Source organism: Castanea sativa, chromosome 10 (genome assembly GCF_040712315.1).
Source record: "Castanea sativa cultivar Marrone di Chiusa Pesio chromosome 10, ASM4071231v1".
Classification (NCBI taxonomy): domain Eukaryota; kingdom Viridiplantae; phylum Streptophyta; class Magnoliopsida; order Fagales; family Fagaceae; genus Castanea; species Castanea sativa.
Window position 1 is genome coordinate 4,477,832 of NC_134022.1, and position 72,089 is coordinate 4,549,920.

General features: G+C 34.3%; 3 protein-coding genes and 1 pseudogene across 3 annotated transcripts; 2 read left to right on the plus strand and 2 right to left on the minus strand.

Annotated features, from left to right (window-relative positions):
• Positions 1-11,569: 11,569 nt before the first annotated feature.
• Positions 11,570-18,318, plus strand: LOC142613783 (guanine nucleotide-binding protein-like NSN1). Its single transcript, XM_075786282.1, has 9 exons — positions 11,570-11,663; positions 11,761-12,005; positions 12,672-12,774; positions 12,890-13,063; positions 13,466-13,683; positions 16,198-16,462; positions 16,797-16,976; positions 17,190-17,401; positions 17,697-18,318. The coding sequence occupies exons 1-9, from the start codon at positions 11,645-11,647 to the stop codon at positions 18,063-18,065; spliced, it is 1,785 nt and encodes a 594-aa protein (XP_075642397.1). The 5' UTR covers positions 11,570-11,644; the 3' UTR covers positions 18,066-18,318.
• A 1,188-nt stretch (positions 18,319-19,506) lies between these two features.
• LOC142613901 (uncharacterized) lies at positions 19,507-22,748 on the plus strand. The gene is made up of 6 exons (XM_075786422.1): positions 19,507-19,739; positions 19,878-20,044; positions 21,130-21,250; positions 22,001-22,120; positions 22,210-22,280; positions 22,372-22,748. Exons 1-6 carry the CDS (start codon positions 19,557-19,559, stop codon positions 22,616-22,618), a joined length of 909 nt encoding a protein of 302 aa, XP_075642537.1. The 5' UTR covers positions 19,507-19,556; the 3' UTR covers positions 22,619-22,748.
• Positions 22,749-26,682: 3,934 nt separating this feature from the next.
• On the minus strand, positions 26,683-37,736 carry LOC142614020 (uncharacterized). Its single transcript, XM_075786543.1, has 7 exons — positions 36,924-37,736; positions 34,068-34,142; positions 33,467-33,983; positions 31,248-31,633; positions 28,397-28,623; positions 28,148-28,292; positions 26,683-27,212 (listed from the first exon to the last, which is right to left on the minus strand). Exons 1-7 carry the CDS (start codon positions 37,428-37,430, stop codon positions 27,084-27,086), a joined length of 1,986 nt encoding a protein of 661 aa, XP_075642658.1. The 5' UTR covers positions 37,431-37,736; the 3' UTR covers positions 26,683-27,083.
• A 1,969-nt stretch (positions 37,737-39,705) lies between these two features.
• LOC142614029 (zinc finger BED domain-containing protein RICESLEEPER 2-like) lies at positions 39,706-41,969 on the minus strand (annotated as a pseudogene).
• Between the last annotated feature and the right edge of the window lie 30,120 nt (positions 41,970-72,089).

Consider the following 72,089-nt stretch of genomic DNA (forward strand, 5'->3'; position numbering starts at 1 on the left):
CAAATTTTGAGTTTTTCCTACAAAGTCCAAAATTGATATTTCCCTTATTTTGGGCCAAGTTTTGAATTATTTAGCTAGTTTTTCTTTATTTTGGGCTGGCTTTCCTAATCAACACTTGCTAAGGTTAATAACTATTTTTTTTCATTGAATACTAAACTATTAATAATATATTTAACATTAAAAAAATAAATATATTAATATATAGAGAGACTGCAGTGTAACGCGGTTTGTGCGGTTTTCTTATTATAAAATCGCAAACTGCACTGCACCATGCAGTATGATGCACTGTTACTTACAGTGCAGTTATGTCATTTTATAGGTGGTTTTGGTACGATTTTTATAGCTTGTGCGGTTTAATGAACACCCCTAAGTATAACCATTTAGGCCTCATTCGATAAAAATAATTTCCCTGTTTGGTACCCCCTAAATCAATTCAGTCATGATTCATACCCTCCCAGAGTTTGTCTAATTGATTCTTCTAACTTTAGTTTGAGGACTGTTGGAGACCACGTCAATTGTCTCTTCTCCTAAAACAAGTGTCATTAACAACATTCCACTCCTATCCTCCCAACCTCAACCACTATATCGATACCATTTCTATTTCTATATTTTTCTGTATACCATAATTTATATATTGAATTTTCAATTTATCTAAAATTTTCACCTATTCACTTATTGTCACACCACAGACCTGATAAGGGGCCTAGAGAGTGTGAGGCCACTACGTGCTCAACTTATACATGTCGTTCTGTCTATATAATTTATCAAATTATCTAACCAATATATATTAATCTACTTAATTTGAGACCAGCCATAATAAAATAAAATGAAATTTAACCATCAATCTAAAAAATTTGTCATAACTATCAGTCATAGCTCAAATCCCATTAATGAAATAAAATCTTTCCAACTGGCAACCACAGCAATAATAAATCTACCAACCCAAAAGTCAAAAGAGATTAGAACAAAGATAATCCATTCCTATTGAGTTAACCATCAAAACAAAATCCATTTCCATTGTGTCCAAATTTCTCAACGATTTTAATAACTACAACATTAATTCTCTCAAATATCTGTTGTGAGAAGTACTCAAAATCAAAATAATAAAGTGAACAATATCAGCCTATCAGGCCACTTGCCTGTATCTCAATGTCACTTTATTATTTTGATTTTGAGTACATTAAGATGCTAGTTCTCAAGTCTTACTGCCAGCTGCCTGCATCTCAATGTCTACTTCTTTTGAAGAACTAGCATCAGAAGCTCCTGATTGGAATGTCTGTAGGAGCCGCCCATACATCCAACACAGTAATCCATAAATCTTGTTATATAAGATACGTACTGCCTTGAGTACCATACCAGCTGTGTTGTAGATACCCTCATAAATTCCTCGGTACAAATGATGCAGTACCCCAATTATCAGGATTGGACATAAATTAACAATGAATAACCAAAGGGGAGAAATTATTAATGCAAGAAGTAGCTCAGCAGAAAAAATTCCAGAAACCAGACCAATGAGTCCGAAGATGAAACGGTAAGCAGCATTTTGCGGATGTACTTTTATCACCAAATATGCAATGATATAGACAAGGGTAGCCACTATTAAATGCAAGATGATACCAAGATATGTTTTAAGAGGCGAGACATCCAAGAATTTAGAGTGTACGCCAATTATGACACCCAGAATCGCATTGAAGAAGACAAGAAGCGCATGAAATTCTTTGAAGAAAACGAGCGCTTCATCACTAGCACATACACAAACAAAAAATCCATTAGCTTCAAAATCCACTTAACTTCTCCCCAAAAAAATAAGAGGGAAATTCTTTTAGCTTTAAAGATTTATAAGATGATCATGTTATATGCATTAATTTGAAAATATTATGATTTAAGTTGAAGATGCGAAACAGGTTAAGGAAATAAAACAATTTGGGGTGAAGAGTATTAAACAGATATAATAAATAGAAAATTAATATTGAATTGTCTTAAAATAATATATAAAAGAAGGATTTGTGTAACACATATAAGCCCACTCCCCACTATTTTACAATTTAAATAAAAATATGATGTGTAAAGATTGTAATGGACTAATGGAGGGTTTAAATATTGAATAGAATTTAAACTCAATTAAAAAAAAAAAAAAAATATATATATATATATATATATATATATATTAGAATAGTGATGTGTAAAATTGTAAGGAACAAAGTTTCTCTCCGAAACAAAGTTTCTCTCCGAAACAAAGTTTCTCTTGGAGAGAAACTTTGTTCCTTACAATTTTACACATCACTATTCTAATAAATAGGTTGGAGAGAAACTTTTCAAACTTCTCATACATCTTTTTTTTTTGTGAATTTTAAAAATCTAACCGTTGAATTTCATGTTCCTTATGTTCTTAACATGCATATCAAATTTCATTCAAATTAGATATTATTTACTATTTTATCAATAAACTTATTTTTTATACACAATTTTAGAACATAAAAATTTGAAAATTTAACTTTTGTTTAATGAGAGAGCAATTGATCTTTGATCTTTTTGAAAATTTACATGCATGAAGAATATAATAAGAACATGCAATCTAATGGTTAGATTTTCAAAATTCACTCAATATAAAGATATATGAGGAATTTGTAGAGTTTCTCTCCAAACTAGTTTGGAGAGAAACTTTATTCAATTGTAAGGCCTCAACAATTTGTGTAGCACAACATTTTAAGTCCAATCAAAGGTCAAGCTTCTTTGATTCTATCTATATTATATTTACAGATTTTCACAATTATACATTAATAGATAAATAGATAGATTAAATTACAATAACCTTCCTTGAAGTCTGGGGAAATTTCAGAAACCCCACATTTTTTTAAAAGTAAAGAGAATAATGGTAGTAATGTAGGGTATCAATCCTCATTCCTTTTATGACCCATGTCAAAACCCCATTTATTTTTATAAAATGACACCCCACTCCTTGAGGTTTTGATTTACATAACAAATGAATCCTAATAACCATTAAGGTCCATCACAAATTACGTAAAAATACATATTTTTCAACTTAAATTCTCATCCAAAATGTTTCTCAAAAAAAAAAAAAAATTCTCATCCAAAAAACCTAAAAATAATGCTTACTAACTAACCAGATTGGTTGTATAATAAGATTTAAAAAATAAATAATGAATAATAATAATAATAACCACATGGGGTAATTGTCATTTTCAATATTAAAAAAAAGACATTAATGTTTACCCTAATAAATATCAAAGACCTAATCTGCTTAACCCTACTAAATAATCCCCGAATTATGCATATCCAAAAGCTAAAGCGTATTTATAAAAAATTAAAAAAAAAAAACAGCTAAAGAGTAACTTCAATGAGGCATACAAGTACATATATGTTACAAAAACCCTGTTCAATATGTGATAAAAGGCTTCCAAAATTGAAACCTTTTTCTATCGAAAAATAAAAATAAAAATTGAACCCTGATCGCTAAATTCAAAGCCGCATTTAAGTTGAAACTTTTAGAAAACAAAAGGTAAAAAAAAAAATCAAGTATTAAACAAAAATTAATCCATGTAAGAATCAAATTTGAAAATAGAAAAACGAAGGAAGAGAGCCAAACCTGTCTAATGTTTGACGAAGATTTGCCCAAATTGATAAAACCCTGAAACTTGTAGAAAACATAAGGCAATAAGTCAATTAATAAGCAGAAAATGATCCAACCATCAAAGTAACAATCAAAATTGAAAAGCAAAAGAATAGAGATATTAAACTTCCAATCTGATCGTTAACAATCCACTACTAAATAAAAATAAATTCAAGTAACAATCAACATTTAAATAAAGAAAGAGAGGACTTGAAAATGGCAGATAAGAGGGCGTAGGAGAAGCTCACAACACTTTCTGTCCACGTCCGTAGCTATTATTTTTACAAAAGGGCAAATTTGACGGTTGACAAGTACAATAAATGATAGAGCTTCCTAGTAAGATGGACCATTGGAGAGTTGAAAAAAAAGTAATTTTGAAACTAGGGTCTGAATGTAATCAGCTTACTTGGTAGAAATTAAAATTTTTTTTTGTTGAAAATATCGTAAATAAAGTTAAAAATTAGTTAAAATAGTACCATAGAACTTATGAATAATACCAAAAAATGTAATAGGACCCATAAATAATAATAAAAATAAGCTGAATAGTAGAATAAACTGGCAAAAAATAAGCTATCCAAATGGACACTAAATAAAAAAAATTAAAAAATAAATATGATTAAAACATGCGTACTTAATAATTAGATCACAGTCATCTTGGTGCAAGTGCTTATAGGTGGAAGGAAAATGACGAGATTTAAGTCTCTTAAAGAAAATTTCACAAACATTTAAATTTATTTTAATGCAGAAAAAATTAAAGTTGATTTATTATAATAAAAAAACTTAAAGCTGAATTATTTATAAAAAACAATTTAGACAAATGGTAAAATCCAAAATATAATATATATATATTTCTTGTGCTAAAAGCACACGAAATATCTTTTCATTATTAATAAATAAATAAATATTCAAAAGTCGGGGCCATCTGGGCCACTGTTCTAAGCATACTGTTCATCAAAAAAAAAAAAACAATTTTGACAAATGGTAAAATGCAAAAAAAAAAAAAAAATCTATATTTTGCTAAAAGCTCACGAAATATCTTTTCATATATTAATAAATAAAAAAAAATCAAAAGGCGGGGCCATCTGGGCCACTGTTCTAAGCATACTATTTAAAAATAAAAAAAAAAACTTCTAAGCATACTTCCGTCGTCCCTGACACCCAAACTGGAGTTTAAATGGTCACTTACGTTAAGGATTTCGGTTCGAGGAATATTTGTTGTTCCCAAACTGGGCTTGAAATGGCCACTTTCGTTAAGGATTTTGGTTCGAGGAATATCTGTTGTCCTCATCAGAGGAAAAATGCATATTTGATGAACAAGAAAATGAAGTTAGTAGACTAACCTTTTATGATCAACCTCAGAATCAGAAATGGTCTGCGACTCCAACTGAGAAGTAATCTTGGAGTCCCACATCGCTTTAAAAAGCACGTGAAGATATGTTTATAACGAGCAATCTCTGTTCAATGTGCGGAGGCACGAAAAAAGAGGAAAATGTAGAATAAATGAACTTGGCTTGGAACTCAGATATCCCCAGAGACCTTCTCTTATATGGCTTATTAATCAGCATCATAAAAAGAGTGAATTTTTGTCTTTGACTCTCGCATTTTAAGCGAGACTTTTATGATTTTAAGCGAGAGTCAAAGACATGCATTTTATGATTTTAAGCGAGACTTTTGCATTTTATGATTTTAAGCGAGACTTTTGCATTTTATGATTTTAAGCGAGACTTTTATGATTTTAAAAAGAGTAAATTTTTGTCTTTGACTCTCGCATTTTATGATTTTAAGCGAGACTTTTATGATTTTAAGCGAGAGTCAAAGACATGCATTTTATGATTTTAAGCGAGACTTCTCGCATTTTAAGCGAGACTTTTATGATTTTAAGCGAGAGTCAAAGACATGCATTTTATGATTTTAAGCGAGACTTTTATGATTTTAAAAAGAGTGAATTTTTGTCTTTGACTCTCTCATTTTATGATTTTAAGCGAGACTTTTATGATTTTAAAAAGAGTAAATTTTTGTCTTTGACTCTCGCATTTTATGATTTTAAGCGAGACTTTTATGATTTTAAGCGAGAGTCAAAGACATGCATTTTATGATTTTAAGCGAGACTTTTTAAAATGCATGTCTTTGACTCTCGCTTAAAATCATAAAAGTCTCGCTTAAAATCATAAAATGCGAGAGTCAAAGACAAAAATTCACTCTTTTTAAAATCATAAAAGTCTCGCTTAAAATCATAAAATGCATGTCTTTGACTCTCGCTTAAAATCATAAAAGTAATGCGAGAGTCAAAGACAAAAATTCACTCTTTTTAAAATCATAAAAGTCTCGCTTAAAATCATAAAATGCATGTCTTTGACTCTCGCTTAAAATCATAAAAGTCTCGCTTAAAATCATAAAATGCGAGAGTCAAAGACAAAAATTCACTCTTTTTATAATGCTGATTAATAAGCCATATAAGAGAATTCACTCTTTTTATAATGCTTAAAATGCGAGAGGGCAAAGACAAAAATTCACTCTTTTTATAATCATAAAATGCGAGAGTCAAAGACAAAAATTCACTCTTTTTATAATGCTGATTAATAAGCCATATAAGAGAATTCACTCTTTTTATAATGCTTAAAATGCGAGAGGGCAAAGACAAAAATTCACTCTTTTTATAATCATAAAATGCAAGAGGGCAAAGACAAAAATTCAATCCAAAAGTTGCTTTCTTTTGTGGGTTTTACAGACGTGTGACCCTAGAGCATATGTTAGTAAATTATTTTAAAAAATTTTTTATGAAAAAATAAAAAAGTTATCAATTTTTTTAATAATTTTTTCAATTTTTTATAAAATATTTTAAAAAATAGATGATTAATGTGTGCTCTAAGGGCATATATTAACTAAACCCTTTTTTTTTTATATTGACTGAAATGGACCGATTTTTTTTAAGCTATGGCCAACATTATTGATAGCCAGTATTACTTGGTTTCCTTTTGTTAATCTCAACTCTCTTTATAAATTAGCATGAATTTAATTATTTAATTATTATTTTAACTCTGCTTTTCATTAACTAAAAAAAAACCTTTACGTGTGGGCTCAAACTTCCCATTAATAAGTTGGCTCTAACAAATAAAATTTCTTAAAATTTATATTGAAAATAAAGTGGAACATAGTTTGTTCTTTAGGTCATTTATTTTGATATTATAATCAATTATCACTTATCTTGATAAAATTATAAATTTGATCAAAATTATAAATACTAGCCATTTTGGAGGATTAGCCAAGAAAACTCAATAGTCAGACGCGCTCATGCGCATGCTTAGAGGCTCTTATATTTTTTTTATAGCAAAAATAAAAAATTATGTAGTCTTTTTTTTTTTTTGGTTGATGTGAAATGGTTAAGACTTTTTAAAGGAAAAAAAAAAGTGATTTTTTTTTTTTGAGAAAGTAAGTTTAGATAGTTGGAGCATTTCAAATACCTGAATAGTGAGTGTTCCTAACTTCTATACTATTATTTAAGGGGCTTCTCCTGTTTGGACATGAATTTTTTTGTTCAAAAATACCATTATTTCCTAGGTTTAAATACACTTCTAACTCTTATTAAAATATTGCCTATAAAATAAGACCACAATTCTATTATTTATTTATTTTTAAATATCAAGCAAAATAAATCCTAAATTTTAGGGTTTTAGAATCCTGAGACCAACATGGTTTTACATTTAAAAAAAAAAAACATGTTTTAGGTATTTTTATTCCTAAATGTTTGCCTATTATTTAGAAGCAGTTTCCTCCACAATTTTATAATTTTATCTGATTTTATAATTTATCTTTAAAGATAATAACTTCGCCAGTATCATTTTTCTCTTTCAAATTTTACGTATATATTTTATCTGATTTTATAATTTTATCTTTAAGGATAACTTCCCTAGTATCATTTTTTTCTTTCAAATTTTACGTATATAGCAATTGCTTACAGAGTCATCAAATAAACGGTTGGTTTTTTTTTTTCCTTCTCATTTTACTTTGTATTTTGCAATTATATTCTAACACAATTGATTCTCTATTTTTTGTATAGCGATGAGATGGTGAAGTTGAAGTAAATGCAAAGAAATTTAAGAAACTTTAAGAACCAGAATTACATGAGCAGTTGGTACTTTTTTTTTCTTTCTCATTTAACTTTGCATTTTGCAACTATTTTTCTAACAAAGTTGATTCTCTATTTTCTGTATAGGGATGAAGGGTGGAGTTGAAGTAAATGCAAAGGAATTTAAGACCCAAACAATTCATTGAAAAATAGGTTGTTCTTAAATTCTTAGTAGAAAATTTCATTAATAATGTAACATAATGAAACTTGATTCCCTTTGGCTAAAACATAAAAATTTTACATTCTAATTATAGGCTTATCTCTTTTGTGTTCAACGGGAATTCAAGTAGTCAAGTACTCAACTAATGCAGCCTGGATGTAACAACCATAAAAAAAGGAGTTTGTTATTTGGCAAAGGTGAATTATTTGTTGATATGAGTTCATTTGACACAAACAATGGCAGTAGTGGAAGTTAAAAGAAAATTAGAGCACATACTCAGTTGGGCAACAAAAAAGAGTCTTGAAATGAAAAGAACCTGATGAAACATAAAAATTTTGCATTATGGAAAATGCACAAGAAGAACCAAGAACCAAGAATGAGAATGAGAATGGGAGTTGAAGTTTGTTGTTTGTGAATAAAGGAATCAATAATGTCAATGGGTTATAAAGCTTGGATTTGGAGTTTTAAGGAAACTATAGATTGTGATTGATGTAACTAGGATGAGTACCTCTCTTTTAATATATTCTAAACAGAGAACCATAGAACTGCCCAAAGTATCGATAAACAAACACCACTTCAATAGCAAATGGAGTATCATTGGCTATATATTCATTTATAGAGAGACACATATGAAAGAAAGTTTTGGAGTAGGATTCTCACACTTCTTCTTAGGATAACTCCATCAATGATAGAGTTCTAACTCTATTCAAAATGGTTGATTTTGTTGTATTATCAATAATTTAAATAAATATCGAAATGGTTGCAGTAAAAAAAATTGTTTAAATGTTGATCTATTCATTTCAAAATGGATGGGGGATATCATTGTAAAAAGTTTATAATGATTTTAATCCAAATTTATTTAGGTACTTAAAAATTTAGTTAAATATCAAATTCCTCTTGAAGAATTTCATCTAAGTCATTAGATAACAATTTAGATTAATCTAGTGTTTACACTAAAAAATTAAATTATCATAGGGAGCTTTCTATTGGCTGATCATATATAAAAGAAAATTGTTTCTTAAAAAAATAATAAAAGAAAATTGGCACATGAAAAGAAAAGAATACAATAAATAGAGGGATACGGTATTCATCTTTTATGAATAGTTGAATGCTATTTGCCACAAAGATTGTGAGTAACCAGCCTTTGAGCATGCGCTCACGCACATGCTTAGAAATTCTTTTATTTTTTGGGTAAAATTTAATGATTTGCATCAATTATAATTTAAGATTATTACATTTTTAAATCACAAAAAAAATCTAGGGGTGTAATGAATAAATGCATAATACTCATCACACTTCTAGGGTTTTTTTTTTTGTGATTAGAAAATGTAATAATCTCAAATTATAATTGATGCAAATCATTAAATTTTACCCAAAAAATAGAAGAGCCTCTAAGCACATGCACGTACTAAAAGGCTAGTGTAGATAATGTTTTAGCACAAGTTAGACATATATTTTTACATGACTATCCTTTAGTTTTGTCTCTACTAAAACCTAGGAGTGTTGGAGATATTTTGGAACAAAAAAATATTCAGTCTAAACAGAGTAAGCCCTTTAAATAGTAGTATAGATAATATGGTATATCATTATTATTGGTGGTGCTAAAAAGCCATATTGCTATTTTTAGCACCACCAATACCTAAAAACATGCAACAATGGTGGAGGGAAAGCCGCTATAGCTCACAACGAAAGATGGCTATGCACTGTAGCTACGAAGGTTAAAAAAAAGAAGAATTTATTAAAAGTTATATTATTTTATTCTATTGGCGGTGGTAGTTGTTACTTATTGTACTAAATATAAAATTTTATTATGTTGTTTATATTTTTTTATTGTGTTGAAAGTTAAAATAAAACATAATAAAACATTTGATGTTGGGTGTTTTATAAAGTGAGGTGGTAAAATAGATAAAATAGTTTTTTATGGTGTCAAATTGCTAAAATGTAAATGCTAACTATGGTAGAGAAAATGTTGCAATTTAATAATCAAAATTTTATCATATATGTAAAATTTTTAATTATAAAAAGAAAAAGACGTAAATGCACTTTTAGTCCCTATATTTTGGCGTTTTTTCTATTTTAGTCCTTACATTTTAATTTTACCACTTTTAGTCCCTAATTTAATTAACGCGTTTTATTTTTGTCATTTCCGTCAGTCAACCGACAGAAATAGCTGAGGTGGCAGCCAGAGGAATTAAAATATTATAATTCACATCTTTTCCTATATGCCAACCCAGTGGTGAGTCTATATCTCTGTTCTCATTTCATCTTTCAAAGTTTACTTGGTTGTTTCGGTTTTGTTAAAAAACAATAAAGAGTAGAGTCTGGCTGTTAATCGAGTCTTAGAGACTTGGTTTTCAGGTGGTTTCTACGTGAAACAACCATGTCATGTACAAATCGACGCTTAAAGGGTTAAGATGTAGCTCGAGTCTCTAATACTTGAGTTTCAAGTGGACGCCACGTAGAAAAATGCCAACTCAAAACATAGAAACCGAGTCTTTGAGACTCGACTTATAAGCCCTAAATCGAATCTTTTAAACTTGAGATGTTAGTTAAAAATATAGTTTCGAAACAGTGCCTACTAATTATATAGTTGGGCAATTGGGGTTAATTGCCAATTTTGGCCACAATAGACGTGGTAAGTTTTTGTTGGTGGACTTTAAAGTATGTCCACTAATATATTCATTTATTATTTTGTTTATCAATATAACTAGGGGTGTTTGTGGTGTGGTGTAGTGCGATGTGGTTTAGATTTGAGCTAAAACCATAACTGTACTACATCTCATTTTTGTGGTCACATATACTATGCGGTGTATAAGATGCGGTTTGAACGGTTTAAAGTCGGTATATTTTTCAAATTTTGGGTTTTTCCTACCTAGCAAAAAACTAATTTTTCCCTTTATTTTGGGCAAAGTTTTAAACTATTGAGCTAGTTTTTTTTTTTTTTTTTTTTTTTTGGGGCTAGCTTTCTTAGTTAACACTTACTAGGATTATCAAACTAATTTTTTTTTTTGAAAACTAGGGTTATTAAACTATTAATAATATATTTATTATTAAAAATAAATAAAGATATTAATATATAGAAATGGTGTGGTGTAGTGCGATTTTCTTATTATAAAATTGCAAACCGCACTGCACCATGTGGTGTGATGCACTGTTACATGCGATTTGATGCAATTATGCCATTTTGCAGGAGGTTTTGGTGTGATTTTTTCGATTTGTGCGGTTTGGTGAACACCCCTAAGTATTGCCCTTACCTTTGTTGAAAATTTAAGAGTAAATACTAAAAAGTTGAACATTTTAATATAAAATAAAAAGAATTCTTAAAATTGTTTGAATGTTGAGAATTTCTTTTTCCAAAAGAGAAAGAATTCACAAAGTCGTCCAGTAAACTTAATTTGAAAAGTCTCTAATAAAAAATAAATCATTTATGTTGTTATTATTGTGATCATGTGTATGTGTTGGATCCAAATTGAATAAAAAATTATAAGGAAGCAAAAAAAAAAAAAAATGACAAGTTAATAATATTTTGAAACTTTGATATATTTAGAATTCAAATCCTCTTCTTATTAAATTAAAAAATAAAATTAAATACGGTAATCCTCTAATTATATAACCCTACTGCTATTTTCATTTGTGTTGTACGTGTGTAAAAGGGAAGAGGAGAGGAGAGGAGAGGAGAGGAGTCAGCAGCAGCAGGCAGCCCCAGCAACCAAATTTCAACCTCGAGATGGTGAAGAGGAGCAAAAGTAAGCTCTAAACAAACAAAAACAATCCCACAACTTTGGGAAGATTTATCTTTTTTCTCTCTCTGAAACCATTGATTCATCTTGTTTTTTGATTCAGAAAGCAAGAGCAAGAGGGTCCCTCTAAAGAAGAAGCACAAGATCATAAGGAAGGTAAAGGAGCACCACAGGAAGAAGGCGAAGGAGGCGAAGAAGCTCGGCCTCAACCGCAAGAACAAGCCCGAGAAAGACCCCGGTATCCCCAACGACTGGCCTTTCAAGGAACAGGAGCTCAAGGCTCTCGAAGCCCGCCGTGCCCGTGCTATCGACGAATTAGAACTCAAGAAAGCCGAACGCAAAGAAAGGGTATATCTCTCTTATTTCCTAAACTTCATTCATATTTTTTGCTTACTCATTATTGTGTATTGTACTTTTATTCTATGGAGAAAGTTGGGTTTTTTAATGTAACACTTTTAATCCAATCCCCTTGTGTTGTGTGGTATTGTTTGATGTCTAGACTGTAACAGACCATATTGTTTTATGTGAAAATGCATCTCTAAATGTGTGATTGCTTTGCTGATTGTGTGATATTTGTGGTATTGTTTTGTGTCTAAACTGCAACACTTAACCCTTTGCAGTGATTTTTTTATTATAGAGTTTTAAGCTTCTCAGAGTTGTCATTACTTATTGATTGTGTGCTATAGATTTTAGTTTATGGAGAAAGTAGGATTTTCTATGTGAAAAATGCACAAAACCCCGCTTTTTTTTTTCTTCGTGAAACACAGAACCCCATGAAGTTTGAATGCAACACTCCCTAGTGAAAATGCAACTCTAAATTTGGACACGTGCACCGGTTATTTTCACTGAGGGGCAGGGATGCTTTGTTTTTAGGATAAACCAAAGGAGGGGGGTGGGGTGGGGTTTTTTTAGGTTGTGATAAATTTTACTGTCCTGGTAGATATTATTCTCTAATGAATATGCAACAAGTTATTCTTTAAATTCATAGTGGTACTCTACTCTGCACTCTTCCAGGCTCGAAAGAGGAAGTTGGGTTTACTAGAGGATGATGATAGCTCCCAATTGGATAAATCAGCTTCTTCAGCAGATAATTCTACTGCAGCTGGGAAAAACCGGGGTATGTTAATTCTGAGTGTTTTATTAAGAGATGTATTCTTGGTGGAAGAATTATTTTTCATTGGATCTACTACCTTGTCTTTTTGCTAGTTTTAATACCTATTATTTTCATACAGATAACTCAGATAGGGCTTTCTACAAGGAGTTGGTGAAAGTCATTGAAGCATCAGATGTCATTTTGGAAGTTCTTGATGCTCGTGATCCCCTAGGTACTAGATGTGTTGATATGGAGAAGTTGGTGATGAAAGTCGGTCCTAACAAGCATCTAGTGTTGCTTCTGAATAAAATTGGTAATCTTTTGCTCTCTCTATCTCTCTCTCTTCTGCATTTTTAAGGTGATTAAAGTTGTATTGTGATTCTTATGTTATTCCATAGAAAATTTTGGAGAAGCTAGAAAGTGAAAACAATTACGAAGCACATTATGATTAAGTAAAATTTAGATTAGATGTTCAAAGGAATGACTTGACCAAAATATCAGAGGACCTTCTAAGAGTACACAGATATAACTCTGAGTGTGCTCTAAATGTTACATTTTCACTATCAAACAACAATAAATCATATATTGGCTGCCATTTAAGTTCATGACTATCTCACTATCTATCTCACATGTAAATGATTGAGAAATGTTTCATCTATTTTTCTCATCCATATGGTTTCATCTTGTTTATTTGTCCTTGTTACTTGTGTCTCAGATCTTGTTCCTCGTGAAGCTGTTGAGAAGTGGCTCAAGTATCTTAGGGAAGAATTACCAGCTGTTGCATTTAAGTGCAGTACCCAAGAGCAAAGATCAAACTTAGGGTGGAAATCAAGCTCAAAGGCAGCAAAACCAAGCAATCTTTTACAAACTAGTGATTGTCTAGGAGCTGATACTCTTATTAAATTGTTGAAGAATTACTCAAGAAGCCATGAGGTAAGTCTATCACTTGTCTTCTGCAATGACCACATATTTCATCTACAATGACTTCTATGACTTCTCTGAAGCTTTATAAGATTTTCCCTGGGATATGCTGTTTATTCTTGGGGTTTCTCTTGCCAATATAGTTTATAATGAGCATTGTGTGCATGAGCATGAACATGAACATGAACATGAACATGAACATGAACATGAACATGAACATGAACATGAACATCCCGTTGGTGATATACTTCATATATTTTATTTTACATGTGCTTGTGTGGTCTTGATTTGCATGTATGTATTCATTGAATTTTTTTTTGATAAATTTAGTTTATATGTTAGCATGTGGAGTTTGCTTGACTTGCTATTCTCACCGTTTGTTATAAAGAGTCTTTGTGCAGTGGTTTGGAAATTAAATTTTCTGGATGAGGTGAAATAGGTTTGAAAAGTTGATGATTAATCAGTTGATATGCCACTTGGCTCATTGTATGTGTGATTCTTATTTCTTATGTTCTCGTGAATATCAGGAAAATATATGCCTTGTTGACCAAAACCTAATATTCTCTTTTAGGGAAGTTTTGTTCTCAAAGTGGGTCTCAAAGTATGCCTTTCAAGACCTGTATTAATGGTCTTTTTAATTCACATATCAAAGCTTCTCAATTAGGAACCATGGTGAAGATTTTTTTACCTTGTACCACTTCTATACCAAGTTCGTGTATCTACTGATCATAGTTATAATCTAAGCAGGAGCTCTTTTGAGGTTTTAATTGATTCCCAGAATTTTGGCTGTTTTGTGCTCCTATTGGCAAAGCCTTGGCTTCTAGGTTTTTTTATTTATTATCTTAGTAGTCTCATGTCTCCCAACATTATTTATTAGGCATTTGAACTTATAAAAAAAAAAACATTATTTATTAGGTATTTGTGGCAGAAATTTTGTTTTTCTTTGATATAAGAATGACTGTTATAGATTTTAGCAAAGAGATTCTTTCTATTAAGAACACCAGCCCCACTCATTTCATACCTGGGTGATTGATAGTGACATGGTACTGTGAGGAAAAGGTAAAAGAAAGTATCAATAGTGATGGTTGGCTCCAGCTTCTGTGAGGTTTAAGAGAGGTGGTTGGTTACTGGTAAGCAATCTTGTCCCCAACTTTGGTGAAATGAACTATAAATAGTGAATTAGACATTTTTTTTAAATTTGGGCTTGAAACTGAACTTCTCCTTTGGAGGATAAATGGACCATTCTGGTCTTGAAGTGAACTCTCCAAAGAGCCATATTCATATACAGGAGAATTGAAGTGCTGGACATAAGAAAGTAAGCCTACGTGGTACCTTAGGATGATTTGAGCCAAACTTATCTTCAGTGGGGAAGAACTGATAGTTATTTTGCATGTATTTCCCTTTTATTTTGTCAGTGCCATTTCTAAATTGATAAGGAAATTAATTTGAATTGAGTTATGTTGAGGAAGAACTGATAAATATTTTGCAAACTAATCTTCAGAGGGGAAGAACTGAATTATTTGCACATATTTTGCTTTTAGATTGTCAGTGCCATTTCTAAATTGTTAAGAAAATTAATTTGAATGAGTTCCCTAGCTTCTTGATTGGATGTTGGGTACAAGGATTCTTTCTGATTTTATGCGGCATAAATTTTATTGTCCATCAAGTGAAACTTCCATCTTGGAAAGGCATCTTAAACTGAAAATAGCACTACATGCTATTTGAAATTCTAGTAGGGATAAACATTTTGCCGGGTGAGTTCATAGACGTGAGAACCTTCAACTGAAAAATTGCTTAACTATCCTTTACCTGGTGATTTATGCACTATCTAGTACATGCGTGTTGTACTTTGTGTGTTGAACGCAAAATCCTTTTGGGAAAAAATGGAACGAAGAATGATGTCTTGTTTTGCTAATTGGATGTTCCATGGTTTGGTGCATAGTGGTTGGCCTTATCAAAATTGTATTAAACTAGGAAATTGTATTAATTTAAATAATAATAAAAAATATATATATAAAGCAAATAGTCAATGATAATGACTATGACGATGGTATTGTGCTAATGATAATGTATTCTTTTAATAGCAATAGTAATGATGATAACGCCTAAGGCCGAGCGCTTCCCTCTTGAGGTAGGGGTGGCGTGGTATTTCCACGGGAGAGGTTTATCGTGGCACACTATCATGATGATGATGATAGTGCGTAGGCGCACATTACCAAAACTATTGGGGGGGACGCCATGGCTGCTCTGCTGCTCTAGTTTTTGCAGTCTGAGCGAAGGATTGTCCCTACATTTCTCTTACAATTTTCCTTTATACCTACTAAAAAAAAAAAAGCAATAGTAATGATGATAATGCTCATGTATGACATAGTTAGGCATCTGATGTGTTTGATGTTGCTGGATTTCTACCATATTTGTTTTTACCACTTAATGGTAATTGTTATGCCATATTTTTGAATTTGGGTTTTTGAGTTTGGATAAATAGTTCCAGCCATATTAATCTATTGTGCTCTGTATTTATGGCAGATCAAGAAATCAATTACAGTCGGTGTTATTGGCCTGCCCAATGTTGGTAAGAGTAGTCTCATTAATAGCTTAAAGAGATCCCATGTTGTCAATGTTGGTTCTACTCCTGGCTTAACAAGATCTATGCAAGAAGTTCAGTTAGACAAGAATGTCAAATTGTTAGACTGCCCTGGTGTTGTGATGCTTAGATCTGGAGCAAATGATGCATCTATAACTCTTCGAAATTGCAAAAGAATTGAGAAGTTGGATGATCCAGTTGGTCCAGGTGAGTGAACTCATCCTATGTTTTTGGCTGGTTTTTGGCTATTCTGCTTGAATGCCTTTTCATATGGCTAAAGAAATACAATTTTTGTCCCTTCTATCAGTTTACATTGTCTCTCCATTTTGTCTTCATATAAAAGGAAATTGCATATATAGAATCAAAGACAATGAATGTTAATTAAAGACATTACAGTGACATCAAATTCTGTTACATGTATTGCACCAGAAGATGAATCATTTATTTAAAAATAATAAATAATTTTTGTGGATTTTGTGTTATTATATTAGGTTCTATAACTAGACTTTGATATCGTACTGTCCCTGCTCCATCTGTGCAGTGAAGGAGATTCTAAAGCTTTGCCCGGCCAGTATGTTGGTAACCTTGTTCAAGGTCCCTAGCTTTGACTCAGTTGATGACTTCCTTCAGAAAGTGGCTTCCGTTAGGGGTAAGCTGAAAAAGGGTGGTGTTGTGGATGTTGAAGCTGCTGCAAGAATTGTTCTGCATGACTGGAATCAGGGTATGTGTTTGTCATTTATGGTTTATGTGCCGTGGGAATACACAAACAAAACAAAGAGAGAACAAGAAAAGCAAATTGTAATATATAAAGATTCAAAGTGGCGATAATAATTTGGGTGTGAGAGGTCCTGAGTTTGATTCTTAGAAAGCCCCTAATTATGTAATGTTATACTTACAAAAAAGAAGTGATGTTAATAATTTCATTTTGTTGTAGGTAAGATTCCATATTACACTATGCCCCCAATTAGGAATCAAGGAGAACCTTCCGAGGCCAACATTGTTTCTGAGCTTGGGAAAGAGTTTAACATTGATGAGGTTTATAACACTGAATCTTCGTTCATCGGAAGCCTCAAGTCTGTTGATGATCTCAATCCTGTGGAAGTTCCTCCAAGTTGCCCCCTCAATTTTGATGAGGATATACTAGAGGTTTGTGATCTCTCTTGGTTTTAAGCATCTATTTATGGTTTTAGGATGTGAAGTGACTTAATTAGTGCTTGAAATCTCCATCCCTGAGAGGAGCACACCTCCACATTGTTTGTCTGTTTTTCTTCTATAATAAGTTGAACAAGTAAAAAAAAAAATTGGGTAAGTGAATGGGAAAAATACTTAATTGAAATAGAATTTAAATCAAAGTGGAACTAAAGTTTCATTATGCGTAGTTTTTAATATTTATGAAACTAATCCCTTAATGCCCAATTCTTTTTTTGCATTTTATAATTAGAATGATGAACCAAAACTATCAATCCAAGTTGATGAAGGCCCTGAAGACATGGCTAATGATGAAGATGATGTGTCCATGGCATGTGAAGAAGATGAAGAAGGCAGGAACATGGGAAAAACTGCTACTAGCCGGCAGAATGAGAAATTATACGCAGTTGAAGGAATGCTTAATACAAAGAAGAAGAAAGCAGAGAAGAAGAGAAGGAAAAAAACCGAAAAGTCAATCCCAGAAGATGCCATGGACGATGACTACGATTTCAAATTGGATTATTTCAAGAAGGGATCTGCCATGGATGTTGGTGATAAGGACAATGAAAATCAAATAATTGGTAAGGTGCCTATGTCAGGTATTGAGTTCCCTGATGAGTGATGTAAGGGATAAACCATGAGTTAAAAAATGGCATGCCTTCTCCTTTAAAATGGACTGTATGCTTTTATTTTATTTCTTTTCTTTTCTTTTTGGTAGAGTCGTCAAATTTTGGTAATGATAGATTATGTCACATCCTCTTGGACAACATTTACACCGAAATATGAAATGAAATATTGAATTGTAACAGAGAGAAAGAAAGTTCATGAGTAATTTGATATCATTGCTAGGCTAATCCAATGCCTTTTCTGTTCAATCTCTCTCTCTCTCTCTCATGCATTAGCTCATACGCCTAAACATGTGGCAAATTTCACATACACTAGGACATTTCACTAACGTGTACATGCAAGCTGGTGTAGAAAACACGAGTTCCATCTGCTTCAATCCATGACTATGAGCCATTTTCAGATGGAAAGTCGTCTTCAATTCTCCTTATTCTGTGAGGCTGTGGTCTGTGGAGCATGAACTTGGATCTTTGTCTTTGCCTCTATACCTTCTTCTTCTTTTTTTCTTATTTATTTATAAAATTTTTAATTTTTATAATTATACCTCTTTGCACACAATTACAAAATATAGAGTTTCCCAACCTTGCGATCAGAACACGGAGTAGACCAAAAATTGTTTAGTGTTTAAAAAATCCAAATTTTGAAACCCTTATTAATCCATAACCGACTTCTGCCAAGCCAAGAATACCAAGTGGGTATCCTTTATTAAAAACTTAAATAAATTATATAATTTCCCTATAATATGGGTTAGTTTCGAATTAACCCTAAAATATTATAATTTTATAATTTAAATTATGCACTTTTTTCCAACATTATGGACTAAAATTTATCTAGAACATTTGAAATTTCGAAGAAATTTTGCGGTGCCTCAGGAACATTCAAAAAGAATTCATTGGATTATTTTTTCCAACCCTTGAAATTCTACTAGAATCGTTCTTTCATAAACACAAATTTATATTCTTTAATTCATTTCATTTTTTCCCCAAACTTACGATTTTGTGTTCACATATATTATTAAAAAAAATAATATTTTTTTAGCTTACATATGATAATTGATAATAATATATAAAACAAAATCCTTTAACTTTTGTTAACTTTTTCTATTATTTGCATATAATCTTTTGAAAGCTCATATTTTTGCTGGTCATCATTTTAACATAAACAATATTAGAGACAATATTTTTATAATTGTTAACATGATTTATAATTTATTATGTTTAAAGTAATATCATTTTCACTTGGATCTGAGGCACCCATATCAATGCACTAATCACAATAAGACATGCAACAATTTTGCAAAAAAAAAGAGTTGTCCTTATATATAATTATTCTAATATATTTTATTAATAAATTATTAAGTTTTTAAAATTACAAAAAGTATTACATTGTCATATTCACTAAATTTATTTATAAGTTTGTATTATATATATATATAAAATATTTAGGGAAGAAATAATTGGCGGGAAGAAGAGGAGAGAGAGAGAGAGAGATGAGTTCAGAAGGGCCTGATCTAGTGTGCGAGGTGGACAACGTCCAAGGCATCGTTGATGCCCTAACCGCCGTCCGATGGAAGCGGCAGCAGGACGCGGTGGTGGAATTATCGGAGCACGGCGTGGTTTTGATCGTGGAGGAAAGCAGTTGTCTTCAGGCCAAAGTTTATCTTCAGCGCGAGGTACTCTTATCAACTATCAAATGTTTCAAACTAATTTATTTGCGACAGTTAAAAATTCAGTTGGAATTTGAATTTATATGAATAATAACGATGAATGAATGAATGAATGAATGAATGTTTGGTATAAAAATAATGAAGCTTTTCATTAAATATGAGTACGGTGGTGCACAAGGGCGGCCTCGATTCGGTGTGAGCTTGGGCCTCTTGGTCAATTGCTTGAACACATTTTCGGTTCCGGGGAGTGGGCGTTCCTCTTCCACCATCGAAATTCGATATCCAGGCCCTGATATGCAGCTCCTTCTCAAGTATGCATCACTATCTTGGCCAAATTTGCCTACCTGACAAATGTAGCACATTTTTTGAACTCGAGTTCCAAGCAGTATGAGCTCTACTGCTTGGCGTGCCACGCTAGCTGCTCAAACTCGAGTTCCAAAAATGTGCTACATAACTAAATAACTTTGTTTGGATGCGTTTTTCCTAAAATTTTACTAAAATTGTTCTATTTGGCAAATTTGGCCCACTATCTTAGTTTATATGCTGCTGCTCCTACATTTTCTGTTGTCTAGGTTCATTGTATCCACTCTTACTTGATCTGCAAGCAAAATAATCCTGATCTTACTTTTGTTGCAACTGTTGTGGTTTAGTCAATGTATGATGTAGTCTGTCGTTTAGATTACTAAAATACCTTACTATGGGTTGATTGTTAAATACTTTGCTTGATAAGAAAGATGTAGCTATCAATGGTTTTCTGTAGTCAACATAGGCCATGATACTGAACCATGTTAATAGCTCACTTTTGTATGCTTTATCATGGCATCAAAGCTATGTTTAATCTTTTCTAACATAGTATTGTAGTCATGTTTTTATCTTTTCTAATATGGTATCAGAGCCAAGTTTCAATAGTTTTAATATAAGTAGTGGATAGCTCGAGCTTTAGATTTTCATTTTCCTTTCCTTTCCTTTCCAATGTGTGCTTTGATGAGAAATTATCATCTGCAATTTGAAAATCTTTGGGAGGAGTATGGTAGATTTTGTACTTCGACATACTTGCCTAGTGTTTGTTTTTTTTGAAGCCTTCTTGTTGGTTTTTACTGCATCTTTATTAAATTGTTGGTTAGTGTTTCATATCTGGATATAGTGAATTTACAACTTTCTGAAGTTTACCCTTTTTTTTGTCCTTGCTGAAATAGTTATTGGTAATTAAGAATCGAGAAAATAGAAAGGCCAGCGGTCATGTTTAATTTCTAAATTTAAATTTTTGATGCCCCAGTGGTCAGACAATTCTAGCTCATGTGATGATGCTTTTTAATATGATTTGCAGTTTGTATTTGTTTGCCAATTCCATAATTCAGATTGAGATTCAATGCTATATTGTCTTTTATATCTTAAGGTCTGTTGATTCACTTGACGCTTGCATTTATGCGGAGATCAGGACAAGAATCCCAGAAACAATTTCATGGGACTATAATTTTGAACCTGCAGGAACCACCCCAATAAGTTTTACTGTTAAGGTATACTCTAATTATATGTACTCTTTAGCCACTGAATTGACCACCCCTGTATCTTCCATTATTCCATTGTATGATAGTGGTAGTTTTGCTTTGCATCTCTCTCTCTCTCTCATGCGCGCTCGCATTCCAAATTCTGCTTTTCTGAATGATAATGCATGCATATTATGCTTGTGTAATTTACTCTCTTTTGAACATCACCTACACTGGGTGGGTCCTTAAAGTTACAATTTACAAACATAAGTAAATATTTTTTTCTCCACTAGTAGTTTACTATTTCTAGTGGTTTTAACTAATATTCTTTTTATGCATCAGTAATATTTTAAGAGCATCTCATTTAATTATTTGATGTGAGAATTTATTCATTAGAATGTCATCATTTTAAAGTGCTTGGTGGTGAGACAGAATTTCAGCTGTCTGCCCCCATTTGTTGGATACAATGCTTTGTTGAGATTACTAGGGTATCTGACATTTTGAAGGTGCTGTAGTGCTAAATTTCAATTACTCTCTTTTACCATGACAAATTAGTAAAATTACATTGGGTACTGGTGTTCTTTAGATCTTCAATGTAATGATTTTTGTGAAGGAACGAGTCATTTATCAAATAAATTACTAAAACTATTGAGGAAAAGCTTCTGAACATGAAAAATTTTACTGTAATAGATAAATATGCATGGTTTTCTGCTCATGTATTATTTATCTTGGAGCCAGTGCCTACCACTAACAATTCAAACTGTGATATTTAAACCACAGTCTGCAGCATTGAAGGAAGCTATTGATGATCTTGAATGGCCTGGATCAAGTGTACAGATCATACTACAACCAGATCCTCCTTCTGTCACCTTTAAAGGTGAAGGCCACGGAGACTTACAGGTGAGGTTTTATTTTAAACTAAAAATAAAGTACCCCCTTTGTCTGGATTTTAATATTTTCAGAGGTTTAATCCTTGCCTTCTCTTGCAGATAGACTTCATGTATTATGTGAATACTGATCTCTTGATTGCTTTTAGTTGTGATCATCAGGTTTCTTATAGGTACTTTAAAATCTTTTTTATTACCTTCATGTAATGCACCATTTCACTTTCATGAAATTGACTGTGTGGGTTCTCACCTTGATTTCAACAGGTATAAATACAAGTTCCTCCAGGCAACAACTTCAAATATACCCAGCAGCGTTATTAGAGATAACAGAGGAAGCAAGTTGACTATTGGGCGAGGTGGAATGCTGAAAGTTCAGCACCTGGTTTCAGTTGCAAGACCATCCATTCCTCACCCACACGTTGATTCTGCTGGCTACCAGCAGCCCAGTCGGATTGCGTACATTGAGTTTTTTGTGAAACCTGAGGAAGATGAAAGCACCATAAATGATTAGCATTTGCTATCAATTTTGTGGATACTGGTTACCAATTAAAAAAAATTGTGGCAACTGGTTGCATATTATACCTCATCAATGAATCTCACTGCCTCCCAGCATTCCCTTTTTATGCTAAAATTTGCATATATTTTCATGCGTAAGAAGGGAACGATGACAACTGTATTGTAGTTCATACTGCATTCTCCAATTTCAAATTCCAGTTTTCTGTTGGATTCCTATCCTTTTTAATTTGTAACCTACCTATTTCAATTTGGTAGCTCAAATCTATCTTCCTGCAGGTGTTATTCTTTACATATACTGATTCTTGCAAGTTGTAGATGAAGCATAGGACCTGTTTTTCTTTTCCTGTAGTTAATTTGCATGCACAACTTAGTTTGACTTGGTTTAAATCTGTAGCGGATATTAACGAATCAGTTTCAACTTGGTTTAAATCTGCTATTTCTTATGTTTTGCCTGAGGAAAATTCTAAAAACATAAAAGCCATCCCCTTCTCATTCAACCCCAACTCTGAAGATACTACTTGTTGGGCTCTCTCTAAGGATGGTTCTTTTTCCCTTATATCAGCATGCATAATAGCTAAAGGGTTAAATCCCTTGAACCTAAGCCCTTCACCGCATAAGTGGATATCTAGAATGTTTTAACTACTCTTAGAATCCGCTATTTCATTTGGTTATGCAGTCATAATAGCGTGTGCCTTTGTGACGTGTTGGGTTCAAAAGGTTTTATTATTCTTGGTATTCAGTGTTCTGTGTAACAGTAGCAACAAATCACTTAATCATATTTAGGTCGAGTGTTCCTTTGCAAATTCATTCTGGCAGAAGCTCAATGTCCCACATGAGCTGCGGAGCTCCTTCTTTACAAGCATCATGGATTGGATATGTTGATGCTGAAAATCATCAGTAAGCTACACGGTACACAAAGGGAAGAAGACCCTGCGAAGAGTACCGGTGTGGTACCGGCCAAATATCCTCTGATGGTTAAGTTAGAGAATTTTCACAACTCTAGAGTGCTAGAGCTGGGGTAAATTGTGTGTACCTTCATTTGTGAGGGTTTTGAGATTTTTATAGTAGTATAAGGTTGACATACGTTCCTTGGCAGAGAGAGCTTTTCCTTGTAGGGAAGATCTTTCATTGATACACGTATCTTGCGGGATCATTTCCTTATAGGAATCCCCTTGATTAGGGTTAATTGTGGGGTACAAGATGTTTCCTTATATACTCATGCGTCAAGGCCATGTCAGATTTGTCAAAGGTTTACTTATCCCCTTCAGTTTCCTTCTGTCAGCTTCTTATCCAGTCTATGTATTCTGACCGTCTCATTCAAGTGTCGTTGATCTCGAGGCACAGTCGTCGGCCTTGAGGTGGAACCGTTAGCTTCATGATATCGTTGTTTACATCTATGAATGCACAAGTAATGTCGACGGGTTCATTTGGACCGTCAACTTTGCCTTATGTGAACAAGTTTGTCAAACTTTCAGAATTACCCTTATCAGGATGCATTCTAATTCCTTCTCTAATAGTCTTACCAGCAAATGTGGGCTTGCCTTAACCCCCCAGTTTAAAAATTATATTACACATAATCTCCCGTCGTCTGTTTTGGTGTCAAATCTAATGAAATTTAGCATTGAAAGACTAATTTATTGTCAGCTATATCTTTTAGAGGGTAAAAATTGGTCTTTTAATACCAAATTTCATTATACTTAATACCAAAATAGAAAGTAGGAGGAAAACTAAAACACAATTATAAGTTTGGGGGTGTCATTTGGGTTTTAATAGTTTAGAGGGTTAAGTGTAATCTAGGTAATAGTTTAGGGTGGACAATGTGTAATTTGTCCTAAATAAAAGTGAAAAGAAAAGAAAGCTTTTGCTAATGAGATTAGTTGGCTCATGTTAATATCGCGTATAGGCTAGGTATTATCATTCGAGTCTTAGATGCAAATCTAGGTATTAGGTTTGGATGTTGACAGTATAGCTCTAGTACCTGCTGCATATGTTTTGAATTGGGAGAATCAAATGATTTTCGATAAAACTGATAGGGCAAGACTTAAGTGTAATACTTAGGTGTTGTTCCTTAGGTTTCTCTTTTAAAATTCTGCCATATGGATTTTTTCTCATGGATAAAGTGTATTTTTTAATTAAGTTGCCACATGGTTGAATCTTAAGAGAAGAACCTAAGAAACAGTACCTAAGTACTGCACTTAAGTTTTTTCCCAACCAATAAACATAACAACAATATCTTCCTCATTTGTTTGTCTCTTAAGGCCACTAATTAATGGTAATTTCAACGTCGCCTTTGTGTATCCCTTCCATGGAAAAAATGTGAGTATTCTTGTCACTCCTTGCAAAGCAGCCATGTTATATGGGATCTTTGTCCCCACATTCTCTTTTCTTGGCTAAAAGATACTTGTCAAAATCTTCGCTTGTTCATGCCCTTACCCTCTCATTGAACCCGTTTCTGCTTGCTTAAGGAGGTTTTTTTTTTTGGCCAAATCTTTCCTAACCCAGCCAAACTGATTTTTGTTCCATCTACTTTGTCGTGTTTTACAGTTCTTCAACTTTTTAACCACCACAAACATAAAGGGTACTTGAGACTACATGCCCCCAAGCTCCTTCAACTGTTGTTTCACAACTTGTGTAAGCCAGCCTCCACGATTCCATCAAGATAACGAAAACAAACCTCCAAATTGCAATCTATATCAAAATTTAGGATTTTTTTTCTTTTAAAATAACACTAAATCTCAAATAATTTCGTTAGTTAGCAAGTTTTCAAAACTATTTAGCAAACTAACATCTCAAGTGTGAGGGGGTCGATTTTGTTGTGCTAAATCAAGAATAATGAACTCAACTTCTATGCGTGGAAATCAAACATTACAGAGAGTTCCATGAAGAGATCAGACAAGGAGAAAACGCAAGTTCTACACGAAAAAGGCAAAACCAAAGAAGAAAACCCAAGTTCTACACAAAGAAGGCAAAACCAAAGAAGAAACCTAGAAAGAAGAAAACCCAAAAACCCAGACTAAACAATGAAGAAACACAAACCAGAAGAAACCCACCAAGAAACAACAAACCACGAAGAAGGAACAAACCAGAAATATCAAACCCACGAACCTAGATCTCCCTAACCCAAATCGTTCGGCTCAGACTGAACCCAGGCAGCAACGGCGAAGGTTCCAGGACGCAGTGGCGGCGGCGAAGAAACTCCAGGCAAAGGTTTTCCTCTAATTCGTTGTTTTTCTTGTCTGGGCCTTTTGGGTTTGATGATGTTTCATTGTTTTTCTTGTTCTTTGGTTTGATGATGCTTGTTATCCATCGGATTTCTCAGGGAAATCGAGTTCTCTACTCTCGAGATATTAGTTTGCTAAATTGTTTTGAAAATGTGCTAACTAACAAAATTGTTCGAGATTTAGTGTCATTTTGAAAAAAAAAAATCCTCAAAATCTTTGGGTAGATTTTCATACTCAACGTCATTTTTTAATTACAATGTCAAAAAAATTCTATGCCTAATGGAAATCCATTAAAATTGCACCAGCAAACAGTGTTGATCATAATGCTAAATACTAATGCTAGTTTTGGAACATTATTTGTTCCTCTAAAATGAAACACCTAAGAAAATTAATTTCTATCCACAAACCATCTCAGAAGCTTTTGGCATACACAACAAATGCTTATATTAGAAAATTAAAACTATCAAAATCTTATGAGTTAACTCATGGTCCGTTTGGATTAAGGAGGAAGGAGGGGGGTGGAGGAGAGTAGAGTAGAATTTGCCAAAAATTAGGCTAATTTTCTACCAACTCTACTCTACTCCTCCTCAATCCAAATGGGCACTCAATGTTGTAGTTTTATTGTTCATCTCTTATTTCTTGCAACACTCCCAAGCACACCTCCCAAACGGAAAGAGAATGCTTAGTACATGAAAGAACACTCTATCTACAGCCGGAATCGACTTAAAATTCGAGAGAAGTTGCTGTATACAATCAACAAAACCAAAAAGAAAAGAATATAGTCCCAAAGAGCCAAAGCAAACTGAAAAACGGATACTTTAGAGCACTATGACAAAATTGCAAGGACAACATCCTTTAATTCAATCATGAATGAGATGGGTGGCAATTAATTTCCTCACAGTAAAGTACCTTCTGCTGGAATTGCATATAAATCACCACGAGCCACGAGGCTCAATATGGTAGGTCCTATTGCACAGCTATTATTACCAAGCCTCTGTTTGGATTGCACTGAAAGGAAAAAAAAAAAAATTGCATTTGGTGTTTTTTGTGTGGGTCCTGTGCACTGTTCACAAGACCCGCAAGTATGAATTTCAGCAAATTTTTCTTTAAAATTGGGTCTCACGGCACTATTCACATATTTAAAAATTATCTTACTACAGTATTTTCAGTTTTTAGAACAGACACCAAATGTTTGGTTTGCTCCTTCAAATAGGCTATGCCAGACGGTTGTGTTCACAACTACCCCACTGTGTGCTGTTTGCAACCCTTGGGTCCAAAATGCTGAGCACTACGCTTCACAATCCGTTTGCATAAATAGCAATAATGATTTTGGCACGCCCAGCAGAACATATGATTGTTATTGTCAACCTGTTGGTGCATGCCAAGAAAAGGTGAAAACAGAAGGATATATCAGTCTAGTGCGACTCTAGAGTTCAAATGAAAATAATATTATCTTCAAAATGACTATCAATAGAACAAGTTACTATCTAAAATTGTTTTATTTAGGAGGGGAATTTTTCTATATTTAAATTTTAGTCAGTATTTATCAATAATTTAACTGAAGTAGATCCTCTTTATGTTAGGTTTAACTTACGTATCGTAGACATTGCTCTAGGCCCTGGTGAGATCAACTCAAGCTTGACAGGGATGTGGCCAGTTGTTTGATTTTCAGTAATATGAATAGATTCAAGTATTTTCTTCATATTGGGATACACAGCTGACACATCTAGAATACTATGGCTTTCTCTATCCTTTTTCCTATCATTCTTTTTTAAATTTTATTATCTTTCTTAAATATTAAAGGTTGGGACATCATTTCAAGGAAGGTTAATAACTGCCTTAATGCAAACAATAAAAAAAACTTTTGATTGTTCACAAATAAAAGAAACATGTTATCATAAGAGGATTTCAATTCAATAAAATTGTCATTTGGACTCTCAGGCTCTAAGCCAACAAAGAGAAGAAGATGAAGAAAAAAGCACAGTTTTTGCAGCATCAAAACTTAAATCCCATGGTTGTTTAAATATCAGCTGATAAGAACAATCTTTTAGTCTTGTTATTCAGGGTTTGATGTAATCTTCATCAATTTGATTGCTTTATTGAGGCTTTTTGAGTTTATATTTCATTTATAACACTTTTATTAGTGTATTTGACAATACCAACCATAAGATGTACCAAGACAAATTCGGATACTGGAAAATTGTTTAAATCAGACAAATGTAAAAAGAACAGTGACTGCATAAAGAAGCAACTTTGATAGAATTATCCCATCACATATGAACTTTCAGAGACTGATTCTTCACCTTGGCATTGAATTGACGACAATTAGGGCACGATAAACCATGTTGAGCATGCTCAGCTTGAATCTGACCCAAGACTTGGCGAGGATTTATGCGCTCTACCCACTCCCGAATAACTTCTTGTGGGAACAGATCACACCTCCCATCCCTTGAATGAGTAAAAGTTATAAGTCCATATAAAGACAATAAATACAAATATATAAACAACACAAGCATAATTAATCAATTTTAAACAAGTTGTAAATTACATACTTGAAATGATCATATCCATCAATCGCCTGGTTACACTGGTAGCAGAAATATTGCCCACAGTTCTCACACACCATCTTGTTGCAACCTTCAGTTTTGGAAATTGCCATCTTACAAGACGGGCATTGCTTAGCATCACTGAGTATTGTCTTGACACTAAGGATTTCATTTATCATTTCACGTTCTTTACGCTTTTGATCCTCCTTTAGTTGAGATGAAGTTTGGCGCTCCTGCAGGCAAAAAGTAAAGACATTGAATTCTTAGTAATCTGGCAAGTTTTCTATATTAAGAGGAAGTAGGACAAGCTGGAGAATAAACATGAAGGTAATTATAAAAAAAAAAACCATCAAAGCTCAAACTAACAGAAGACATAATTATGAATAGAGTGGATTTGCAAAATATCTTATTCTTCTTCATTTTTTTTTTTTTTATAAGAAAGAATGATATGTATGCAAAAAGGCTGCTCTATGCATGAAAAGCACAGAGCAAACCAACAATTACAAGAAACGGAAAAGGAGAAAAGAAACAGAAAAAACAACAGCAAATTAGTTACAAAAGAGAAGAGAACTACGAAATGAACTCTAATAATTGATTGATCCATGGGATTTTTGGATAATGGGATTAATCACACTGGACTATGAAAGGATGTTAAATTGTCACTCTCTAGTATCTAGCTATCTTGTCAGGCCTTAAACTAATAGGTTGAATACAATCTATATAAATGTTTGTTTCCTTAACTTCCAATGTAAATGATTGTTATGAGTATAAGAAAGTTTTATAGTAGAGGATCAGTTATTGAAGTACAAATGACATTTAGAAATTTGCAGCTTTAAACAGATGAGTAGGTTGTACCCAAGGAGAATGACATCTGGTTGCAAACTTAAGAGGTTGAAAATTATAATTAGCATAAAAAGAATCATGTTTTGGAGCCACTTCAGCAATCAAAAACATTTAGTCAACATGTTCACAAAATTAGCATAGCTGAAATGATAGTGTCAAGATAAATAAGTGGAAATACATGGAGAGATAAGGTATTAGGATATTGTGGGTGGATGGTAATTGGCCCAAACCGAGTATCGGGCCAATGTCCCAGGAAATAATGGCCCAATGTGCAACCTATGAGAGGCCCCAAGCAGGCCCACCACCTGAGCAACCATGCTCGGGGCCCACCAGTTTGCATTACCCCTCCCGAGGAGGGATAATAGTGCCGAGGAGATACGATGCCTTGGGGGAGTCCACCATCTGAGCACGGATCTCAATGCATGGCACAAGTTACAAAGGAATGATCACAGTGATGGTAGCAGGAGGGCCCACCTCCTGGTAACAGATTTGATATGCAGGAACAGTAGACCAGACTCAAGGAACCACCCCGATTCTGCAAGCAGTGGGACCCATGCAAAGGTGGAAGATTCCCATCATTACTGACCCACTAACTGGAGAATATAAAGAGTATAAAATTTAAAGAGAGAGGGGTTGAACATTTTTGGGTGAGAGAAACAGGAGAGAAAGGGAGTATAAACGGGGTTTTGGGTAAGGGAAAAACCTAGTAGAAACCGTCTTAGGGTATCTCGACCATCAGAGAACCTCCTTATATGGCCCAATAAACAGTCCTAAATAGTCTTAGGGAAGTATCTGCCTATCAGCCATTAGACCAATCCTTTTGGGGACCTCCCATTTTGAGCTATATTCCCAGTTGCCCACAAATTAATTGTGGTTCTAGCCTAGGATCAGTTTTTCTTTAGGCCTGGTCCCCCACATATATGAAATGAAGAAATTCATTTAAAGATAGGGATGACTCCTATTGATGAAAATATCAAGTAGAGTTACTTAGGATTTGTTTGGTTATGTCAAAGAAGAGTGAATGAGGCAACGATGAGTAATAGTGATTTGATTCAAGTAAAGGAAATGAAAGAGGAAGAGGAAAACCTAATATAACGTTGGTAGAAGTAGTAAAAAAGGATATGTTACTCAAGGAGATGACAGAGTATAAATTTGGATAAGATAGACTGACCTCAATTACGCTATTGAGGATCTATAGTGAATCCAAAATTTCTGACTAAAGGTTTTGTTGTTATTGTTATTATTGTTGTTGTATGGTAAGGGAGAGGCCATTAAAACAATTATCTGGCGAAGTCCCTCAGAACATGGGATGAGATTTAAAAGGAAGAATGATGAACAATCAAATCCCAGTTTGGACCTTCTCTATGAGTGTGCCATTGAGAGAGTGCAAGCAAGAGATAAGCATTTGGATCATTTGGCTCAAATTTGCTGCAAGTTATCCTATCACATAACTTGAAAGTCACGCTTCACAGATGCACTTGCATCCCCTAAAAAAATAATAATACTCAACATGGTTACAGTAAAACTCTCTAGAATATTATTCAATTAGAGAAATTATAAGGAGTACATGTATGCATATTCTTTACTTATTTTGACCAGGGGAGAAGTGGGGGAAATTAAATCATGCAGCCTGAATTATATATTCTAGGTATTAGTAGATGCTCTCCTAAAGGCTCAAGTGAAAGCGCCATCTCCTTACCAAACTCAAAAGTTAAACAAGCAAGGGACTGCAAGAAAAACTGCATCCAAGTTTAGCTAGCCATAAGCAGAGCCTAATTTATGAGATATATATATATATATATATATAATTGGGAAAATATTATCTTCTATATGTTTAGGATTCAGCTGATTCACTATTGTTGTATATCACCAGCGGACCAGCCTCATACAAGGCATAAGACCATAATTCCACTAAAAATATCCTGCTCTGAAGAAAATGATAAGCATGCCCCATAACACAGAGTGGCCAAAAAAGCTGCAATAAAAAAAGGCCAGGATGAGCTGCAAAATTTACCTGCAAAATACGAAGCTTCATTTCTGGTGACATACATGCTATGCCTACATGGCGTCGCTCCCTACAAAGTGTACAAAAGCTAAAGAAGCACTTTGAGCATTGAGCATGCTGGTCCTCATCTTCTATGCAGGGTGTTTCACACCTTGGGCAATAGGCAACATCAGTCATTGACTCGAGCGTTTTTTGTAGCGTTAAGGACTCCCAATGTTCGTACTCCTCATCACCAAGCACTCGTTTCAATAGAGGGGGTGGGACCATACCCCCACATTTTGCATCAGGACAGTGAAGTTTGCTTACGGTGCCTTCCTTGATATGCATCTCAGAAAAAGTCTTCATGCATTTCCAACAGAAGAAATGTTGGCATGGCAGCCTGATGAACTCAGTACCTGGGAATACAAATTTACAAATGAAAAATAGTATAGCAAGAAGTTTGGATTTTTAATTAATGAAAAACTTACATATGGAGGACAGAAATAACAAGTGTTAACACCCATGCAGATATGGATAAAAAAAGACATTAGTCCAGAGAAGAAGACAATGTGATTAAGAAACTCTATCCTGGAAGCTACAAAATAAAAGTGGACAAGGGGAATGTAGCTATGCCTAGATCACTGCAGGATGTACACTAATGTCTTATAATAAAAAGCACTTATATGATTTGCATTTAAATGAACACAAGCACCACCCTGAAAATTTGGAAATTGTGCAGTTGGAAAGAAGACGATGCAAGTCTATTACCTAACATGAAGGAAAAATAAATACAATATAAAGAAAGGATATTGCATAAGTGATGAACACCTATGTTTGGATTAGGCTTACACATAATAAACCTATCAGGAGGTAGTAAACATAATTAAAGTGATAAACTATCAAATTCTTGTCAGTCCAATCAAAACAAGGCACTATATCAACATTGGTGGGGTCTCCTTTTCAGCTTCAACTATGGGAAAATCACCCACTAGCATATGGAAAAGTTTATGAAATGAAGGCTGGGTTTGTTTCAATGTAAAATATTTTCAGGAAAATAATTTTTTTTCCTGTGTTTGATTGCATTCCTAAAAATTCTCCAAAAAGTATTGTCAATTGTTTGGCCCATATGAAAATTTTTAAAAGAAAAAAAAAATTGAACACAAAATTTACCATACCAACAGTTTAATCCCACAAATCTTCAATACCAAAAAATCCACAATACCAAAATACAATGTGGTTACACAAAATATATATAAAATAATCTGAAAATCGAAAAAAAAAAAAAAAAATCCTGGCGGAGCAATGGAGCTTGATTTGAGAGTCCCAGCAGGTAGCATCTGAGAGTCCTGATCTAGCCATGGGTTCATCCTCGGAGCAAGGGAGCTTGATTGGCATTAGCTCCTTCCCTCAATCTAAGAGAGAGAGAGAGAGAGAGAGCAGTGAGTTTGTCATCAGTCACAAGGGTCACTGCCGGTTGCAATGGTGGTTGGGGTAGATGGGTGACTCAAGGTGAGGTGGGTTTGGGGAGAGGGGTATGGTCTGTGTGAGAGGCTTAAAAAAATTTATGTCTCTTGAGGGCTTAAACCATTTTAGCCTCATGAGGCAAAATTACTGAGGCGAGATTATTTTCAGGTTAACCAACATTTTCAGCCACATCAAACACCTGAAATTGGTGAAAATAATTTACGTCGAAACCAACACTAGCAAAGAGTATTTATAACTTTTATGACATTCTCTAGAAGGGGTATATCTTCTGAACTCTTAAATGTCATCCTTTTATTTTATTTTACTTTTTAAGTTTTTATGCATTTATTTATGCTTTTAATCTGATGAGAGTCTGCCTTTTTCTTTTTTTTGGGTGTAGGTGTTTTCTCTTTATCAATTCATTGGTGCTTGGGTACTTACACACCTCTAGCACAAATTCTCATAATGCTTAAATGCACACACCTAGGCAACAGATATTAAGGAGCTGAAAAGATCTATCATAATAGTTTCTTCTCTTAATAGATAAATACAACTCATGCACTCATATGGGATTAAACTTGTTATGTCCACCTCTGATTTATGGGGTGAGGAGATGCCAATTGGTCCAACATCATTGATAATTTTCAAAGTTAGGAGCTCAAGTGTTTCCCAAGAAGCTTAAAATGAACCACATGGAGGACAATTCACCAAATTTCTCAACGCAGAAATGTATTTTGAAAACTTAGATTCGATAAAATGCATGTCAAGCAAAGGTAGAGAGTTACCAGCATAATCCGTAAAACAGATGCAGCATTCATGCAAGTTCTTCTGAAAGTTCTCATGTTGTCTCTCATCATTGTAACTTTTCATTAAAGGAACATCAACATCAAGGGAAACAATTCCAGAAAGTGCACGCCTATCCCCTGCTTGCCTTATGCCATAAGGACCAAGAAAAATTTCTTTATCAAACCCAAGATGAGAAAGAGAAAAACAGTGTAGCCATTCCACCCACTGGTATATAACTTCCTGTCCTGGCTGTTCCATCCATATAGAGTCCAGCTCGGAGCAGAGATTAGAAATCCTACTGGAATCCAACCACTTGACAGATATTGTAAAATAAGGCGGTAGTTGGCTTGGGTATGATTTAGGTAACAAACAAGTCAATATAATTGGTGGAAGATATTGGACTTTGAAAGAGTATGAGAAATCATCTGAACTGTCATTTTCGGTCTTAAGATCACCAGATAAATTTAGCTTTGCAGTCATAGCAATTTCACCAGGTGCTTCAATGTGTATATGAATCTGCAAAATAATAAACAGGTGTCAACCATTCATTTATTTACAGATATTGAAGTTAGATGTTAAGTTATTGGGCTTTTGCAAAACCTGAAAACATCTTAAGCCTTTGTGTCTGTCAAGGATGAAAACATTGTCCCCATAAATGGATTCCATAGCAAGTAACTGCAAAAGAAAAACTGAAGGATGATAAAGGGAAGGAAAATCAGGACTCTTAAAGTTCCTAGCTTGTAAAGCCACGATTCTCCTACCCCATAGGAATGGTTTAAATTTAAGAAAATTTTTTTTTAGACCTTCATATTTATTCTACTTGCAAAAAAAAAAATCTTAAAAAATTGGCATTTTGAAAATTTCAACCATCTCTCAAAAACAAATTTATCAAATTCAACAAAATTCTGGGTAAAAGGTTTATATGTCAAGTTGTATACCAATTCCAACCATATTTTATTAGGAAGTCATAAATAAATTTCAAATAATTGATAATAAATGGAAAAACTAATAAAATATGCCATAATATTTGCGTGAATGGAATCCCTAAACTAGGTTTCTATAAGTAATAAACAATTTTTTTTTAATAAATATTCTACCTAGTACAGGGGGCAATCATTTGGTAGCTTGAGGACTTAGTTAAGCTATCATACTTAAACAGAATCATTAAAACCTAAAAATCTTTATCCTTTTTGTCTGCTGCATTGTGTTTATATAATTTCACCAATTTAGGATTTACCTTCTTTAATGGCCTCAGGAGTTTCAAGCAGCACCTCAACCAGCTCTCCCTAAGTTTCAGCTAATAGGGGCTGCTTATTTAAGCTTCTACTTACTAAAGAGTAAAGATCTATTTTTCTAAAATGAAACTAATTTCCTTTTTCTATTTATTGGTTCACCATTGTATACTTCACAAGTACTAGGGATGCACCTCTTTTTGGGCTTTTTTTGATAGGTAGATAGGGGGGGAGGTGGGGTTCAAACTATAGACATAGGGCATCACAAAGGATGTCATTACCGCTGGGCTATGACTTGAACCCACCCATGGATTTCACTACTTAAGCATCTCATATAAGACTCTTATATTTTCCAAAGCATAATCCATTTCAGCCACAAGCTCTTATCTGAAAAGAACTTCCTCCTATTTCTCATTAAGAAATGAATGCAAAGATAAGAAGATTTTCCTAGAGAGACCAAAAAAATCAGATTTTCTGCACTGGTACATCAGGTCCTAAATAATTTTAACTCACACTTTTTTCCAATGTAGGTTCTTGTAATTATTTGAATTTACCCCTAGTTCTCATTAATAAGGAAAATCAGCTGAACATGTATCAGTTGAGCTAGTACATATGAGCTATTCATCAAGGGCAGAAAAAAGTTTGTTTAGAGTATGCTCACTTTAAATAGGAATTCTCTCTCCAAATTATAGCCAATGCCCAACAGGCCAAAAGAGTTCTGCTTACTGAAAAACTTGCCCCACCATCAGCTTAGTCCAAAGCAAATATGCACTTCAAACTAGGCCCAATAAACCCAGGGCACATTCATCCATCAATTATCAAGACTGTAATCTACACTTTATTTTTTTCACAATTGATAAATTTCTATTTTTGAAACATTATATGATTATATGCGACTGAGCCTTACTTGAAAGAAGCATCCAACGAAATTAACAGAACAATTTTTTCTTCAAGTACTTTACTAGTGGAAATCACTAGCCAAGATCCTTATTCTCCGTCCTTGTCACACATTCACGCACAAAGACAACCTTGAAAGTAATTAAAAGGCAGAATGAGGCAGCAACATGAAGCATACATGTCATGAGATCCAAAATTTGAAATATGTTGAATTAATGTATTGTAGGGTTGGAAGTTTATCACTTCTTGAAGCCAACAAATTTGGCAAACGCAAAAGCAAATAGAAACCATCAGAGGCCTATTTGAAGTCTAGGATAACTTGGGATTCTATCCACCGCATTCTCCATCTAATTATCATATTTACAGCTGGAGATCAATAGGAAGTTTTCCTTAGCTTAATACACTATTGAAAAGACTAGCAAGATCTTTAATTTCCATATGACTTACTTTTAAGCAAGGAATTGTTGCAGTGTTAAACTATCACAGGTTCAACATCTCAAAGTCTAGAGCAAGTTCTCTTTAGCGGAACATGGCTGCACCTGAGTGCAATTAACACTAACTACTTAAGATAATCTATTTCTACAAGCATCCAGAAAACCTAAGCTAAGAAATACATAAATGAGCCTCTTAGTCTTTATACATGAACTTAGTTACAAGAATATTATTTTCCTTGATGAGTAGACTCTACTTCAATATCTATCATGCGAAATTCTTCCCTACTTTATATGTATAGCAAAAAAGCATTGTTGCCTCATTTCAAAACCAATGTGATGAAACTTATTCATTACACCATCGCTTGTATTAGATTAGCATTATTATTATTATTTTGTTCCTTACTCTCCTAAATTTTTTGAATTTGAAACATAGATTCAGAATTCAATCTTGATGTCAATCCATTTGCCTTTAGCTTTTAGCTTTTATGTACAGCTTTTTAAAAGCTCACTTTTCTTACTTTTTTCAAAGTATAAGTATATTTTAACACACTTTCCAGAAAAGCAATTAGCAAAAAGCTAAATAAGTTATGCCAAATGCACATCACACTCATCAAATATAAATCCTTGATCATTTTACCTTCGTAAAAGGTAGTTTAAAAACCAAAATGGTTGCATTATGTAACACCATTCATTGTACTTCCAACAAATAGTTCATTAATACCTATAATTTTCCAGACAATATCACTGACCAAGAACTTAGCTATGCATTTTTATAATCCCGTGAAACACCATCTCATTAAGCTTATTTTACTTTAGCCAGGCAGCCACTTTATCGTGCATATATATATGTTATCAAATATTAATCATATCATTGAAATTAAATAATAATTTACCTCATCCTCCTGCAGCTGATCATTGATCCTCAGCTGCTGCTCCGACAATTCAGGCTCCTGCACGCCAAACTGCAGCTCTTCCCATCTACTTAAAACACCATCCACACCCTCACTTGACTCAGACACTTCAGTTCTATCTTCTTCTTCTTCTTCTTCTTTCTCCTCCTCTTTCTCATTGACTTTCTCAGCAATACTCAAAGACCCCAGCTGATCAGAATCCAAAGAATTCAGAGAACCCACCTCAGATTTGTCCACAGACATGGGTTTGGGTCGATGGGCACGCCGATTCTTAGACCCCCACCTGGAATTCCGACGCGTTCCTGTTGTGGGAACACTGGCGATGGTGGGTGCAGTTACAGTTGCACTTGAATCATCAGAAGGAGGACTACAAGGCGGTGAGAGGTGGTGGTGATCGGTGAGAGGCTTGACGGTCCAGACCTCTTCATCAATTTGAAGAGGCCGGCGGTGGCGATGGTACTGCCCTCTTCTGCCGCTCCTATTATTCATTGCGAATATTTGTTAAACTAACATAACATAGCGATAGTGGTGTTTTATTCATGCAATTGTTTATTTAGGCGGGGTTTGGATAGCAACGCGTCTGCGTTGAAACTCGCGTCTGCGTATGAGACTATTCAGCAAATATAACTTTAATTGGATTCCACAAGTACTGAATTCAGTAAATATAATTTTAAAATTAGATTTCACGACACTTTTCACCGATAATGTTAATTGGACAAACGATTGAGCGTTAGAGTTTATGTTGGATTTAACCAAAAATAGAAAGAGTTTTCGGTTGACGTGGGATCGCCAGATTCTTTCCAATGGTCCGTGTCCGAGTCCAAGGTATAGACTGTAGTGTGTAATAATAGAGTGTGTAATAAAAATATAAAAAATAAACATTACTCAATAATAAATATTCAATAAATTATGTTCATCAAAAAATAAATAAATTCAATAGATACAAAAAAAAAAAAAAAAAAAATTTAACCATAAAATGGTGGGGTTGCATACTTGAATCTATAGTTTGTTTGAGGTTTTCTAAAAATAGTTGTCTAAAAATTATTTTCTATTTTTTCAATTCAAAACTAGATTTCGAAAAAATAGTGTGAGGATATTTTTAAAATAAAAAAAATATTTTTAATGGCATAGTTATAAATAAATTGAATACAGTGGATCCTCCAAATTTGTCCAAATTCTTCTATTTCTTAAATTAAAGTGTTTATTTTTATCACAAATAAATTCTCACCTTGAAACTTATCATTTTAAGTAGGGATGGCCATGAGTAGGGTATTGGTATACCCGATTCATACCTGACTCGAAAAGTTTACCCATGGATACCCGAATATCAATATCCATTAGTTTCCATACCTGAATCTTACCCGAATTATTATCCATGGATATCCATACCTTACCCAAAACCTGAAACCCTTTTTTTTTTTTTTTTGATAATAATATCCATACCCGAATCTTACCTAAAACCCATAGCTTTATCTTAAAAAAGAAAAAACTAATCAATAAAAAAAAATTTAAAAAAAATAGCAGAGATAACTTGCTACTATCAGATTGCATTTTTCTACATGCCAAAGATACTTCCATCAGTTATACGTTCAAAAACTCACAAATGCCAATGCTAAAAGTGTGCTTCATCATGGAGATGTGGTAGTAATATTCACAGTAGAGGCAACAAGTTCAAAAACAGAATAATATGGGCAAGTACAAATTATCAAACCCAACTGCAAGGACTATTAAAAAAATGCATAAAACCAAGATTTAAACTAAATTATGATTGTACTAAGTCATTCCACAATCTTGCTGTTAAAAATGAAAGATATACTACTAAAATGCTCATTGATAAATTGATTAAACTAAGTTAATACCCAATTGCACAGTGAACTACGTACGTGGATCATGGCAACACAATCTAACTCAGATTAAGAACTCCAAAGGTATCAGAACACACATGAAATACATCCAACATATTGATTTCAAATCACACAACCAAGAAATTAATAGTATGGGCAAGTACAAATTATCAAACCCAACTGCAAGGGCTATTAAAAAAATGCATAAAACCAAGATTTAAACTAAATTAGAGTCAACTCTATGGATCCAAGTGAACATATCAGGGTCAACAACAAATTCTTTTAAGAACATTAAATATTAAATATCTTTGAAAGACGACTGCTTATCAACTTACTTCATGGAACCTATCAACACAAAGTCGATCAAGCAGCATCTAAAACATCAAGGCCTAAACTGAATAAAAGTCATCTAAACTCTATTACATACTATCATCAGAAAATACTACTATTTCCATGGTAGTGAACATCAACATGTAAAATTGCATCAAAACTTAGGTCTATGTTTTGCAAAGTCCACATCTTCTGCAAGTTGCTTTCCTGCGCTGGGAACACCAAATATTTGTCAACAGTCACCACAAATTCACCAGAAAGAGCTCTTAAAAAAAAAGCAGCAGAGAAAACAAAGGTAACAAAGGTAAACAGAGAACATACCAGTAATGTTCTTATCCCTTGGAACATCAACTAATAGTGCAAGACCTGTCAAATTAGTATTTTTGAGCTTATGGATTTGTCAATTTATGTATAACAAATGTACTTCAATAATTATTATTCAATTTATGTATAACAAACTTAGGTCTATATTCAGATTTCTGTAGTATGCATTATGCCTCTCTCTAATTAGCATATCATTCTAACTCTACCTAAACTAAAGTACCAGTTTCCAAACATAGACCAAAATCAAGGAAAATAATACTTGTCCATTAGTCTGAAAGCTCCATGGCATGACTTTCCTCCACTTCATTTTCTTCATAATCATCAAGAATGATTTGAATGGTAGCATGTACACCTTTAAGTTCGCTCCATAACCAACTCTGCCCAGACATCAATGCTTCTAAGGTATCATGATGAAGACGGCTATGGTGTGGACTCAACAATCTCCCGCTAGTGCTAAAAGCCGACTCTGAGGCAACTGTTGTCATAGGAATGGCCAAACTATCCCTTGCAATGCGTTCCAAGATAGGATACTTACTACCATTTTGCTTACATCAACCCAAAACATCAAATTGTTCAGTTCTAGGTGACACTTTCTCACTAGCATAAAGTTCAAACTCCGATATAATATCCCTACTCCTTTGGCCTATGTTAGTAGTCGCATTACTAACAAACAAATCATAATCCCTCATTGTATCATCATGTTCATGTGTAGCACTTGATGTAGATGTAGAAGATGAAGCTTAAGAAAAAATGACTGCTCTATCAATGTTTTCTATGTCATACTCCGCAAATAACTCAAAAAGAAGGTTCTTAACCTTGTCAATTTCTTCGTTAGCCTTACTACCGTACATTTTATTAAAATAAAATGTCAATAACATCAATTTATATCTTGGATCTAAAACAATAGTCAAACTCATGATGTCATGAACGTCACTCCAATATTTATCAAACTTAGCTAACATCTTTGTTGCCATTTTCTTAACTAACTCATCTTCACTTGAAAGCCACTGATTTAATTCCATCTTCAACTAGAAGACTGAAGGAAAATAATGATTAGCCGTAGGGTAGGCAGTAACAGAAAGCAACTCAGTAACTTTATGAAAGTAACCCAACTTCTCACAAACAATTTGTGCTACCTCCCAATCCCTATTAGTTGGAGCAGACTGATACTGAGGCTCACAACACAGTAAACGGGGAAATACATCTTTATAAATCAAGGCAGTTGAAAGCATCAAATATGTGGAGTTCCAACGAGTCCTACAATCAAGTACCAATTCCTTAGTACTTGCAATATGTGATTGGCAAGATATTTTTTCAAAAATTTCTGCTCTTTTTGGTGCTCGTGTCCAAAAATATACACTACTTCAAACCTTCTCAATACCATCACCAATTACATTCAAACCCTCTTGAACAACCAAATTCAGAATTTGTGCTACACAACGCACATGCAACAATTTTCCACCTAAAATAAGTGAACTAGCTTGAAGCTTATCCGAAACAAGTTTCATCATGCCATCATTGTTGCTAGCATTATCTACAGTTATGGCAGATAACTTCAAATCAATGTTCCAATCAGAAAGACACTCCAAAAGGATTTTAGAAAGAGAATACTTATCATGTAGAGATGGCATACGAATAAACCTAAAAAAAATAAACATAAATATGGTTAACGAAAGAAAGCAGAAAGTTAATAAGCTTGCTTGAGAATCTAAAAACTAGTACAACAAAATGACCCCAAAGAAAAAAAAAAAAAAAACCTTATAACTCGGCTTTCCAAAGTCCAAGAGCCATTTATATAGTGCGCTGAGATTACCATGAATGACCTCTTACTGTTGTTTGCAATCCACAAGTCCGTTATGATTGCAACTTTACTTGCATTCTTGTCAATTTCTAGCATAGTCTTCTGCTTCTTTTCATTATAAATTTTTTTGATATCTCGCTTCAATGTGTTTCTTCCTACTATCTTAAAATTTGGCCAAAAGCCACCAACAAAATCCCGAAACCCAACATGATCAACAATTGCAAGAGGGTACTCATGCAAAATGACCATTCGAGCAAGATCCCTCCTTGAAGCCTTCTGATCCTCTTCATTAAAAACACTAGGGCTTGAGATCCCTTTACTTCTTGTCCTATTGTGTTGTTTGACAAGAACTTGCTTCCTAATATCTGTTACTTCCCTCGGAGGACTTGCTTCCCTTGGAGCACTTGGACAACTTTTTGATATGTGCAGTTTTAAATGAGTCGTCCCTGATGTACTTGCTCCAGCCATAAGTCTTTCACAGTAGTTGCATTGGGCCTTAACTTTCCCATCAATATTCTTTTTCTTAAAATGATTCCATACGTCTGAAGTTGTTCTTCTTTTAGTGCCTTGTTGTTGTGGATTCTCAACCGGAACAGACTCAACTTCCTCTCCAAACAACGATTGTGATTCTGATGTCGTGCTAGTTGGGGGCCTTGGGGCTGGGGTTGAGGCAGAGGATGTGGTAGACATGTAGGCAACTGCAAAGAGAGAGAGAGAGAGAGAGAGAGAGAGAGAGAGAGAAAATAATTACTGATAAATCTGGTTAAAGTCCGTAAATACATAAAAATTAAAATTTTATACCCATCTGTACAACGTTTTTTACCTATCAAAAAAAAATCAAAAATCAAAATTTGAAACTTGAACCATTAAACAATTGTACATTTGTGCTAGATATATTTTGAATTGAACTCAGCTGTCTCACACATAAAGTTGAAGACTTGGGAATTTAAGTTAGTTTAATTTTTCTAATTTTTACTCAGAACCCAATAACCAACACATCATCATCTTTTGTTTTCCCACCAATTTCTCTGCAACCAAACAGCAGAAACAACATTGAACTTATACCCATCAGAGACAAAGTACACCCACATCAGAAAAACAACTGAACATCCCAAAAGTCCATAAACAAATTAAAAAACAAAAATTGAACTTATGCCCATCTTTTTTCCACCAATTTCTCCGCAGCCAAACAGCGGTAACAAGTAACAACATTAAACTCATACCCATCACAGAAAAACCACACCCACATCAGAAGAACAACTGAACATCCCAAAAAGTCCATGAACACATAAAAATCAAAAATTGAACTTATGCCCATCTTTTTTTCCCAACAATTTCTAAGCAACCAAATAGGATAAACAACATTGAACTCATACCCATCAGAGACAAACCACACCCACATTAGAAAAACAGTTGAACATCCCAAAAATTCCATAAACCCAAAAAAAAAAAAAAAATTGAACTTATTCCCATCTGTATTTTCCCCAATTTCTAAGCAACCAAATAGCAGTAACAACATTGAACTCATACCCATCAGAGACAAACCACACCCGCATCATAAAAACAACTGAACATCCCAAAAGAAGTCCCTAAAAACAATAATACACACGATTGATAGGAAGAAATTGGGCTTGCCTGGAAACCGTTACGGTTTAACTGTTTGATAGCGACTTCGATTTTGGAATTAGAAACCCTAACAAGGCCTCTGAAGACGCACCCAAACCCACCTTCCCCAATCAACAACGACCTGCTAAACCCTCTGGTTGCCGATTTCAACTCCGAGAAGCTGAACACTCGCAAATCGTTGGCTTAGCCGAGTCAGAACAGAGAGAGAAAAAGAGTGACGGTGAGGAAAGGAGAGGAGAGGCAGAGAGAGTGTCTGAGTGTGAGTGACAGGAGGATGAGGAGAGAGAGTGTTTGAGTGTGAGAGAGGTTTAGGGTTTTTTTTTTTTAAATACGGGTCGAGTATGGATAATATCCATACCCTACCCGAATAATTCGGGTAATATCCATACCCTACCCGGTTAAGCTCTACCCATGAAGAACCGGGTATTACCCGGAACATTTGGATCGGATAGGGTTGGATATCCATTACCCAATGGGTATGGCCATCCCTAATTTTAAGGAAGGAAGGGTACATTAGTTCTACTGTCACACTTCAATTTTGAAGCTTTTCATTATCCCAAAAAAAAAAATCTATACATTACTTTTTGTAGAATAATTTTTTTTAAAATCTCAAAGTAAAAATAGTCTTCCAAACATCATTTTTTTTTTCAATATTTTGAAAATTTTTCTTAAAAGTGGGAGTTAAATGCATGTAATGTAAAAACAATTCTTTAAAAACTAGTTTCACATTCAGTTTTTTGAAAATTATTTTCATACTATTTTAAAAACAAAATCGAAAATTCTCCTACCAAATAGGCCCTCAATATGTAAAATACAAAAATGACCCTTGAGATTTGGGCTATTATTCGGTCTTTTAAAAAATATTTAATTTGTTACACATTTTTGCTCAAAACTGTAACACCCCGACTCAACTTTATAATTAAACTATGTGTTTAAATGGTTAAGTTATTAGATATATAGTTGTTGTTGTTTAATTAAGTGTTTAAGGTAAGAGGTTTATGTGCTAAGTTTTTTTTATAGTTGGGTCTTTATAGAAGTGTGAGTCATCATCCCATTTTCCTTTATGCATACACGTGCCCCCAAAAATCTTCTCCCTTATCTTTTCTTGGCTGCCACCAGAAATTTCCTTGGTCCTTTCTTTTCTCCGTTCTTTTCTTATTTCTTGGTTCTCATCGGCTGCACCTTATTTACTCTTTGACTTTTCAAGACAACTAGAATATCCAAGAACTCTCTCTTCCTCTCATTTTCCCACGGGTCCACACAAATCAGAATTCTCACTTCAACTTTACTCTCTTTTCTCTTAAGGAAAGAGCTAGAAGCTCTCTTAAATCTCTCTTCTCAACCCCACGGGTCCACACCTCAAAGGGAAAATAAAGCTCCATATAATTTATTCTTCATACTCTCTCAAAGAAACTAGAAAATCAAAGACTCTCTCAAGCTCTCTACCTCTCATACTTTCGGGTCTAGCCACTAGGAAAGGGAAATCCTTTCATGCAAGAGTGATTCAACTTCTATTTCCCCTCAAGAACAAGAAATTTGGTAAGGGTTCTAGCTACTCTCATCTTAGAATCCATGATTCTTTAAAGAATTTTAGTAATGGTATTTGTGGTTTGTGAAATTAGGAAATCATGAACTTATAAGTCTCTATATATCTATATATATGTATATATATATATATACACATATGGTGTTTTAAGAAGATTTGGAACTGTGTTGATGGTTTGTTGAATGTAAATTAGGGTTTTTACTAATTAATGATGATATAGGATTAAGGAAGTAAGATAAAGTTAGGGTGAGTACTGTTGATGTTACTGCTGGGATTTTTGTTATATTTAATTTTGCTCTAAATGGTTAAATGATTGTATATAAGTGTTTTATAACATGTCTAATGAGTGTATAAAAATCCCCATATGATAATAAGACTATTTGCAATCATTTTATAATTTTACAAGAAAACGTTTCAAAGCTGTCACTGAGACAGATTCTGTGTTTACACATGGTAAATTATGTAATAAATCATATACAGTGAATTAGGATGCTAGGAGTATTTTTTTATGAATTCTAAGACAAATATGGTTCTAATGGAAGTGGTCTCACAGTATTTGGATCAATATTAAAATAATGGTGTAATTTCTAAATTGCATGAAATTCTGTCAGGACAGATTTGAGTATGCTGTATTGTATGATTTTTAGTAAATTATGGTTTTATGCTTTGACTCCAAAATTGATATAGTATTTACTATACATCCAGAGGAGTTTCTCTGTAAAATTTCATGAAGTTTGGATGTGAATTGATAGCCCATTTGTATTTTATAAGTGGAGTATATGCTGCTGGAATAAAACAGAGAACAGTAAGGGACATGCCTAACTTTGAGGATTTAATTCTAAAGTTAGGGTGAATGATTTGAGCTATAATTTATTATGCTCATAATTTGGTATATCTAGATCATAGCTTAATTTTTATACTTTGGTTCAAGGTTTAGTACTCAAAGGAGGGGTTCTAAACCATTCTACTGTTTTTCATGTTGCCATATGAGTGTATATGGTTATATGACTATGCTTAAAAGAGTTTATGTTTATGCATGCATTATTGCCCTAATCTTAAAGCACATTTTTAAATGAAGTTGGCTCTTTTAGAGACATGAGATTAATGTGTGAATGTTGGTTTCTCTATGAAAGCTCGGAATTGTGTAAAAAACACAAGAGCTTGTTTAGACCCCACATTAAAATTACGGCTCAATTGATTTTACTTTAACTTATCTAAGTGCGGAAACAAGAGTAAATGTGAGCAAACAACTAATAGACTACTCTAAACCATATTTAACAATACACAACAGTAAAAAGAAAGCTAAAAGAGTAGGGAAGAGAGATGCAAACACAAGATAACACGTCGATGTGTTATCGAAGAGGAAATCGAAGAATTCGGTGAAAAACCTCTCCGCCGCCCTCCAAGCGGTAATCGATCCACTAGAGAATATAGTTGGAGTGCATGAATAACAAAAGACCATCCAAGCCTAGTCTACCCAATGTACTTGAGCCCTTCAAGCTCCTGCTACCAACGGACTTCACGGAGTCATGTCTTCTCTAGCTTTCCGGATCCTGCAATGCGCCCGATTGCGTCCGCCAAAACTTGGCTTCTTCCAATGCTTCCCAGCAGCACCAAAAACTCACTGAACACTCAGTATGGGTGTGGTAAGTGTTTGGGCTATCAACCTCTCAAGGATTTAGAAATGGAGAGGTAAGAGTAGAGGAAAACCACAATGGATTGTGTGAAGAATTATGGGTATGACAATCTCACACTCTCAAGGGTTGAGGCTAGGGTTTTCTCTTCTGAAAAGCTCTCTACTCAATATGTACATAATGATGGTATATATAGTGTGGTTGAGAATGTAGTGGAGCATATAGGACAAAATAACAAAACAGACTGTTTCGCGGGTGTCTCGCGGGAATGCCTTACTCGCGAGACACTTGCGAAAACCAGCTGTCACCATCTATCATGACTCTTCGCATTCCAGTCATGTGCAGGGCACATGCATTACTTCGCGGGATGCTTAGTTGCGAGATACCTGCGAGAATTCTTCTGCCTTCAAAAACTTGAGTCTTCACATTCTCTCTCTCTCTCTAACACACAACCCTTACAATAAAATCTCACATAAAATACAGGGTATAAAAGATTGAATAAAATTACAATCAAATTTGGCACGGAATTAAAGCCAATGCAAAAACAGTTGTAAATCACTACTTTACACTCTACGATTTAGTACATCATGTTGTTTGATTAATGTATTTTGTGTTTGTGGAAACCTCGTTGAGGTGGGATTAGGATTTCCTTGATTTTAAGATATAGGTTTTGAGATGAATGCGTAAGTTTATGATAAGAAGTAATTGATAGTAATAAGCTTTAATATTTGGTTTAGGTGTTACCAGTACCCAAGGTTAAGCTCCTTCGACTTTAGACTCTCGGTTCCTCTGCTTTCAGGTAAGGGATAAGTTATATGGGCATTTGGTAAGTCATGAGGTTATTTTAAAGTATATGATGCATTAAAAGGTTTTTTATTAGAGATATGGCATATAATCATGTTTCAGTGTTCGTGAACTTTCGAAACCTTATGTATATGATTTAAGCATATTGATGATGTCACTAATTCCACGAACATGGTGTTTAAAGGAAACAATCGAAATACTTTTATTGTGAAATATTATCCAAACTATGAATTTTAGTATGATGTATAAGTAAGAAATGTTTTCGGGTTATGTTCTCTGTCTTAGCAACCAGGGGCGGAGCCAAGGGGGGGGTCGAGGAGGGGCAAATGCCCCCCTGACCTTCCTCCAAACAGTCTAATGACCCCCCTGCCAGATTTTTAGTTAGTTTGCTGTTTTTAACCAAGAGCCAAGAGACAAGTATTACAATTTATTTTGCTAAGAAAAGATAAGTTTTACATTTTATTTGAAAAAAAAAAAGGAAAAAAAAAAAAGCAAACTGATAACTTAATTATAGACTCATGATTGGTTTTTTTTTTTAGATAATTATTAGAAGTCTTACGACACTTTTGGTGTTTTACAATAATTGAAAATCAATATTTTTGAGGGAATCTCAATGAGCTAATCCACAGGTTTTATGGGCCAACAAGTTGCTATTGCTGCAAAGTTTCAAAAGGTGGGAAATACACTTTGTTTTAAAGTCATGAAACAGGGGAGTTTCACTCTAGCTCCCTTAGCTCTCTGAAGTTTTGAATTTAAAGTGTCTAGAGGAAATCCTTACTAGTTTTTAAGATGTGTTTAAAGTCACATCATTTTCAAAGGTTTTTTATAACTTTTGTTTGTTCTAATCAAAGTCATCTATAGCCAAGGTTCATTTTGACGTTTTTGCATTTATAATTCAAAATCATGAACACAATTTTAGCTATGTGTTTTGTACACATGCTTTTCCTTATGATGGTGTGGTGAATTGTCAGTGTGAACCATTGTTTCAATCTCTTCCATAGCTCTCTCAATGATATTTGGTGCTTTTACATCTTGTTCTTCTTAAAGAAGAGAAAAAAAGAAAAAGAAAAAAAAAAAGAGGATGAAACTCAAATTTTCACTCCCAATTTTACATACATGTAATTTTTATTAGATTCTCAGTTCGCAGCATAAACAAATATAAACTCAAAAGCATTTTCTATCCCATGAACTCAATGAAGCTTTGGTCGAGTATATATTGGCCACGGCTTGTGTCTAGTGCAATAGTGCGCTCGACACATTGGGATACGAACACATCCACATCCCAATGCAGCTGACTAAGAGATTCAAACCTTAAGGATATGAATTCAATCAACAATGGTTTAAAAGTTAAAACCCATAAATTATTTACCACAAAGTGAATTGCTTTCCATTAGAATCTCATAGTTTCACAAGGATTCAACACTGGGAAATTGGTAAAAACAAATAGAATCCAAAGAAGAACTAGCACTAGCAATTGCTCAAAAATGATCATACATGAAAGTGAACAGTTTTACACAAAACCCAAATCACTCTCATCTTTTAGGACCTCAAATGAAACTTATTTTACACAAAACCCATCACCAAGATCACATATTTGAAGAGATTAAACAGCAAATTTCTTAGTTATTCTCATAAACTAAATAACCCAGAAAGGAAAAGAACTCTTCATGGGAATGAATGTATAATATGAAGACCAAAGTGATAGTCAATGATTACATACCTTCTGGAGTCATTGCTGGCTCTGGCTTTGGCTCAGTCTGGCAAATATATATGAAATGTATCGTTGTTCTATGTGTGTTATGTCTATATTACTAAAAAACAGTGCCCTCCCCGCTCAAACAACTAAAAAACAAAGACTTTGCCCTTGCTTTCTTATCCTATAAATACCCGTTACTACTTTCACATACATGACCACTACAACTACCACTCATATACTAAAACCACCAAAGTCCAAAACCATTATCAATATCTCACACACACACACTTTCACTACACAAGGAAACTCCTACTTGGCCTTCACTCAAACAACCAAAAAACAAAGACTTTGGCCTTGCTTTCTGTGTGTTGGTTGTTCTATTACTACTGTACCTCTATTAGTTTTATAACCTTAGGTATGCTCCCTTTCTATGAAAAATAAAAACATTAAAACAAACATTAAAATAAACAAGATTAGAGAAAATCCAATTAGATTCTACAATTAAAGTCCAATTTTGCGCCATGTGTCCTAAATTATTTAATGTTTGTTTTAATGTTTTTGTTTTTCATAGAAAGGGAGCATACCTAAAGTTATAAAACTAATAGAGGTACAGTAGTAATAGAACAACCAACACACAGAAAGCAAGAGCAAAGTCTTTGTTTTTTGGTTGTTTGAGTGAAGGCCAAGTAGGAGTTTCCATGTGTAGTGAAAGTGTGTGTGTGAGATATTGATAATGGTTTTGGACTTTGGTGGTTTTAGTATATGAGTGGTAGTTGTAGTGGTCATGTATGTGAAAGTAGTGATGAGTATTTATAGGATAAGAAAGCAAGGGCAAAGTCTTTGTTTTTTGGTTGTTTGAGCGGGGAGGGCACTGTTTTTTAGTAATATAGACATAACACACATAGAGCAACGATACATTTCATATATATTTGCCAGACTGAGCCAAAGCTAGAGCCAGCAATGACTCCAGAAGGTATGTAATCACTGATTATTACTTTGGTCTTGATATTATATATTCATTCCCATGAAGAGTTCTTTTCCTTTCTGGGTTATTTAGTTTATGAGAATAACTAAGAAATTTGCTGTTTAATCTCTTCAAATATGTGATCTTGGTGATGGGTTTTGTGTGAAATAAGTTTCATTTGAGGTCCTAGTCGATGAGAGTGATTTAGGTTTTGTGTAAAACTGTTCACTTTCATGTATGATCATTTTTGAGCAACTGCTAGTGCTAGTTCTTCTTTGGATTCTTTTTTGTTTTCACCAATTTTCCAGTGTTGAATCCTTGTGAAACTATAAGATTCTAATGGAAAGCAATTCACTTTGTGGTAAATAATTTATGGGTTTTAACTTTTAAACCATTGTTAATTGAATTCATATCCTTAAGGTTTGAATCTATTAGTCAGCTGCATTGGGATGCGGATGTGTCCGTATCCCAACGTCTCGAGCGCACTATTGCACTAGACACAAGCTGTGGCCAATATATACTTGACCAAAGCTTCATTGAGTTCATGGGATAGAAAATGTTTTTGAGTTTATATTTGTTTATGCTGCGAACTGAGAATCTAATAGAAATTGAATTTCATGTATGTAAAATTGGGAGTAAAAATTTGAGTTTCATCCTCTTTTTTTTTCTTTTCTTTTCTTTAAGAAGAAAAAGATGTAGAAGCACCAAATATCATTGAGAGAGTAAAGGAAGAGATTGAAGCAATGGTTCACATTGACAATTCACCACACCATCACAAGGAAACACATGTGTACAAAACACATAGCTGAAATTGTGTTCATGATTTTGAATTATAAATGCAAAAACGTCAAATTGAACCTTGGCTATAGATGACTTTAGCTAGAACAAACAAAAGTTACAAAACACCTTTGGAAATGATGTGACTTTAAACACATCTTAAAAACTAGTAAGGATTTCCTCTAGACACTTTAAATTCAAAACTTCAGAGAGCTAAGGGAGCTAGAGTGAAACTCCCCTGTTTCATGACTTTAAAACAGAGTGTATTTCCCACCTTTAGAAACTTTGCAGTAATAGCAACTTGTTGACCCATAAAACCCATGGATTAGCTCATTGAGATTCCCTCAAAAATATTGATTTTCAATTATTGTAAAACACCAAAAGTGTCGTAAGACTTCTAATAATTATCAGAAAAAAAAAAAAAAAACTATCGTGAGTCTATAATTAAATTATCAGTTTGCTTTTTTTTTTTTCTTTTTTTTTTCAAATAAAATGTAAAACTTATCTTTTCTTAGCAAAATAAATTGTAATACTTGTCTCCAGGCTCTTGGTTAAAAATAGCAAACTAATCTAAAAATCTGGCAGGGGGGGGCATTAGACTATTTGGGTGAAGGTCACGGGGGCATTTGCCCCCCCTCGACCCCTAGCTCCGCTCCTGTTAGCAACAATATTGAAACTTGATTATCAGCCTACCCAATCTACTCTAAACACTCTTCTTAAAGGTCTCTGTCTTAAAGATAATATTTTTGGAGCTGTAAGGTTGGTAGAGGAAATGGAGAACAAAGGGTATCAACCTAATATGATTACTGTTGGGACAATAGTAAACGGTCTGTGTAAGATTGGGGAGACTAGTGCAGCTATTAGGTTGCTAAGGACAATAGAAAAAGGGAATTTTGAACCTGATGTGGTGCTGTATAGCACGATCATTGACAGTTTATGTGAGGACAAATTGGTAACTAAGGCTTTGAACCTTTTATCTGAAATGATGAGTAAAGGCATTCAGCCAAACGTTGTCACTTATAGTTGCTTAATTCAAGGACTATGCAATTTTGGCCGGTGGAGGGAGACTGCTACTTTGTTGAATGAGATGATGCAAATGAAGATCATTCCAAATGTGTACACCTTTAGCATTTTGGTGGACACACTTTGCAAGGAAGGGATGTTGACAAAGGCAAAAGAAGTTTTTATCGAAATGGTTCAAAAGGGCATTGAGCCTGACTCTATCACTTATAGCTCTTTGATTGACGGTCACTGTTTGCAAAACAAAATGGATGATGCTATCAAAGCATTTAATACGATGGTTGAGAGGGGTTGTTCGCCCAATGAGTTTAGCTATAACATATTGAATGATTCCTAATGTTGTGACTTACAACACTCTTATAGGTGGCTTTTGCCGAGTGGAGAGGCCCCAAGCTGCACTTGAGCTATTCCATAACATGCAAGCTTTTGGCCAACATCCAGATTCCCAGACCTATGCCATCTTGTTAGATGGCCTTCTTAAAAATAAACAAATCTCTAAGGCAATGGCATTGTTTCAAGACAAAAGGCTGAAGCATAATACTTTGATTTATTACAACATCTTGATTAATGGTTTTTGTAATCTTAGGAAGCTTACAACTGCAAGAGAACTCTTTTATAGTCTCCCTACCAAAGGATTGCAACCTGATGTTCCAACTTACAATATTATGATCAAGGGGCTATGTCAAGAGGGACTAATAGATAAAGCATGTGAATTGCTTGAGAAAATGGGGAATGGTTGCTCTCCCAATGATCGCACATATAACAGAACTATCCAAGGGTTACTACAACATAATGAGACATCAAAGGTGACGAAATATCTCCAAATAATGGTTGACAAGGGATTTTCAGTAGATGCGACCACTGCAAGCATGTTAGTTGACATGCTGTCATCTAATCAAGTAGATAAAAACATTCAAGAATTTCTTCATGCCTCCCAATAGATAAAGCCATCTCTATAATGAAGTTAGTTTATTGTTTTACTTTGTATTGTAATCATATTGACATATTGATAATGATTAAGGACTGGGTGTATTTGTTTCAAGTTTTTCTTTTATTGGTGATATTTCTTTTCTTGTATTGGCGCTAGGTTGTTTTTTTCTATTCCATTTTTTATTTTTTTTATCTTTTCTTGAAAATATGTTGAGCACTAGTGTTGTTAATTTTGGATAATTATCTTGAGCTTCAGTTGATGCAACATAGCAAGCATGGAATTAGTTTTATTTATTTATGAAATGACAGAATGGTTTGTTTGCCATTGGTGATGCTCATGTGGCAATTTGGGTGCTTGTGATAGGTCAATTGAATATCAACCAAAGACCATTGATACTAGTAGATTTTCCTTACTTAGTAGTTAATATTAGAGATTATCTTCTTTCTACTTCAACTAATATTCTGATCTTTGATGGATTTGGCATACCTGCAATCCCCTTGTTACTATTACTAGCCTCATATGCAGATGTTTCCTTTTCTCCTAAATTTGTAAGAAATAGTTGGGTTATACATTCAACCTATATCATTCTTTGTTAAACATAGATGCTTTCTACCCTTCCTTGCCCCCAATTCCTCATTGGTGAATAATACCCTTCAAACTTACGTGTTGTAACAGTGTAGTGCTTGTTGTCTACATTTAAAGGATCTTGTTTTCGATGTAAATCTAAATTCTCATTCATCAATCTCTATTGCTGTTATATTTGTTTTGGATGCTTTCATTGTCAAGTAATTCTGCTGTTAGTTGTGTTTTAGATTTCGGAGTTTGCTATTCTTTATCTAAATACTGTTGGAAGGCTTCAGGGAATAAGACAATAAGTCCTCAAATTTTTTGTGATGATGCAGACAGAGAATATAACTTGAAACTTGGAAATTCCTTTAACATTCTTTTAGTAAGGCACTTCACATATTGCCTTTTGTTTTTAGTTGTTATGCTTGGACTTCTAAAATAGTAATCATTCAATGTTTTCTTATTAATTTTCCTACTTGATCAATAGCATGAAACATCAAGATTTGATATCCTTGGAAGCTTTCATTCACCTCCTTATCCATTTATAAGTGATTACATTATGTGAAACTTGCATTCTTGACTCTAGGGAAATGAAGCAGGGTTTCTAATTATAGTGAGAAAAAAGAAAGGCTCCTTGAAGATTGTTTGGGTAGGCCCTATTCCAAACACTTACCAAGTATGTGGTCTCTGTTTAAAATTATTACTCTGTTACCGGGTTACAGATGTATTTGTGATTTGTGAAGGTTGTTTGGGTATTAGGGTTTTACAAATGAGAATGGTAACACTTTGAACAGAGGTTGGTTTTTATTTTAAATGCATTATTGGTGCTGGCTACTGGATTAATTTCAGTTTTAATTAATGAATAGTTTCATTGTGGTGATAGAGAGTTCAAAAGTACTAGATTGGCCTATGGTAGTTAATGAAAAAGTATGTTTGTCATCTCTTGCTTCTAAAAGGGTGAAAATAGCATATCTTAATATCAGAGCTAAATCCCTTGCTTCCTTAAACAAGTAGCCCATGTTAGAAATTGCATCAAGTTGTTAATTTGATTTTTTTTTTTGGTTGATTTTCTTGAGTAGAATGAAAGTTTTTTTTTTTCGTTATGAAGAAAAATATTCTCCTTAATATGGAATGAAAGCTCTTTATTGAAGAAGTAATCTATATTCTTTGTCCAACAAAGAATAAAAGCGAAGCCTTATAGAAAGGTATTTTTGCAAAGGGTATGGTAGCTTGTGAAGAGTAGTTTGAGTGTTTGTATGTTATTGTGTAAGTGTTGTGTTATTGAATTTATTGGGGTTTTGGGATTGTGAGTTTATGTTTGTGAGTGTTGTTTATGTGAGGTTGTAATCCATATTGTTGATAATGGATTTTGGTTGGCATTTCTTGTGGACGTAAGCTTCGACTTAGTTGGTCCACATTAAATATTATTGTCTTATGTGAATGTTTTATATTTTTGTTTGTGTGAATGAGCTTGTACTAGCACCAAATCACAATACCCTTAAAGCTTTTTTTAGTAGATCGAGGACATCTTAAAAATATGATTTCGGTTTATTCCTTAAAAAAATACATGTTGAATGTCCAATTATACAAACTGAACTACTCGAACCATAGCTAGGCACTTGGGCTTCCTCACGATTCTATCCTTTAACACACCTTGATGCCATCGCAACTATGTCTAACCCCTTCGAATCACGAATCAGGGCCCTAATGCCCATCAAACCCATGTGTGCAACAATAGTTCCATCAAAGTTCACCTTGAAACCTTGCTCTCTATTTGGTGTCCATCGACATATTTGGGTCATAGATTGGTTCTCATGAGTCTGAGTTTCTTACACATTCACCACCATGAAGGAACTAACTTGTTAACATATATAGTGTTGTGGGCTTTAGGCCCAACTAGTTTACTTGTTTAGCACTCTTACTTGTATAGCACTCTTACTTGTACTACACTCATATTTACTTGTACTGCACTCATATGCCTCCTATATAAAGGCACTCATGTATATTCTTTCAATGAGAAATACAATACGATTCAATTCAGTATTTCTAACTTGGTATCAGAGCCACTGCTCTGACCTTTTCTTAGCAGTCTTGTCTTTATTGGTGTAACTCCGTTCTCAATATTGCTTCCGCTGTCACGACAACTGCCGTAGCCTTTCGCCGTTGAACCTTCGAGTCTTCCAGACATCGTCCTCAGGTTCCGAACCTGCAGCAGCCGCCGTTAAGGAGTCCGAACACTGCAAAGACCACTGCCTTTTTCTGCACCACCGTGAATATTGCTCCGAAAAATTTTACAAAGGTACCACGAAGATCGTCTTGCTCCGATCTATCTTTTTCGTGAAAACCTCACAGTTATCGGAGTCTCTACGCGCCGCCACGCGCCTGCTCACGCGCCTCCACGCGCCATACTGATCCTGCTGATGTCAGCCCTAGCCACGTCAGCCGCCACGTCATCTGCCACGTCATCTGCCATGTCAGTCTGCCACGTCAGCAAGCCATGTCAGCCTGCCACATCAGCCTGCCACGTCAGCCTGCCACGTCAGCTACCGTTGACTTTGACCGTTGACATTGACCGTTGATCGTTGACTTTGACCGTTGACTTTTCTGGAGTTGACTTTTTCAGTCCAGACAATCTAGTAAACGCTTTTGCAATTTTTGCAAACGTTTTGGCCATAATATTGAGACTTGCTTTCAGCGCAATAAATCAGCTGTTTCAGGTTCTTCTGCCACTATTGCTAACATTGAGAGTGTCCAACCAATGGCTTCCGTCTTTGCACAGTCTAAGTCTTCAGGTCGCACTTTCACCATGACCACAGATGACCTTAAAAACATCATCGCCAATGTCATTCGTATGGTTGGTAATGCATCTTATTCCTCTTCTCTCTCAGCTTTGTCCGGTATGTCTCCTTCCTCTTGGCTTATGGATTCTGCTTGTTGCAATCACATGACACCTCACTCGTCCTTATTTTCTGAACTTAAACCTGCACCACACCCTCTTACTATTCGCACAGCAAATGGTTCCACAATGTCTGGTCATAATATGGGTTCCGTTTCAACCTCCAACTTCTCCGTTTCTAGGGTCTTTAATATTCCTGACCTTTCTTACAATTTGTTCTCTGTGGGACAATTAGCTGAGTTGGGTTATCGAATCATATTTGATTATTCTAGGTGTATTGTGCAGGATCCAAGGACGGGACAGGAGCTAGGGACCGGTCCCAGAGTTGGGCGTATGTTTCCCGTGGACAACCTTCGTCTTCCACTTGTTGCTCCTGTTTCTATTGCCGCAGCTGCTGCAGTTTCCTCTATTCCTTCTCTTGCTCTTCTTCATGCTCGACTTTGTCACGCATCTTCTTCCCGTGTACAACAATTGGCTTCTAGAGGTTTGCTAGGTTCAGTGTCTACAGAAAATTTTGATTGTGTTTCATGTCAATTAGGAAAACAACCAGCTTTGCCTTTCAATTCTAGTGAATCTATATCCACTGATATCTTTGACCTTATTCATTCTGATGTTTGGGGACCTTCCTCTGTCTCTAGTATTGGTGGATCTCGATATTTTTTTGTCTTTGTTGATGATTACTCTCGCTATAGCTGGATCTTTAATATGAAACATCGTTATGAATTATTGCAAGTGTATTCTAATTTTGCAAAAATGGTTGAAACTCAATTTTCTAAACGTATCAAAATTTTTCGATCTGATAATGCTCTTGAGTACACTCAATATGCTTTCCAAGCTGTTTTGCATTCCTATGGCACTGTTCATCAACTAACTTGTCCAGGTACCTCTCAGCAAAATGGTAGAGCCGAACGAAAACTTCGTCATATTCTTGACACTGTTCGTGCTCTTCTTCTCTCTGCCAAAGTTCCTGCTCCTTTTTGGGGCGAAGCTGCTCTTCATGCTGTTCATACTATTAATCGCATTCCTAGTCCTGTCATCCAAAATCAAACTCCATATGAGCGCCTTTTTGGGTCACCTCCAGACTATCACCACCTACGCTCATTCGGCTCTGCTTGTTTCGTTCTTCTTCAGCCATATAAGCATAACAAACTTGAGCCTAGGTCAAGACTTTGTTGCTTTCTTAGTTATGGCGAAACTCAAAAGGGGTATCGGTGTTATGATCCTATTTCTCATCGTCTTCGTGTCTCCCGCAATGTTGTCTTTTGGGAACATCGCCTCTTTGTCGAGCTCTCTCACTTCCGTGTTTCTCTATCTTCCTCTTCTGTCTTAGATCTATTTCCAGATGAGACGCAAATTCCTTCTGTAGCTGCTCCTGACCCTCCTATAGCTGATCCTGATTCTCCTATTAACTTCTCTGTCCAACCACCAGAAATCCTTGATCCCTTTCCTAGTTCCCCTTTTAATGAACAGGTGGAAGATGAACAGGTCGAAGACGAGCTACCCAACCTTGATCCTGGTTCCCCTGCTCCTGCTCCGCCTGAAGATCATGTACAAGACATTCCACCTCGTCACTCAACTCGGGTAAGGTCTATTCCTGCACATTTACTTGACTATCATTGTTACACTGCCCTTGCTACATTGCACGAGCCTCACACCTATCGTGAGGCTTCCACTGACCCTTTATGGCAGATTGCAATGAAAGAGGAACTTGATGCATTATCTAAAAACCATACTTGGGACTTGGTCACTCTCCCCCGGGAAATGCGTGGTTGGTTGTAAGTGGATCTACAAGATTAAGACTCGCTCTGATGGGTCCATTGAGCGCTACAAAGCTCGTCTTGTTGCAAAAGGTTTTACACAGGAGTATGGGATTGATTATGAAGAGACCTTTGCTCCGGTTGCTCGTATCTCATCTGTTCGTGCCCTCTTAGCTGTTGCTGCTGCCAGTAAATGGGATCTTTTCCAGATGGAAGTAAAAAATGCATTCCTTAATGGGGATTTGAGTGAAGAAGTTTATATGCAACCTCCTCCTGGTCTCTCTGTTGAATCAAACAAGGTTTGTCACCTTCGACGTGCACTTTATGGCCTTAAACAAGCTCCACGTGCTTGGTTTGCCAAGTTCAGCTCTACCATCTCTCGTTTGGGTTACATGGCCAGTCATTATGATTCTGCCTTATTTCTTCGTCGCACTGACAAAGGCACTATTTTACTTCTCCTGTATGTGGATGATATGATCATAACTGGTGATGACCTCAGTGGCATTCAAGAACTCAAAGATTTTCTCAGTCAGCAGTTTGAGATGAAAGATCTTGGACATCTCAGCTACTTCTTGGGTCTTGAAATCACTCATTCTACGGATGGACTTTACATTACTCAAGCCAAGTATGCCTGCGAACTCTTGTCTAGAGCCGGACTCACCGATAGCAAGACCGTTGACACTCCGGTCGAGCTTAATGCGCATCCGACTCCCTCGGGGGGAAACCATTGTCTAATCCCTCTCTTTACGGACGCTTAGTTGGCGGCCTAGTTTATCTCAATCTTGTTACTCGTCCGGACATTTCCTATGATGTTCACCGGGTGAGCCAATATCCGTCTGCTCCACGATCGACTCACTATGCCGCCGTTCGCGCATTCTTCGGTACCTAAAGGGCACTCTCTTCCATGGTCTTTTCTACTCTGCTCGGTCTCCTCTTGTTCTCCGTGCATTTTCTGATGCTGATTGGGCAGGAGATCCCACTGATCGCAGGTCCACCACTAGTTATTGCTTTCTTCTTGGTTCTTCTCTGATTTCTTGGCGAAGCAAGAAACAAACTCATGTGGCCCGTTCTAGTACTGAAGCAGAATATCGTGCCCTTGCTGATACCACATCTGAGCTTCTTTGGCTACGATGGCTTCTCAAAGACTTAGGTGTGTCGACATCCTCTGCTACTCCTCTTTATTGTGACAACAAAAGTGCCATTCATATTGCTCACAATGATGTCTTTCATGAACGGACTAAACACATCGAGATCGATTGTCATTTTATCCGTTATCATCTTGTCCATGGTGCTCTCAAGCTAATCTCAGTCTCCTCTACAGATCAACTTGCAGATATCTTCACCAAGTCACATCCTAAGGGACGCCTTCGTACTTTGGTTGACAACCTCAAGTTGGTCTCACATCCACCTTGAGTTTGAGGGGGGCTGTTAACATATATAGTGTTGTGGGCTTTAGGCCCAACTAGTTTACTTGTTTAGCACTCTTACTTGTATAGCACTCTTACTTGTACTACACTCATATTTACTTGTACTGCACTCATATGCCTCCTATATAAAGGCACTCATGTATATTCTTTCAATGAGAAATACAATACGATTCAATTCAGTATTTCTAACTTAACTCATATGACCACCTCCATTATTGAACATCTTGATTGTCGATTTTAAATTTCATTCTAATGCAACCATCATCTCCATGCAATGATATAAACTACAGCTACCTCCTCATGTCTCTGTGTTTCATTACATACTCAACAATTTCAATAAAATGAGAAAGTTGTTTATGCCTTTTGAGGACAGAGGCCTCCACAGCTTCCCAAACTTTGGCCTCGAAGGATTAAGATCATAGGAAGTGCAGCACTAATTCTACTTCCTCCATGTAAACTTCCCACACTAGTTGAGATCTAATCTTTCTCATGTACAAAGACTCATTTGAGGGTTGTATATCCAATATAAGCCACCACTTAATCGATGTTGCAACTTTTCAAAATCTACGCCATAATTGGGTCTCTGATTCTTCAATGAGCTCTCCTCCTCTTTATCTCCCTGTATATCTTCCACTGGGAGATTGAAATCGCCCTTTACGTACAGAATAGATTCATGTCCGAATATGGGTCCATATAAGCACATCACGGGATCATCCTCTTCAAAGATGGATACATGTTATGAGTATAGCTTCAAAAGGCAGAAAGATCGTGCGGACCAACTAAGTGTTCTTGCTCCTACTTTTCTGTATGATCAAATATTGGACCCATGCCTCCTTTGAGTTTGACAACACATTCTTTATGGCATGTTTGGATGTTTAAAAAAGGAGGGAGAGTAGAGTAGAGGGAAGGGGAGTAATTCAATTACCTTGTTTGGGAGTTTTTTAAGGAAGGAGGGGGAGGGATTTGGAGGGGTTTCAACTACCTCCAACCCCCTCATTTTTAATTCTCCCAAATTGGAGAGATTTGGAGGGAGAGTAGAGCACATAAAATTATTTATAAAGTAAATTACCTAATTTACCCTTATTATATTTATAAAATTATAATGTTAAAAACAAGGGGAAGGGCTAATTACTCCATTCCCCCTTACTAATTATAAAAACATCCAAACAAGGTGGAGGGTAATCATTCTCCTCTACTCTCCTCCCCACTACTCCCCTCCCCTCTACTCCCCTCTACTCTCCTCCCTCTCTAAACTCCCAAACAGGCCATTAGTGAAATAACCTTGTAGGTTGTCAGTTGTGAATTGTGATATCCACATTCTTTGGTGAAATAACCTAGTTCCCAACTCCAAAATTCTCCTAGCCTCCATAGTGCTCCTCATGGCATACAAAGCATCTTACCCCATTTGACTTTGTGTGGCATAAAGAATAATTATAAAAAAAAATGCTTCTATTATTTGTCAACTATGACATAATGCTATATTTGAACATAAAACTAAGAATCTCTTTTGAAAACTAAAATTATTGGTTGGGGGCATCATTTTTATTAAGACTATTTCTGATATCACTCCTATAGTACACTAATCACAACCTACCATGATCATCTCAATAGAGATAAAAATATTGTAAAATTTGTTGAGACTTTTTGTTTATAAATTTAAAAAATAAAAAATAAATGAAAATTGAAATTAATTTGAAGAATAAAAGAGAAAAAGGAGTGTCCATAGTACATCCAGAATTAATTAAGCCAGACTCTAGCCTAACAAATTGTGAAATGTAGCCCAATAAGAGAACAAATGAAAATGAGATACAGCCAGGCCCAACTTCAGGGTTTAGATACTTAGTGAATTCTTGAATCCGATCACCATGCCACTGCCAAATATCCCAATCAGTCCCATTCCTCATCAAATTGTAAAATATATATACAATCAGTGTATGAAATGAAATTTGTGATTGTGGGGGGCACCACATATCATTTGTACACCGCTCGTTTAATGTTTTACAAATGAATGGTGTCACAACTCACAACAATAATTATTGGTGGGATTTCCACAAAACGCATATATACACCTAACCATTCAAAATTTCAAACACACAACAAGGGAGGTCACCAAATCTTCAACTAGGAATTGCTTCGCAACTATCTCACCTAGCTCATTTTGTCTTTTACTTTCTTAAGAAAGAAAGCCCTCATCATTCTAAATGCTTCTCACCTTATATTTTCTCATGCTCACCAATATCTCAACTTGGACAGGTCCAAGTAAATCCTGCACCCCTTATTTGTGACAATTCGGGGTAAATGATTGGGACCCTCCAGCATTAATTGATGGAACCAACACTGTAACTATGACATGCTTAATTAAGTAAAGTAATTAATCGATTTTTTGGTTAGAGTGTAACTTCTTTATTGATGCATATGCCATTGACAACATATAGGGGCAGCAATAATGGAACACCTGAATTATTTCAGTCCTTAAGTAGTGCTGGCTTCCAAGGGTTGATTGCTGGTTGCTTTCTTTAATTATTGCTAAGGTCCAAGTTAATGATCACTATCCCAACTTTCTCACAAAGGGAGATTACGAGAGCATTGTATAATGACTGCCTAACCTACATTCGGCCCAAAAAAGAAAAAGTGTTACATTGTAATATAATGAATTTCCCAAATATAATATGTTTAATGCTAATGAGTTGTCCTTTTTTTTGGAATATATCCTTAGTGGACCATGGACGTAATCATTTGCATCATATAGGTAATCCATCATTTTCAGTGATGATGATGTTGAAGTATTTTCACTTATCTTAACGTAGAACAAGTTTTGCTTTCCTCTAGTAGGAAGTTGGTGATATTTTATAATTTATATTTTTGTTTAGATGGTATGTACTATTTGTTTATTTTTATTATTTCATCTGAATTCATAACATAAAGGATTTTTTTTTTTTTTTTGTTGCGAAAATACTTAAAAGAGTTATACAAAATGGGTGTAACCACCCTAGTCGAAATAAGCTAGAGGGAATAGAAAGGTTGTGTCTATTTTAGCTTATAAAATGTCTAATTATTTTTACCAATAGCTTACATATAGCTAATTAGAGCCTTACTTTTTACATTTTTTTAAGTAAGAATATACTTTTACACTATGTATGTATTTTTTTAAACAAAGCAAGTCAATAAAAATAAACTTATGTATTCTATAAATTATAAAAATAAAATAAAATAACTCATCTAGATGGCATATTCGTTGATCACAATCACAACTGCATTATCTAAAAAGAAAAAGAAAAAAAAGGAAAGTGTTATAAATTCATCGATTTGTATTGAAATGTTGGCATCCTCCCAAACCCAACTATACCGATCGATGTCTTCCTAGATATTTTCTTAAAATCAAGGCCGATTGTTTAAGAGTTGTTGAAAACGTATGTGAATTTGGGTAATAGAAGAGGGATGCTCATGCATAGTGCAGATTGACTATGATCATGATATTTTTATAGGATATAATTATGCTTATCAAAAAAAGGAGGGGGGGGGGGGGGGGAATTATTAGTACTCACGGAGCACGGAGAAATTGTGTTTCTTCCTCTCACGTTCATGATAGAGATCACTATAAATTTAATAAGTAAACTCTACCGTAAACGTGAGAAGAAGGAGGAGCACCGTTCTTTAATTTTGCATGACAAGCTTGCAAAGACTTTACACTAAAAAGCAACCAAATGACTTCTTTGAATATCATATATTTAAATTAATCTTTTAAATTTATCTATAAAATGGTTATATTTTTATTTATATCTTTTACGAAACAAATATTTATAGTCACCATTATAGAATACTTTAAAGTATAAAACTAAATCTCAACTTTTAACACTAGGCACCTAAACATAAATTGAAAACAACTAACATGGAAAAAAATTCATCTACATTACATTACATTTTTTTATGTAAATTAAAATTATTTATAATTAATTAAATATTTGATACTTATATTAATTAATTTTTTATTTTAATCTTGTTTCTCATGAAAAAAGTTCTAACTTTGCTATCATATACATCTATGTTTATTCTATACACATCAAATTTTGTATCAAATGATAGCTAATTGCTATTGAAGCAATTTTGTTAAATGTGTGTGTCTTGAAATTGATTCAAGAGATCCCCACAGGAAAAAAGTAAGAATACAAAAAAATAAAAAGGGAATGAAAGCGAAAAATGATAAAAGAAATGGAAAGTTTGGTAGGAATGATGGGGTTTGGCAGTTGGAAAGGAGGAAGAAACTATCAAAGACCAACAGAACACCAAACAGTGTTATAATTAGATGCATGTAGTGAAGTCACATCGATCACTTAAATTTGATGATTACGGTGGGATTGGCTGGCTGCGGCTATTTATATTTAGGGTTTGTTAACGTGTGTTCTTATAGCACATATTAAACTATTTATTTATGATAAAAATTTTTTGAGAATTAAAAAAGCTGTCAATACTTTTTTAATTCCCGATAAATCTTTTTCAAAAATAAATAATTATTGTGTGTCTTTAGGGCACACATTAACAAAATCCTTATATTTTATATACGTTGTTGGATTCAATTTATTAGTAATTTTTTGGAGGAGTTATGTTTCTCATCTAGTAGCACAATTTTTGTCACAATTCACCGTATTATTACTCTTATTAAGTATAGTCACTCAAGGCAAGGGTGACCATTGTGTACCTCTATGTCTAGTGGCAGAGCCACATGAGGACCGGAGGGGGCCTTGGCCCTTTCATAATTTTTTTTTTAAAAATAGTGTGTTTCGTTTGTCACTATTGTGTCTTGTTCGTCAACCATGGTTGTTTCTTCTTGATCGGCCTTTATTGTGTTTTCTTGGTCGACCACTATTAACTGTAGATCATCGTCTTCGGGATCTGCTAATGCTGCTACTTCTTCTTTTTCTTTTATCAAACTTTAACTTTATAAACTTTTGTTTCAAAACATTGTCTTGGATCCACTACCTTTGAATGACATTTCTTACCTTTTTTTATGTCACTTTGCTCTTTTTATTTGCTTGTGTCAGCCAGATAAGATGAGGAAGTCATAGGTGTAAATAATTACTAAGTGTAAAGAGTTGTTTTTAGTACAATTTTTACTTTTTAACTCATCTTTTATGGTTCTAGTCTTCTAGAGTGTACACCAGTGTAACATTTTCTTCTTTAATTCATGTTTATTTTGGTGAAGTTTTTAAACTATATCCATTGTTATTTTATTGGTTAGATTAATGAGTTAATGTATGCAGTTTTTAAAAAAAAAAAAAAATATGATTAAGATAGTATGAAGAACAGAAGAAGTAATTAAGGGTTTATTCACATTAAAAAAAAAGTAATGAAAGGGTTATATTTTAAAAAACTCTTAATAATTTATTATGATTTTCAAATTGAATATATATATAACAGTAATTTCGAAACGGTACAACGGTATTAACCAATACCGAAGTACAACGTTCCTTTAACTAAACCAAAACAGTCTCCAAAATGAAATTGACTCCCTTGATTATACGTTGCTATTTTAGATTTAATACACACAAAAAAAAATTACATATGCACCTCCAAAGATAAATTCCTGACTTCGATGGTACCCATGTCTACGGTTGAATAGCATAGAATACAAGGAGAATTGGTAATGTCACTAGCTTTTTGGTTTTCAACTCTCGCATTGAGTAGCATCTATTCCTGTTTAGGGAATATTATTGGGTAGTCCTACCCGCTAGCGATAAGGAGGGAGTATAGGCCCGGACATCTGATAAAAGGCATACAAGGGTGATTCATCTCTTTGTGAAATAGAGGGAGTATAATTCTGGACTACCTATTGTTTAGGGCTCATCGATGTCTTTGGTCAGCTATGGCTCACTGCCCAACGAGTAAAATGTTATAATAGGTCATGTACACCGGGAAGAGAAGCCACCTTGGGACATGCTCTTCTTCCTATCTTTTTGTTCATAAAAAAAAATTCAATAACACAATTAAAAATAATAAATTCAGTAGTCTCAAAAGTCTTAGACCAAGATGTAATTATCTTTCTATAGTGTATATATTGGTATATTGTATCACCCCAGGTATAATGTATTACTCTTGTATTTATATACTTACAGACCCAAGTATTTGTGAACTTCTTTACGTATTATTTAGTGTTACATATAAAGGTAACCCTTGTATAGTTATTTACACAATTCAATATACAGTCTTATTATAGAGAATGAGTGACTCATACTTACCAAAATCATCCCAAAAAGCTTCTGCACGAGCCTCCACCCTCTGATAGAAGTTTATGCCACTAAATCAATACATTCACCCACCTACACATGTATAAACACCTTATTTTTTAATTTCTTTGGCTAGGCTTTAAATCATTCATAAACCCATCTAGCGATATTGTCGTTGGGGACGAGGTTTGAGTCGTAAAGGGTACAAAATGAAGTGTCTACAGATACTTCTAGACTTTGATGTGGGAGTCTAGTGCTCAAGCATCTCGTCGGCCTTACCTTATTGCTTGGGTTTGAGTCATGCATGACACATTAAAACTAGGATTGGCAAAGCCATCTAGTACAGGGGTTTAACTGATTGTTACAATAGAAAGTGTCCTACTCTCACAATTCCACCTTTTTTATTCAGAAAAAAAAGTGTTATATATACATCCCTCACCCTTGTTGCATGATCATCCACCTCATGAATGCTTGTTTGACGTACCTCATGAATAGAGTAACCTCAAGGTATTCGGCATTGCCTACTTTGTTTAACCTCAGCCCCATGAATGCACTAAATTTCAGCCACGTTCACAATTATGTTGCTTAATTCCTTGACTATTACACTAAATAAAAGGGTTATAGATGTGCTGATCTGATTGCAAAAAAAGATTTAGATCTCCCACCATGTCATATTTTGGGAACATAAAGTGTCGCACGAATTATCTGTTTTCGTCAACTGTGTCTCCCCTACAACACATGTTATATTTTGGGAACACAAAATGTCCCACAAAAGTGTACATTTCACAAGGCAATTCTCACAAAAAGGCAATGACTCACAATTGAGAATGAGATTATTGGATATACATGTGTGAGTAAATTTTCACATTGAATAATAATGAGAATACTGAGAGGTTGGGCCCAATCTTATATTAACTACATAACTAATCTCTCTAAGTTTTTATCTCTCCAACAAGTGGTATAAGAGGACTTGGTGATAGCATCTTTGGGAAGCTCCAATTGAATAATTCATATAGGTGTTTTTATTTTTATTTTTTTTTGCGAAAATACTTAAAAAGAGTTATACAAAATGGGTGTAACCCTAGTTGAAATAAGCTAGAGGGAATAGAAAGGGTGTGTCTATTTTAGCTTATAAAATGTCTAATTATTTTTAACAATAGCTTACATATAGCTAATTAGCCTTAATTTTTACATTTTTTTAAAAGTAGGAATATACTTTTACTATATGTATGTATTTTTTAAACAAAGCAAGTCAATAAAAATAAACTCATGTATTCTATAAATTATAGAAATAAATAAAAAAAATAAAAAAACTTATCGAGAAATATTATAAAGAGGCATATTTGTTGATCACAATCACAACTACATTATCTAAGAAGTAAAAGAAAAAAGGAAAGTGTTGTAAATTCATCGATTTGTATTGAAATGTTGGCATCCTCCCAAACCCAATTATACCAATTGATGTCTTCCTAGATCTTTCTTAAAATTAAGGCCAAGTGTTTAAATGTTGGCATCCTCTCAAACCCAATTATACCAATTGATGTCTTTCTAGATATTTCTTAAAATTAAGGCAGAGTGTTTAAGGGCTGTTGAAAACGTACGTGAATTTGGGTAATAGAAGAGGGATGCTCATGCATAGCAGATTGACTATGATGATGATACTGATAGGGTATAATTATGCTTTAAAAAAAAAAAGAGGGGAGAAAATTTTTAGTGTTCATAGAGTATGGAGAAATTGTATTTCTTCTTTCCATATTTATGATAGGGTCTACCATGAATTTAATGAATAAACTCTACTATGAATATGAAATGAATAAACACTATTATCTAATTTAGCATGGCAGGCTTGCAAAGACTTCACACTAAAAAACAATCAAATAACTTCTTTGAATATCATATATTTAAATTAATCTTTTCAATTTATCTATAAAATGGTTATATTTTTATTTATATCTTTTAAGAAACATATATTTATAGTCACCAATCCTAAACATAAATTGAAAACAACTAACATGGAAAAAAAATTAATTTTCATTTACATTACATTACATTTTTTATGTAAATTAAAATTACTTTTAATTAATTAATTAAATATTTGATACTTATATTAATTAATTTTTTATTTTAATCTTGTTTCTCATGAAAAAAAGTTCTAACTTTGCTATCAAATAATAGCTAATTACTTTTGAAGCAATTTTACTGTGAAATGTGTGTCTTGAAATTGATTCAAGAGATCCCCACGAGAAAAAAAAAAGTAAGAATAAAAAAAAAGGGAATGAAAGCGAAAAATGATGAAAGAAATGGAAAGTTTGGTAGGAATGATGGGGTTTGGAAGTTATAAAGGAGGAAGAAGCTAATAAACACAACAGTACAAAGTGTTATCATTAGATGCATGTAGTGAAGTCACATCAATTACATATTATGAGTACGACGGGATTGGCTGGCTGCGGCTTTTTTATATATGTTGCTAAATTCAATTTACACGTAATTTTTTGGAGACTAAAAGCTGAGTCTCATCAGCCTTAATTTTGTAGTGCATGACGCGTGTTCGGAGCTGATTCTGGCAAAGAAGCTTCTTTCTCATCTTAATTGGTTGTTTACCGAGTGTAGTAACGTTATTGACATGTTGAAATGACCAATTTTGTACCACAATTCGTTATGTGTTGAGTTGTGACTAGTGAATATGTTATGGTAAGTTATTTGGGGACACAGTTTTATCATTTTTATTACTCAAAATTTGTCACGTGACAAGTTATGACACAAAATTATATATTTTTATGTGTCAATAATATTAGTCTTACGAGGTATAGTCACTCGAGGCAAGGGGACCATTGCGTACCTCCATGTCCATGTCTATGATTGAATAGCATAGAATAAAAGAAAGATACAAGGAGAATGGGTGATGTCACTGGCTAGCTTTTTGGGTTTCAACTCCTACATTGAGTAGCATCCATACTTATTTAGGGAATATTATTGGGTAGTCCCACCCCTCTGCAACAAGGAGGAAACATCTAGTAACAGCTCTACTGGGGGAGAAATTATACACTTTTCATAATAGATCACGCCACTTATTTATCATTTTAGTAAAAAAAATTTATTTTTGTAAAATTGTTAAGTTAGTATTAAGTTTTTATTTAAAACTCTATAATTTTAAATAAGTAGGAGTTTTTTATTAAAACGGTAGATCATATCACTTGTTCACTGTAAAAAACCTTATAATTTTTCATAACAGCCCCATATTTAGTGCTCATCGCGGTCTTTGGTCCGCTATGGTTCAATGCCCAGGGAGTAAAATGTTATATAACTGGTCATGTACACCAAATAGAAAGCAACCTTGGGACACGCTCTTCTTCCTATTTTTTTATTCATAAAAAAAAAAAATCATTAACACTATTAAAAATAATAAAATCAGTAGTCTCATAAGTCTTAGACCAAGATGTAACTATCTTTTTTTAGTGTAATGGTATATTGTATCACCCCAGGTATAGTGTATTACTCTTGTATTTATATACTTCCGTACCCAAGTATTTGTGAACTTTTTTATGTATTATTTAGTGTTATGAATAAGGGTAACACTTGTATAGTTATTTACACAATTCAATATACGACTTATTAGTTCTTCAGTTTTTTTTATGGTATCAAAGTCTAGGAAGGAGTATTATCTTCCTTTTATTTTTGATTTCTCGTCATGTCAAGTGTCAGCCCTGATGGTGTCATGTTGCCATTTAAGCACTTGCGCTATCAAATCCAAGTCATTCGTGCATCGATTTGAAATTGAGTTAACAGAGAAGTGACTCATACGTACCAAAATCATCCCAAAAAGCTTTTGCACGAGCTTCCATCCTCTGATAGAAGTTTATGCCACTAGATCAATACATTCACCCGCCTACACATGTATTAACCCCCTATTTTGCAACTTCCCTTGACTAGGCCTAGATCATTCCTAATTCTTCTAGTGATATCCTGGTTGGAGAATAAGGTTCAAGTCGTAAAAAGAATAAAATGAGGTATTTGTAGATATCCCTAGACCTTGAGATGAGAGTTTAGTAGTCAAGTATCTCATCAGCCTCACCTTATTGCTTGGGTTTAAGTCGTGCATGACACATTATATACTAGGGTTAGCAGGGTCACTACCACAGAGGTTTAACTTGTCACAATAAAAAGTGCCCTGCTCCCACGATTCCACCTATTTCATTCAGTAAAAAAAAAATAGGGAATGAGTATACACAAACACACACACAAAAACCCTCCACCCTTGTTGCATGATCAAACACCTAATCAATGCTTGTTTGATGTACCTCATGAATAGATTAACCTCAAGGTTTTAGGCATTGCCTACTTTGTTTAACTTTAGCCTCATCAATGCACTAATTTTTTCTTTTTAGTCTTATGAGTTTAGGTCCAACCATGTTATATTGATCACTCATTTTTTCATTATTATTTAATGTAGGATTTCATTTATACATGTATATCTAACAATCTCCCTCTCACATGTAAATCATTGCTTCTCTATGTGGACTTTGAGACCTCTTTGTGGTTCGCGAACAAATCCTACTATATATCTCCCCCTTATCGATGAGCTTTTTACTTTACTAAAGCGTCATCTATGAGTCTCTTGTACACCATCTATGGAAAATTTGTGTCAACCTAGCACACTCATCCATAGGAACCTAGCTCACACTTTCATGTCTATTGGAACCTTGTGTTACACCTTTCTTTTTTTTTTCTTTTTCTTTTTTTTTATCTTGCACCATTAACAATACTGCTTAGTTAAGCCTTTTTCCAAAATCGTTTGTGTGGGTGTTATGATCTTTCCTTGTCCCTGCTTCAACTGCAAAAAGAACTTTACCCATTGTCACCTTTGTCATACACCATCATGGGCTCTAATATCAGTTGTTGAGGACCATGTTAACATTGCCACTTTGTCGTTGACTACCTGACTCAAATACTAGTTGTTAAGGAATAATGGAGATAACACATTGGGGAGACTCTAATTGAATATTTAATATAACATGTAAGGCATGAAATAACCCAAATGTTCAAGCTCAGGGTTTGGGCCTAACTATGAGTGTGTTTGGCATCAACTTTTGGTATTAGTTTTTATGTACATCTTTTTAGTATTCAAAGTGGGCGAGATTTCACTCACACATATATACATAACACTGTGAAGTGCTCCTGTCTCATGTGTCATCAGTCAATATCAACAATTACCCTAGGACTTGGTCCAATTGGAGTGTGGAAATACATAGAGACTCTAATAGCCTCTACAATGACAAGGTGTTCCAAAGCTCATAAGATCATGTGGAGGAAGTTTATAAAGCAAGAAAAGAGATTTGGGTAGTGGATATTATAGTAAAACTTGTGATATATAATCAAGCTATTTTCAGTGCATTCTAGATTTAAAACTAATGGTTTGTTTGGTTGGATGAAAAATAGTTTTTCATTGTTTGGTTTTATGGAAAAAGGGGGATGGGCGGAGCTTTTAATCTGGGTCCACCAAAAACCATCCTCCTAAATTGGGAGGAAAAGTGGAGAGAATAATTTTTTACTTTAAATTTATTATTTTACCCAATCTTTTCTATCGTTTTCTTATGTTAAGGGTATAGTAATAAATTTATTTAAATCAAATTTTCTATTCTTCAACTTCTCTATCCTCTTTACCAAACACTTATTAGGAAAATGTTGAACATTTTCTATCTTCTCATTTTTACATTCTCCCAAGCAAACAGAACCTAGGGGTTTCAAATATGTCATATTATGCAGTAGTTTTAGTTTTTTGTCATATATTAATTGGTACTAATTTTAGCAATTTTATTCAATGAAATTACATTTAACCCCCCTTAACAATGTCATCAATTCTTTTAAGAGTAATGTTATAGTCACACACTTTTTTACAACATTTTTACAAACTATTAAGGTAGTAAATTCTTATTGATTTGCATACTTATATCACTTTTGACTTATCAATAACCACTCATCACATTAGTAATTTATAAAAAATTTGTAGTTTTAGCATTTTTCACCTTTTAAAGGCCATAAAAATTAATAGATTAAAACTAAAACAATATATATATATATAAGTCCAAAAAAATTAGTCCAACAACAAAAATTATCAATAATAAGGCTAAAAAAAATTAAGTACAATCAATTTATTTTACCCAAAACAAACAACTTGGTCATTTAAAAGTTTAAAACAAAAATCCTTAGTGATAAAGTAATAGAAACAAAAGTCGGAACTGCCGCACAGTGCACACAACTAGCAACAGAGCCACCATCTCTAACTCTAAGTTTTGGCTCTGTCCCTGAAGAGCCAGACTCCCATATTCCTCGGAGAATCTCAAATATAATTTCAGATACATTAAGGTTGAAAACTCCTTCACATAATGTGAATTCAACTGGGTTCCTAGAGATCTGAATAATACCGCTTATGTTCATGTAAAATGGTCTCTTAATAATTGCCTAGCTGGTATTTTTGTTTTAGACTCTACTCCTTCTGTTTTTGTTGATGTAAGTGAGCGTTTGGATTCAGAGTTTTTAGCCTACGTTTGCGTTTGCGTTTTCAGCCTTTTTTTTTTTTTAGTGCAACTCTTCTTGCACTGTTCATTGTCTATGAATAGTGCATTTAGACTTAAGAATAGTAACTTTTTGTGAACAGTAACTTTTTTATTATTTTCAGTTTTCAGCAAAATAAGCAATATGCAAACGAAACATAATTCTTGTTGAGTAGAACTTAATATTGACATGTAGTTGTTTGTTTTGGTTTCTGTTTTTGTATAATGGTTTTCGGTTTTCCATAATATATATATTTGACTTGAGGGCTCACAACAACCAATGTGTAGGAAGCTGCATTCTATAGAAAGTCAAAATACATTGTTTGAGGACATGCATTTATTCTTTTTTGATAATTGAGGACATTCATTTATTCGTTTATACATGTCAAAATGGTTGAATATATTTTTTTACCCCTTCAGCAAAAAAAAATA

Bases quoted from the DNA above. Each gene is read 5' to 3' on its own strand.
- LOC142613783 (XM_075786282.1), top strand. The intron at 12,775-12,889 runs GTATGTTAATTC...ATTTTCATACAG, and splicing joins TGCAGCTGGGAAAAACCGGG to ATAACTCAGATAGGGCTTTC. The intron at 13,684-16,197 runs GTAAGTCTATCA...TATTTATGGCAG, and splicing joins ATTACTCAAGAAGCCATGAG to ATCAAGAAATCAATTACAGT.
- LOC142613901 (XM_075786422.1), top strand. From the start codon at position 19,557: ATGAGTTCAGAAGGGCCTGATCTAGTGTGCGAGGTGGACAACGTCCAA. The intron at 19,740-19,877 runs GTACTCTTATCA...AAAATAATGAAG, and splicing joins AAGTTTATCTTCAGCGCGAG to CTTTTCATTAAATATGAGTA. The intron at 22,121-22,209 runs GTGAGGTTTTAT...CTTCTCTTGCAG, and splicing joins AAGGCCACGGAGACTTACAG to ATAGACTTCATGTATTATGT.
- LOC142614020 (XM_075786543.1), bottom strand. From the start codon at position 37,430: ATGAATAATAGGAGCGGCAGAAGAGGGCAGTACCATCGCCACCGCCGG. The intron at 31,634-33,466 runs GTAACTCTCTAC...TTGTATTCCCAG, and splicing joins CTGTTTTACGGATTATGCTG to GTACTGAGTTCATCAGGCTG. The intron at 28,293-28,396 runs GTATGTAATTTA...TACTCATTCAAG, and splicing joins GATGGATATGATCATTTCAA to GGATGGGAGGTGTGATCTGT.